The following is a 72,089-nucleotide window of genomic DNA, read 5'->3' on the forward strand; positions in this document are numbered from 1 at the left end:
ACGAATAACTAAATCTTCTATAATTGTTTAATTTCTGGATGAACCTTCAAAAATTACATGAGGTAATTAATACAAAAATTAACCAAATAAATATTATTTTCATAATTTTTAAGTCAAAGTAGTTTACATGGTGAATTTTCCATGAAAACTTACATATAATTTATATGATAGCATGATAAAACTGAAAATTACAAAACAAAACATGATACAATTACTTTTTATATGACTGTTATTATTATTTATTTTGGACAATAACCTGCCCTTTATTACAAAATATACATTTAAAATGTTATTACTTATAAGCGGTTAATAGATTTTGTAAATAATAAATCTATAATTAATTATAATGATAATGCGTGTGAATATTTTGTCTGCATGGAAAAATATGCATGTTCGAACTATCTGCATTAAGAAGCCCGGTTGTTAATTTATTGTTATTTAAAAGATAGAGTTTTATGGGCACTTTCAAGTTCATGGGCATATTATGTGTAAACGTGTATGGGTATGTGTGTTTGAGTGTGTGCGTTGGGTATATAGATATATAGGTGTATGGACTCACTATATATACATATATACGTGTGTATATATGTATATACAGAGATACCGCATTGATGGCTTGAGGTCTAACATTACATAGCGTTGGCGGTATATTATTAATGGCTATTAGTTTCACTCTCACTGAATCGTTATTACCCACCACACGTTCACAACATGATATATTCGTGCATATATAGGAGACATACAACTCGCTCATCGACGGCCCTCCGAACACAAAGAGCAAAAGGAGAAACGAAAACGCGAACGCACTGTATATATATATTTATGAAGAAAAAAAAGGAACAACCACCAAGGAACAAAACTAAGATAAAGGAACAACTCTAAAACATCTTTATATGCTCTTGCAACAATATAAATACACATGCATATTTATGCGATTATATCGACGCCAATAGTTTATGCCGCATTGGAAACCTGATTTTATTTACAGTAAGCTGCTTCCCTCGTCCTTTTCCCGCCTACAGCCGACACCCCCACATCATTTAAATACTCATCTTTTCAATCTATCTTGTACTTGTCCATCAACGGATGTACGGAAGACTTCTTAAAATGAAATATCTAATAAAAAAAACATATTAATAAATGAAAAATGTATTTATAGGTTTAATCATACAGTTTAAAAAGACAGAATTTATAAAAAGAACTGAAAATTAAATATTCTGTATTCCATTCAAATCAACTGGTTTCCTAGAATGGAATACTTAATTTCAGTTTTATAAGCACAATTAAACCAAAATGACTTTTTGATACTTTTTGATTGAATAATCTGGGGTTTCACAAACTTTTCCTGCAACGGAACACATTGTAAATACTGAAAGGTAAGAACAAATAATCAATAAAATAAAAAATTAGAAAAAACATTAATTGCTTATTTAGTCATTATTTTATTCCTAGTTTTCACCTATCAACTTTCTTGTAGCACCAGTGAACATACTTTGGGAAACCCTGGAGTAATCCATACATGTCTTTCTTCAATTAATACAAGTGCAATATTTTATAGTTTTGTTAGTTTCTACACATACAAATACAAATCAAAATCACGTAGAGTTTGTTCAATATTTGACGTTTGAAACTATTTGTTATTACAACTTGCTTCTAGACTTTTCTTCAAAATGAGGTGAGTTGTGTGGTGTATTCTTTTTACTAGAAAACATTGAAATATTTAATTGAACCTTATGTTAACATTCGGTGGTCACTAACTTCATCTACAATACGTTCTGCCATAGAAATAAACACTGCAATATCTCGTATAGAGCGGGTAATCACTTCCGCCAATATTCTTGACTGTTTGAAACTGAGGAACCAATAACAATATAATTTTGTATACTAGTTATCCTTGGTATGTGACAATGTAGTTTGGTATTTTGTAATGTAGAAATAAAATTTAAATTAATTGAAATTAAAATCGAATTTGTTTAATTAAACTTTTTTTTTTATTATTACAACATTAAAATTAGTTTGTTAGTCCTATAGGCGGTGAACAGAATTCAAGATTTTTTCAAACTGTGAATATACAGTTTTGCGCTAGAAATGGGTGCCTTCATCGTGTTAGAGCTAAACAATGTTATATAAAAGTAGCGTGTTATATGAGTGATACCTGTAGTTGGATCGGTACTTAAAAAAAACTTTATGTGCCCTTAGTCCACTCGTGCAATGGCAAGATTGTGCCGTCCCACGGCGAAAGGCGGTTCGGAAAACAAAATTAAATAAAATATTAAAAATTAATAATAATAATATTTAATCACCGAGCGACTCGGGCCTTAATCAAGCCGAGTGCGGTTCGCGTGTTAAGAAAGCCGCATACAAATTTATAACCCGGCTCCATGAAGATGTCTTGGGTTTTGCCCCCCAGGAGGCGGCCTGTGTGGTCGCATACAACTTCATCAGAAGCGAAACGATCCAAACTCAAGACGCACACACACATATATACATATTTATATACATGCACGGACATACACACGACCCCTCCGACGCCCCCGTCATCGCCATTATTAAGTGGCATAAATTTTTATGCCAAAATCCATAAAAATGTCAACGGGTTTTTACCTTTACTCTCTTTTTCTTTCTCTCTCTCACTCTTTGGCCACTCGAAAACCCGAACACCGTACACCGTTTATATTTATACGCTATAATTTTTACGGTTTCGATCAATTGAACCCCTCGTGGTTCCTCTCTGCATATTGATGAGGTTTTTTTCTTTTGGTTGGGTAACTTAATTACAGGAGGCCTATTCGCATTTATTGCCTTCGCGCTGAAGAAAAAATGTCAATGCCCGTAGGTGATGTTCATAAAACGTCAAAATACAATTTTCGTCCTATCTCTATCTCAAAATATTGACATCGTAAACTGTATTATTCAATTTATACGTTCATTATCTTTTATACTTCTTTGATTATTGTTTTATGTGATTTTAATGTCAAATAAAAAAGTATTATATGATACTTATTAACAATAAAATTACAAAAAATATTTCACTCAAAAAAAGAAAGTAAAACAATAAGCACTTAAAATAATTGTATATATTCAGATATTTGGTGGAAGGAATGTTATGATCTGAAATAGATGTAATAATAGTTGAAACTGCATTTGTATTGATCACGAGTTATTTAACTAATTTATGTATTTGAAGTTTTACGATCCAAGTTGATACAAAGTCGTAATCTCATAAAATTTTACTGAACCGCAGTTTGGACAAGCCTGTTCTAGACTATTTATAAGTAAATAAGCTCCATTTACTTTGCATTTCTCAAATAAACCAAGATAGTTTAAAATAAAATATAATGCTATTATTTTATATTTAAGTTGATGCTGAATACGTAAAGTTCAATTTTAATAAAAAAAAACAGCTTGTAAATTGCAGATGTTCTTCGAGAGTTTCAATTTAGATTTGAAAAGAAAGTAAGTTAACTAAGGGTAATTAGATGCGCCATAAAATCGTATTAAGCTTTTAATTTTGGTGCAGGTTCAATTGGATTAACCTAATTCATCATCACAAAATTACTGGCACATGTCTATTTTAAAAAGAACTTACTTTATACAATATTGTGTATTTGCATTGTTGAAATAATTATATACAAATAAATATATTTAAACTTTATTTAGTTCTTTGTCAATATTTTCTGTTATATATATAAAACGTAAAGTTAATTATTACTTTTATATTTATGTAGTGTAAAGTATGTGTATTTATTCCGAATATAGAAATATATTTGGTAATTCTTATTATGTTCTTGGTTTCGATTTAAGAAAAAATATTTCAGGTTAGAAGGAAAATTCCACAGAGACATAAAAAAAAACTGAACAAATGTGTTCTCATCTAACATTAAATAACACGATGTAATTAATGTATTTAAGTAGAAATGTTTCCACTGAAAATCGGATTGATTGAAGTTGATAACTAACTAGAAGTGACACTTAATTATTTTATTATTATCACGCTCCATCGTCGTTCTCTTCTTGGTAATACTCATGTCCATCGTTTCAACATTTTTTTTGGTATAATAAAAACAAATGCAAGTAAAAGCTAAAATAAAACATCATTCACACTCCGCCTGTTTACATCAGACTTGACTGACAACCGTCTTGAGCAAGACCAGACGTTCGTGGATTAATTGTTACACTCAATTTTAAACTCTGTTTATTTACTTTAATTATAGACGGACCCATAAATATTAGAAATCTTCCACGAGAGAAGGAACGAGCGAATCCGCGAAAAGCACAAACAGTTTTTAATTATTTTGCCACGTATCCAAATTTATTAATTAATTAAACGCTGAGTGGTTGATGGCTTTTGTTGAAACATTAATGATTAATCAACAGATAATGAGCTGTCCGGACGCGTTTATTTACGGCGTCGCGTCCTGTTTGCAGCCTTCCACTACTTCTCGTACCTTCAAACTCTTCGCTGCTCTTCGTTCTCCTCGTCATCTACCCACGTGCTTTATTCGCATTATTAATATTAATTAAAGTTCTAACTCAATTCGAGTTATTCGATAGCTGCGTGACATTAGAGGCTAATCGAGGCTGACCGTTCTGCTTTTGCTTTGTCAACATGAGCCGGGTAATTGGCATTTGCAATACGACCGACCGGACTGACTCTCTTGATCGGTTCCAGCAAGCGTGAAAATAAATCCCAAGAACAAACAACGCTTTTGTACATCGCCATATAAAACGCATTTACAATCTCAAGGGCAATATATTTCATCCAACATGCACGTTTTAAATATTTCTTCTGTCCAACTTGTACTTTCCTCATCTCTAATAAACTATACTTAGTTATAATATAATCAGTTCCGTCAACATCCCGCACTCTTTGGAACCGTACTAATCGAGGATGCAGTTTTAAGGAATAAAAATACAAATTCTTTAAAATGTATATTTTGGTCAATATATTTTTTTTACTTTTCAAACCGTACTATGTCAATCTACACTTATTGAAGCCGCACTATGAGAAGCATTGCTGTATTTTAATAAGACGAAAAGACTTATAATTAAATGATCTTTGCAACAAATATTTAGAATGATCCTTATGTACTTATTTTATTCATATCTTTTAATTTGTATGACGTGTAATTATTGCTATAAATATTATTATATTGATATAATATGAAATATAAACAATTAATAACAATACAATTTCATAAATTTGAAACCTAATAATTATTGTACATTATTTAAATACTTAGATTCTAGCTGTCTATCAACTTTACTGGGTTCCAATAATACGTAAGCTGATCTTAATTGCACGGTGTACAAATGTGTTTATTTAATACTTGGTACACTGGAATATCATTAATATTACATATCACGAGTATAATAAACATACTTAATTTAATAGTATTTACAAAATTTAACGATTTATAAGAACTTTATTTGTTTTCAATTAATAAATAGTAAAATCAAGCCCTTGCAGTAGTTGAATATAATTTTAGTTTTTGTTATCGTATTAAGTTTTTTAATTTTTATTATTTTTAATAAAATCGTTTAACGAGTTTAATCCGTTCCAAAATTTCCGGATTTTTACTCGTATAGTGGAATATAATCAAACAAGTTTTAAAAATGATTAAAAATCCGGGACTTCTGTTCTCATTGTCACTCGTTATGCGAAACGTTGCTCGTTAAACGAGTCATTTTTCTTACAATTAATTTTGTTCATTAAGCGAAATGCTCATTATGCGAGCTGCTCGTTAAGCGAGGTTCCACTGTAATAATATTTGAAAATCACGAAATATATTGAAACTGTTGCTAGTCAATTGTTGATTTTAAATTCATAAAATAAATTGCATAACAAGGCCAATAAAACATCATTTTTCTATTTATTTTATTTAATAAAACTTTTTTTGTTATTGACGCGTTTCAGCTAAGAATTACAAATTGAAGAAAAATCAAAATTTTGATTGACAAATACGAATATCTAATAAGAATATAGGTTATTTTGAACTAGCATACATGTAGAAATAATAACTTACCACATAGATTCATATTACGAATACACAAACTATCCATTAATCACCTAAAATGTTTTTTTTTATAAAAATTAAGTATAATTTTATTCTAAATTCTGTTGAAAAACCAAAATAAGTATATTTAGCATACATCTTGCATAGGTACCATTTTATCAGTTAGAGAACCTTTTTTATAGAAACTTATGGCTTTCTTGTATTTATGTTCTATAAATTGTTCGGGAACATAGATCACTTATACACTTATTTTTTTAAACACATGTTTTACTGTACGTTGATGATATGACTAAGATATTGTGTAACATTGAAATAAAATGATACATCAATTACCTGATATGAAAATATTTAAGAAAATAAAACATTCGGTCAACTGAATAAAATAGATTCACTTATAATGGTTTTAATTCATTAAAATATAGTTTTATTTTTTAATGAAGTTCATTTAATTCATTTTAGATTCAATACTAATAATTAGTTATCCATAATTACCAGTGCTGAATAAAAATTACTCACCTAGGATAGTATTTAATGTAATAAAATATGCACATTTTATGCGTGTATTATTTGCTGTTTATAAGTACGTATTATTTTTTGTTTGACTGTCACAACAATGTTATTATAAAGGTAGTCATAAATTTGTATGGAAGTTTATTTCATAAAAAACAATAGAAAGCAAAGAATTCTTATTTTTCGAATTATAAAAGATATCGGACTACAAGACGCACCAATTTTATGTCGATTTCACTAAGTAAAGTGGTACACCTAGGTATATACTCACCTATAAATTTCTTGATTGAAATATATATATGAAAATGTGAAGGATAAGTTAAGGTTTAATTAAATTTAATTCAATAGTTTTCGATTGCAGGACATCATTTATTAGTATACAAGAATTATATAGCAAAAAAAAGTAGGAGATTCACTTTCAGCAAAGTATTATTATAAACAAGATTTGCTTTCAATTTATATGCAAATATATAAGAAAAAATATATATTTATATTATGTACAAATAGAAATTGTGCTTAACAAATATACAAACCGGGCTTGCGTGTACGGAACGTCCAACGCGCGGCATTCATCACAAATATTAAAAAAAAAACTGTATCACACCTAATTCCATGTAATTATTATATAAATTTAGATCTAGAGGGGTATATACTATAAGCACGTGCTTATCTCATTCTCCAGGAGGCACGTTTGGCATTTCACTTCACAGCACCAAATGAACTCGCAATTGCAGTTACCGTACGCTTTCTTCTTGATGGTGGTATGGCCTCTGCCACAGCAAAGGATGTCGCAGCCTTCCTCACCTTGCGAGGTCGCATTGCATTCCCTACCTTGGGTACCCAGCGATCCCACGGTGCTGTTAGGTGTGCAGAATTTTGGCGATTCTTCCGAGTACACTAAATCTTCTCGGTTCGGCGGCTTGATAGTATCGCCGTCTGGTATGAAGCTGTTGCCATCGTTGCCTGCGATCACCTTTGCCGCGCCATCGAAATGCTCCTTCAGACGGTTCCCGACTTCCCGGAAGGTCGGCATCTTCCTCCAACACGTCCTCAGCGCACAAGAACCAGACAATCCGTGACACTTGCAGTCAGACCTCATGTGCTTCTTAATCGCCTGTGAACAGAAACAGAAAACACAATTGAATTAAAACATTGATGTTGATTTCGTTTTAATGTACAGTACCATTCGTCCAGCGGCGTAATTATGCAGTTTCACGATGGTCTTCATGTCACTCATCTTCTTGTAGCGCGAGTCCATGAAGTCCTTGGACACCTTGATGCCGTAGTTGATGTTATCGCCGCATCCGGTCCACTGCCACTTGCTCTCCGGAAGATTCATTGCGTTGCTTGTTCTCTTGTCCCCCTTTTTCATTCTCTTTACGTTTTTGTTGCATGAACAATCCGTCAACACGTTCATCGTACATGCCCTTGTTATTGCGTAAGCCACCCCCGCTGCCGTCAAAGCGTTCACAAATCCTGTTTCTCGAGTATCTGCAACAAATCATATACATATTCCACATTGAAAATAGATAATGCTAATTTATTTATATTGGAAAATAATATTATGATAATTATAAATAATTATTATTACAACAATTAAATTTTTACTCCCATAATAAAGTTAATTAGTCTATAAAACATTTTTTTAAATAAGTAAATTTAAAGTATAATAACATTAACGACAAACAAATGAAATAATTAAAATGGTTTAATTATGTTCGATTTGATTATATTACATCCTTTAAATTGCGATATTATTCTGAACACCTTGATGAAAACGGGTATTAAACAAACGTAGAATCAGAGCGGACAGATTTCTGATCATGTGTCCGATCATGTGTATATATATTCATTATATAAATAGAATGTTACAACTTCTTAATATAAAACATTAAAGAACTGAGTGATTTTAAGTTTTTTTTTTCTATCTTAAAATAAAACATAATTTGTTTCTTATACAATTTGATAATGACACATTTGTGGCTTGCAATGCCTTGTGGTTTGTTCTAGAAAGTTTTCGATTTGTCCTCGTAAAACCATTTTCTTTAAATGTTTTAAGATTATCATTAATGAATAAGTACATTAAATAATTTAAAAACTAAATGTAATTGTTTTATAATAGAAAGTTACTGATAATAACACATTTCTTTAAAAGCAACTTACATGTTATGTTTTATTTAATAATTATTTATATGTCAGAAGTTTATCAAAGAAATTTATCTCAATAATTTGAAATTGAAAAACAGCTTACGAATTATTATTTAAATATGAACAAGTTGTATAATTTGTAAAATATGTAGATAATTGCAAATTTTAAATAAATATATTCAAGATGTATTAGCATTAGTTGTAAGTGATGGAAGGGAAGGTGGATGAAAAAAATGATTATGTTGATGCGAATCACGAGCAGAGTCAGTGGACGTACGTATATATGTTACGTTTTTTCGTAAATAATTTATGGTGAAGGACAATGGCTTTTTATTTTTTGAAATTTAATTAAGACAGAAGTTAGAATGAATAATAGGCCGCATAAATGTGTACATAATATAATATATTTGGGGTTGTGGTGGAGACAAGTTGATGTTTGGGTGAGCTGGGAAGCGGAGAGCAGGAGAGATGCGATGAAATTCTCTCAGTAGTTGATAAAAAACCTCGAATTCCATAGTAAGGGCCAATGTTTACAGATTTGGAATTGGACTGATACAGGTATGCGACTGTCAGCTATAAATCCAAAACGAAGAGAAGTCCATTGTCCTTCGTCCATCCTCTGCGGTGCGTGCGTGTTTCGTTCCGCAGCGTCGACCCAACAACATCAGCAATGGGCGACATCGAAGACACGCAGATAACCGATTCCAGATATCATACCTTTCGGAAACAATTATCGAAAATCATCGATGGAAACTTGAACGAATCATGATTAAAACGGTCGTATCCCCTCGAGATAAATTTTTATTTCGCATTGTGCGCGAAGAACGAAATCACCATTTTTTTCACGCCGAAGAAACCCATTCCCTCGTATACTCGGAAAATGCAACCAGAACATTTTATTGCCTGCCTCTGCCGCAGAAGGAATTCGCGAGATATTCCAATCTAGCTGGAGCCCAAAATGAAGGCAACAACACAACACGACCAACTGCACCAGCAAAAAACACTTTGTAATTTTAATTTTGATTCATTCGGGCCTGTCGAAAGCGAATACCCAGTTCTCGTTCCTTCCTTTTTGTACTTGCCACTCGAGTGTTTGAAATGTTAATTGGACGGAATGATTTCGGGAAATTGTTCCTCGAGAAAAATGTTTTCATTCCCATCCCCCTACTCCCTCATCCCAACGAAGTCAAGCCAAACCAAACCAAAGCAGGTAAATGCGGAGTATAAACATAAGAGGTAATAATTTAACTCTTTGTTGGATGCCTTATCTTAAGTGGTAACAGTTGATTTAAAAGCTTACTGACAAGAAGCCCTCCGGTTTTATCAATGCGACTTCTTGAAGCTACCTGACCGTTCTTCCTCCGTTGGACGATGCCACCACCATCCTTATCTCGATGTCGCATCTTCCAGCAACAATCTCCTATTAATTTACACCTCTAATTTTACGATTTTATGACGAATTTCGATTCCATTTTATTGCGGACGGCACTTAAAAATAAAAGACGACCGCATGCAATGTTTACCTACCGCAAAATTTATTTACATTCCACGGGGCCCCAAGCTTTATTTATTTGGAATCGGCTTGTGGGTGAGGTAAATTAATGACGGAAAAAATCTTAATTAAGGCATACCCCGAAAGTATCTCACGTTCACGAAGGGAAACACATACACACATCGCGAGAGAGTGAGAGAGGAGTATTTATTTATGTACTGGCCAGGTATGAAATACGACCCTCGACCCATCTCAATATGGTTTATTATTACAAATATTTTTCACCTGGCTTGCTTCGATATCCAAATCAGCGATTTATCGGGCGCTCCGCCGTGTCTCATCTTCCTTCGCCCACGGATCTTCATCTTGCGTTCCTTCCGCAATTAAATGATGTCTACCCCCTCAGATCGAGGATCCACCAGATACAACTTCTAATGATTTAACAATCTGCGTGCGCTTGTATCTGCATCTGGAATGCTCCAACAGAAGACCACAGCAACCCAACCCGATAAATACTTTATACATATATATAAAGCTACTTCTCTCCCTCCTCAACACGTCTACGGCCTCTCTTCTTCAAGTCCGGACCATAGCGGGACGACATCAACATAAATTTGCCACTGGTTTGACAGACGGAATGCTCCTCTCTCTTTCTATCAAGGAGAGACGTTATACAAGTAGGCAAATGGCACTCAATTATTAACAAAACTTTCAACGGTTCCAACCTGATAGCACAGTCTCAAAGGCAATTATCTTTACCTAAAATCATCCCAAATCGACGAGGATCAACCCAATGACAATCAGAAAAGTCTCTCAAATTTTTACCGGTTTTTATTACCTTCGTGATCTATGCCTCACGAATTCTAATTACTAATTTAGACAACTATACCTATGCAGAATAATAATTATTACTTTTACTCCTTATTCCTCGGAATATCTGAAGATTTATATAATTGAAAATATACTATACAAGATGAATACAAATTCTTCTTATTTTGTATATATTTTCTTTTATTTGGCAGTTTTACATGTAATAATTCAGGTACACTATTATTTTCTTAAAGAATTTACATGGTACCTTATACCATGGAATAAGTTCATTTGCTCCTTGAGTTTGGGAAAATTATTCTTAAATTGTTGTTTATGTATTTTTTTATTAATAGTTTATTGAAGTAAACATTATTGTATATATCAGGGGTGGGCAGACTTTTGCCGCAAGAGCCATAGTTACCTACCTGAAAATATTGGAAGCCACATCTAAAGTACAGCAGAACCTCGCTTAACGAACATTTTGCTTAATGAGAAAAATAAATTGTAAAAACAATGACTCGCAAAATGGAACGCATTAACGTATATAACATTAGTTTGTATGGGGAAAATTGTTTCATAATACGAGTAAAAATCCGGAAATTTTGGAACGGATTATGCTTGTTAAGCGAGCTTCCACTGTATTTATAAGATTCAGAAATTAAAAAAAAGCAAATATTTTATTACTTCAGCCACACCAAAATACTCTGAAGAGCCAAAAGCGGCTCGCGAGCCACAGTTTGATAACTCTTGGTATATATGAACGACTATCCACCCTATTTCTGTTACACACATTTATTTATATATAACTACAAATTATAAATTACGAAATTAAACTATAAAAAATACTTCAAATGTATAAGATGTTTAAAAACAAAATATTATATAACAAGACTCCCTATTGTAAAAGAATTTACATTGAGTAGGAAGTAGTGCATTTAAATTTTAATAGCATAATTAATTGAACTGTTTATAGTTACGTTTTGTTTAACATTATTTATTTCATTTTTATATGTAAAATATCTTAAATAAGAATAATATTTGTATCAGATCAATTTATTTGTTTTCTTGTTATATTATGTTATTTCTTTTTGAGCATGTAATATGATTTGTTACAATAAATTTTATTTTTATTAAGAATAATATGAAAAATCTGTCTAAAAGTTAATGAAAATATATGGATTTGTTATGACAAACATAAATAGTTCTTTCACTTCAAAATAAATTATTAATTTATGGTGAATTATACATTTATAATATATTTGTTGCTTTTCACACTAAGGACTGAACATATATAATAAATAAATAATTCAATTATATTATATTCAATTATAAATATAATCAAAATAATTAACCAATTAACTTTCAGTAGTTTTTCAAATTATTGTGAAATAATGTACTAAAAAAGGAATACATCTTACAATTTTATTGTAGTTATAAATCAAATGAATAAGTTCAATATATATATATATAAATGTTATTACATAATTTTATTTTGTATTATATATAATTGTAATTAAATTTATTAAGAAAGAGCCTGTTGAACTTATAAGGAAATTTATAATATATTTGCTATTAATCAATACTGTGACTACTCATTTTTTAAATAGTGAAAGGTGAAAATAAATCAATTTCTTATGTCAACTGCGCCACTGATTACGTTTTGCAATGCTGCGTTATTTCCCAGATGACTGAAGATATTCCTTACGTAAGTAATTATTAAGCGCGATCGTTGATGCCTTAATGTAGGCCATTCTTTGGAGAGCATAATTTATTGAGCATTATCTCACGATTTGTATTTGCTGGATTTCCGGAAGACAACCGTCGTGACTATCCTAAGTGAGTTTACTAGAGTTGCCAAGTTGCATGCAACCTATCCAAATAGGTTACGCGTTAATTACTTCTACGATTTATTTTGATTAATTGAAATACGAAACTAAGCCGCTTAATTAGTAATGACTTTATATGGAAACAACTAGTTTATGAGCGACTGTGGGATTGTAAAGACTTCACCTATCGAAACGTAAAAGAATATTAAGCAAACATTAATAATTGATTTAAAGTTGTTGCTACACATATATTCAATCGAGAAATCAATTAAAATATTGAAATTATAATATACTCCCTCTATTCCAAAATAAGTGTCCGATTTTAATTATTTATGTATTATTGAAATAATCAAATTAAATGTATCAGAACTTACTTATTCAAATTAAGCATGGAAAAAGTGACTCTGAAAGCCGCCTGAAGTTTGACATTTGTCAAAAAAGTTGTAGCGAACAGCTAAAATTTTGTAACAATTGTTAGTTTGTTTTTCTTACCCGCTGAAATTTTGTTCAAGATTAATTATAACGGTCGTCATTTCAAAAAGTACCCAAAAAGTCTATATTCAAACAATTATATAGAAATTAATTCCTGAGGTAAAAGAAAAATGGCCTTAGGTAGTAACACCATGCCAATCAACTGCAGCCAGATAATAGTAAATTATATTGCAGTGTTGATGATGAGGAAGTGGTTCGCGCTGGTACTGAAAATGGGTGGAACATAAGAATTAATTGTGTACCACCAAACAACCCCTATTTCAAAGTCCTAGATTTGGGTTTGTAACGCCATTCAATCCCCGTTCAGTATTGATGAACTCATTGCGGCCGTGTATGTGATGAAATAACTGCGGAAAAGCTAGACATTTTTTCATTATATTGCAAAAGTTTATGGAATTGACCATACTTCATAAAGGAGACAACGATTACAAGCTTCCTCACATAAGCAAGAACAAACTGCGCCTTTACAAGGAACGTTGTAAACACGTCAGGAACTTGACCGTTTATAGTTACTAATTTGTAAAATAATACTCATAAGTTTCAAATGTTTTCAGTTTTATGTTATATTTTAATTATGAAAATGTCCATTTGCATATTTTATTTATGAAATTGGACACTTATATTACAACAAATATATAAATAATGACAAAAATATAAAATAAAATGTATCGAATTGTACTAATTATTAACAAATTAGATGTATAGTAAGAGCACGTTTTGCGCTTCCTCGATTAACGATGTAATTTTTGTGATGTTTTTGCAATAATGCTATTGAATTATTGTTAGGAAGTAAATCTTTTGAAATCAGTAAGATAGATTATAGTGAGTAATTTGATTGCGTTTAACAGTGATTGATCGACCTTCAATGGCTAATAATACAAAAGATTGGCCGTCGATCTGGATCGGATCTGATCTAGACCTAGATTCAGTTCGGTCGCTATTTTGGCGCACTGCGTCGATGAAATATTTGATAACAAACAAAAGCCAAAGGAACGAAATGATTCAGACGAAGCTGTTCTTGCCAGAGCAGAGCTAATTAATGGTTTATTATGAGATCGGCCCATTGGAAATACATTCACAACAAACCATTATTTCCAATCGATGCGATTAATCTAAGGATTCGGTCGATAGCACCGTGTAATTGCTATTAATTAAGATTCTATAAATACGCCATTTGGAAACGTCGATGCTCTTGAAATTTATATTCAACGAATTCAACTTGATAATAATATTCCTAGGCAAATAAATCTTTATTTTATAAGCCGCTGTTCTTTTCGCGTCAATTACAAATTACAAGTGATCTACGTTGTACACATTTATATTAAAATTCATTAAGAGATTGTACTTAAATTACAAATGTAATTTATCTTCGATAGTTGACATTTTTATAGGTTTTTAATATGCTGTAATAGATGTGATTAGTTTATTTCAATAAATCAACATAAAACATGAAGCACATACAAAATCATTGTTTAAAACAGATACAGAATTTTAGAATACTTTAAAAAAATAAATTTGTCCAAAAAATATATACATACATGCAACATCAATAAAGAATAACAATAATTTATTTATAATATGAGTTTTTGTTAGATATGCCTGAAAACTATAAATTTGTTTATAAAAAATCATGAAACTTTAAGTACTGTGAGACAAACTATGGCTATAATCGAAATAATTTAAATTAAATAAACAGTCAACTTACATACAAAGTGAACTCAGAATTTAAAGTGAGTAACCAGTTGATTGTGTTTTTTCTCTCTTTCATTTTATAATTTCATATATTAAAACTAATAATACGCAAATCAAGATTATTTTCACCATAAGCACATTGAAACGTTTTCAATATAATTTAAAAACGTTTTTAATAACTTTTCGGCAGAAACTTTTTTTAATTTTTTTTATCTTCGTTTCTAAGATTTCCTAAATCTGAAAATTTCTAACATCTTCTTTGTCGACATTTTTGTTTGTTTCCCATCGTTATCCAGATGGATCAATCAATAGGAAATTGTCAAATTTCTTAAAAGTTATTTTCTTTTTCTAGTACAACACCTGGCCGTATTTTGTAACAAACATTTACGCATATCTAAGTGACCTCTTTCCAAGAATTATTTTTTGATTAGTTTAGGGTTTCAGGATGTTTCAATTATTGTTTTCTTTTTCGATTTATACGAAAACAATATGTTCAAAATAGATGTAATATAATTGGTTAATACTGAAATTGTATAGTTTGATCACATAAACTTGTAGTTAGTTGCAACAAATACTTTGTCATTTTTGCTGCTTATTTTCATAGTTGTCTTCTATAATCTTGTTTCAATATTTTTTCATGTTTTTTTCAACTAATTTTTACCTTTTATTACATTAACCGAACCATATTCTATGATCTATGTATACGCACATTTTTACTTAGAGAAATAATATATAAATTTGGAATACGTGTATTAACTTTAAACATTTTCAAATAAGTTCATTTGAGCCTTTTATTTACTTTGTTTAAATATATAACTAATAAAATAGCAAGATTTTTTTTTGATACTTAGAACTGAACATAATATATCTTTGTTAATATATAGCCAAAAATATATTCGATACTGTAAAATATAATATTATGGATTGTTCAGTAGGGTTCGTGTAGATATGGTATATATATACACACACACAAGGTTTATTTTTTCGTTGTATCTGCTGTGTATATATGTGTAGGGCATATAAAGAACGATCATATCTTTTGAGTGAATGAGATAGATCCCCGTAGAGATACCACCTACTGTGGTAATTGTCATTCAGCGTCACCTCTGCCAGATAAGTATCTGTGCGCATAACTCAACTAGAGCTCATGCTAAATCACATTTCCAATTACTATATAAACTCGAACTCACTTGAATAGATAACATATAAAGTTACTACATATTGATGCGGAATTTATTAGATCAAAATCTCCACCGTTTTATTTCTCTCCTTCTTCTCTCTCATTCACTCGCATTTTTTACCTTCTTCGTCTCATTTCATCTTGCTCCTTTCTTCTGCTCCTTTCCTTTTTTTTTCGTACTTCTCTTGACTCCTTCTCTTCTCTACAAATCCACATTCCTGTTCACTTGAATAATATGCGCATACACACATAGCCACATTGGTGACCTTCTCCATAGGAATCTCAATATATTAGCCATTTATTTCTGCTCCAGCACGCAAAATGCTTTTAGCATACACAGTGTGCCATCGATGTTATATCTCATTGTATTCCAGTTAATTACATATTCAAGGAGAGAAAAGCACACTTAGATTATCATCAACCAGAATTATATGCCATTATTATAATGGTGTACATAACTTAATTGACATTTTATTTTTCACGTAAAATAAAATAATACAAATAAAACCCATCCTCCGCCAAGATCAACCTTGATTAAAATAACATACATATATGCATTTCATTTATGCTTTTTACATTATCATTATCGTATAACTACACCAACATTATTTCATATACTTAACATATATTATCATCATAAATATAGCATTAATCTATTTTCGCATGGTTCTTAACTAAATCATGTAATTAAGTACAACATCATAAATTCAAATAACACATTAATGTTAATGTTGAAAACAATTTGTAAGTAGTTTAATATATTTTTAGAATTTGATATAGATTTTATTTTCTAAATTATAATATTTCTATTTTTTTTTACTTATTATCAAAAAAATGCATTTATAATACGATCCATATAAGCAAAAGCTCAGTTTGGAATCTTGTTTTAGCATTGGTAATACTAATTATTTATAATAATTGTAAAATTTCTATGCACTAACCTCTGAGCAATACTTTCTTCATGCTCCTCTTCGATGCTGTGCAATTCCATCTCCTGTAGCGAAATTGGTATTGGCATTCGTCGTGGCCCTGTTTGACCCCCTTCGAAATTTCGTCCAGCAGTGGTGAATCGGTTCTGCAGATTTCCGACATTTTGCCCTTGATCTTCCTGCTCTTTTTACAGATCGAATGCGGATCCATGACCACCTGACTACCGGCAGCCCTGAAACAAAAGATACAAATGATGAAACCCAAAATAGAGATATCCTTTGAACATATATTTTTTGTTAACTTCTTCTTTTTATTACATTTCCATTAATGAACGTTTCTCAGAAATCGATTTAGTAATTCCGTAACAAATTGAGGATAATTATATTAATTTTATAGCATAATAAGGTCGACCGAAGGACACCACATGCACACTCTTCTCATATACTCTCCGTTTTCGTGCAATGGTCGAGATGATGGTTTTCCAGGATTAAGTCATTATTTCGGAATAGCAACACATGAAAAACAAGACCAGTAACTGCAATTAACTTACATAAGTTTTTATTTAAAAACCGAACTTTAGCAGTTAGTTTGGACATAATTATCTTAATATATGTCTATAAATGATGAATAAATCAGCTGGTATGATTGCTAATTACTTCTAATCGATGACATTAATCATACTTTTTGTTATTACAATTTATATTAATTTACATTTTTTGCAACCTTTGGGCCAACCTAAATCTTTGTGTCTATAATTTATTGTGAGATATAAATATAGATTTTATTTATATTTTACTTTCAACTGACCATTGGCTATGGGTAAATTGTATAAATTTCAATTTGTTAACATCTAGAACCTACATTCTATAAATTACATTTTCAAACTGAAAACAAGTCTAAAACTTATTTATATTAATATTTTCGTTTTTTTATAATTAAGTTCCAAAAAATTCAAGAAAATCTAAGAAACTGTACGAAATTCTTAATACATAATAAATAAATATTACAAAATTTTGATAAAACTCGTATTAAAATAAATCATAGTGTTTGAAGAATATTAGATATTAAGTCATAAACGTCTCTGATTCTGAGAAGTCGGATATATTAAATATTTATTTTTTCTTAAATACATCTCTGGAAACAGAGGTATATCAATATTAGATTAATATCGAGTTTCATATAAGGTGAGAAACCTGCCCCATATAAACGACGATTTCCAAAAGGCATTTTCATAGGAATTACACACCTAGTTTACACAGTCACGTCATATATTTTCCTTTTAAAATATATATAGTAAATACGTATACCTATAATTTTATGAAACTTTAGTGTAACATATTCACATCAATAATTTTATCGTTAAAATTGATACAACTAAATTAAACAAGAACATAATAAAAAATACATCTTTTATTATAAAGAGAAATATACTTTTATTTTGAAGGACTTAATAGAGCAATACTTTGCATAGTGCGATTCCGCATTTATCGTACTATAGTACTACAGCACAGATCTTTTGCATATAATTTGAGTTTTGACAGTAATCTTTAAACGATGTAGTTAAATTCTTTGTATTAGTTTGTGGTTTTATACCTGAATATTTTAGTTATGTTCTTAATTTTGTGTCTTGTTGCCTGTGTTGTTGGTATTTTGTACTGTTTCTAGATTATAGTTTAGAAACATATTATATTTTTTACGCAATATATCTATGTAAATATTAATGTAAGTTTAGTTAAATTAAATATGTATATTAATTATATAATCAAATAAATAATCAATATGTATACTTATTATATTATATAAATTAAGAAATTTTATAATTAGTAACAATAAAACTAAATATAAAGTTACTTAGCACTTATTTAAGTATATATAAAGTCCTACTTTTATTATTTCAATTATTATCTTATTCCGTTTGGCAGAAAATTTTGATTAACATTTTTTATATTATCGACATTGGAAACATTACAATTGTAATTTGAAAACAATTTTTTTTTTTGATATATTTTGTCATAACGATTATTATTATTTTAAAAAAAGTCAATAATAATAAATATTTATTACAAAATTGTTGTTTCGAGTTCATTGCAAAACAATATATAATGTTTGAAAAAATATTGATCTTGACATGAGAATCGAAATTTCAAGTGAAATCATTTATTCTTTTTTGTTGCACTTACTGTAACGAAAGCAGTTTCAAAGTAAACTGAAAATCCATAATTCAAATTTTAAATAATTTCATCACGATAAATCTAAATTACAAGCACCCGTGACAGAGTGACATTAATTTAATATGTTCCCCGTCCCTTCTTTTCACTCCACTTCCTTTTTTCTTACTTCTCTTTTATTCGTGTCTTCCACTTGCAGATGCTTCTTTTTCATTTCATTTATTTATTTCAGATGATGATGATGATGATGACGAAAAGAAAGGATATTTGTTAATTCAGAACGGGTTTTGTGCCGAAGACACGGACGACGGGCATTTTTGTTCTGGTTGCGGCGCAAGATAAGGAACGCTGAGGTTGTGTGCGTGTATACATATGAGTATGAGTGTGTTTGTAGGTAGGTGGATATGTGAGTGTCTGCATATGGGTGTACGTGTGTGTGAGCAATGGATGATCGGCCAATAAGTAAACAGAGAGTCTTATCGATATTGGGAGTCGTGCGAGGTGTGAGAAAATGATATCCGATAGCCTCTCCAATGGTATAGGATGGGCCCGGCCCAGTACATAACCATTGGTCCACACGTACACTCGTGCATTAAAACCGGGTATTTCACGAAAAACTTGATTCATTTCATCACCGATCAACCTTTAGCCCACTCAAAATATTGAATTTCCACCTCAAGGCTAAACATTCGTGTTACTCTTAAATTGAAATTCAGAAAATATACCGGTTATTTTTTAAGTTTAAACCATTCTAAAAAATATGTTTGCAATTAAGTTTCACCTTTCGCCTACCTCAGATAGATTACTACTTATATAATGTAAATATTAATGTGTAAATAAATATTATTGAAACAAAACATTATACAATTTAATCTATTGAAATTTAATAAGTTAATAATTAATAAATATCTCTAGGATTACAGCAATACCTCAAATAGTGCTCCGCCCAGACTGATTAAAACCGGATTAATTGAGGAATAAATACAGAAATAAGCGATTTTATTATCATTTCTGTAGAAAAAATAATTTGGTGTACAAATTCTTGACAATTTATTTTGCTCGAATAAAATTTAATTTGTTATGAAATTCTAAACCGGATTATAGTTAATCCGGACTGATCGAAGCCAAACTATGCGAGTCATTGCTTGTTTCACATCTAACGATAGTTAAGAAACGTAATCCAATACAATTATTAATTGAATAATTCAAAAATATAAATATTTTTGTATAAAAAGTTGAAATAATAATTAAAAATATATCAAATTCATAATATTTTTTTGTAAATTTGTTAGTAAGAACCTAAACAGCCAGAAAGGTCAATTTTTCACTGCAATAGTATTTATTGCAAAAATACAAACAAAAAAATGTTTCATAGAATAATAATGAAACAAAAAGTGAACTGATGCAACGCGCTATTAACCATAAGACTTTCTTCCCAAGCAAAGTTATTAACTTTTAGTTTAATATATATCGATCAATTAATTCCAATATTAAATTTTACATTTTATGTTTATTAATACTTCTATATTCATTATTCGTATATAATTTTATAATTATAAAAAATATAAATGTTATTCGCATATTTTTTTCAAATATATGCTTAACTGATATTTGACTTGAAATAAAAGAAACTTTATATACATATAAATGCATGTATTTAAACATACTTCACTTCGAAACAATTAAAACTTGTAGCTTTTTATAACATTTTCATTTGCGTTGAAATGGGATGAATAAGTAATGATAAACTTGTTTGAAATATTAAAACTAAATAAATAACGGTTCATTATTTTATTTATATTTCACTTGCTACGTCAGCAAGTGAAACATAAATAAAATAAAATCACTTATAGACAAGAAATTCGACAAGATTTACAAATTTTAAAATATGATTGTTTTTTTTTTGCTGTCTTTCATTTAAGAATTGCCCATACGGAGTTAAATCAATTAAGACTGATCCTACGTTTTCAATGTCATTTAAGCACCCTTTTCGTCATAAAAAAAATAAAAATTAATCATAGGAATAAAACTATGTGCTTATTGTGAAAATGGGAGGTCGATTACCGAATTTAAAAAGTTCCGAAAAGTCCTTTATCGGGCTTCCACTGTATATTATAAATTAGCGCTTCCCAAACTGTGAGTTATGAGTCGATTTTTGGTGGATCTCGAAAAGATCTTGAATTTAAGTTTATATTAATCAAAAACAAAGTGATATAAAGTGGGTATATTAATATATAGAAGTTTGGGAAACGCTGTTATTTAATATATTTGTAACTTGTATACTTTTTCTACTTTCTGAGCTCGACATTGTTTATTTGCTTTTTTAACGTAGTTACTTGAAGGATCATTAAAGTCATTCTAATGGTAATGATAATGATACTGTTCATTGGCACGATTTCTTAGGTGTACCGTTTTTTGTTGTTAAAAGACTATAAATTCGCGAAGTGCAGTCGTGAGATTGTTTATTGTTTCGCGTTTGGTTCCGTTATTTTCGGACACCGAGAATGGCTGTTTGTAATGGGAATAGTAAGTGAGTGAGCGTTGCTGCCCGTTCTAAATCTGTCCTTAATGAGGCTATTAACTAATCACAGCGGTTGAGCATTAAACGCGATTGTTTAATAAACGATGCGCCCCCGAAATGCGCATCTGGCCATGGTTATTTAACACTCTGCCAGATTCTTTCCACACCGAAGCCACTCATGCTGGAACAACACAAATAAACACCTCCTCCCTCGTTCACTCGCTCACTCCAACACATGCATTTCAATAGCCATATGCAGACCTAGGCATACACATATAGACATACACATAGACATTGACAGTTCATCAACTTTCACGCATCTACTTTCAATGGTTGAAAGCAGGAGCTGGAGCAGGCATACTTTTCTATAGAGGAGTGGGATTCGAGTGGCAGCGAGCAACCACACCACGGCCACGATGCAAGAAGTGTTTATGTAACACTTGCCTGTTAATTGCTTGTTTAATCCGCAGCACTTTTATAGAGCGTTTCAGAAAGCATTGCAGACTTCAAAGCCATATACAATGATGCCTCGGTGTTTCCAGTTCTCATAAATAGGGAAAATGCTCATTGTTCAGCCATTTCCAAACACATCATTAACGTGAGTAGGCATGGATGTTACGCAATAGCAATGACTTACTTTCATATCAATTTAGATTTTCCACATTTTTAACATTGTATGTTGTTAATTTAAGTTGTTTTAAATTAACTTACAACTATTTCATATATTTGACAAACAAAGTATTATGAGCCGAAACATTAAATATTTTTTATGTCCTAATATTAACATTTTTATTAGATATACCCATTAATGTTTATTTATAGTTTTAATAGTTATTATTTTTTTATTTAAACATATTTTTTAACCCCCCGATATAAATAATTATTTTATTTGTTAGTTTACTTTTAATATAGATTATTTTATTTATAAAATCTACCATATTTTTCGTACTCTAACATGCATTTATCTAAAATATCTACCCAAAATGTATGAGACAATATTGTTTGTTATATAATAAATTTTGTTTCCTATTTAATTATAAATATATTTTTGTACGTAAAAATATGTGTCTCATTCTTGAAAAAATACGCTAAAGCAATATCTCACAGTGCAGCTTCGATCAGTCCTGATTCATTAAAATCCGGTTTAAACATATTATAACAAACTAAATTTTAATGGAGCAAAATAAATTCTAAAAAAATATTAATCCCTATTTTTTAATTTATATATAAGTGATCGGTTTTTCCCCTTAATACAGACAAGTCGGTTTATTTTCGATGTATTTAGTTCCACGATTAGTCTGGATTCAAAGAGTCTGAGATATTGACGATAACCCGCACTAAACGAGGTAATGCAGCATATTATATCTTATACCAAGGTAATCAATAAACGTTAATATTGATTGTAATAAATATAGATGTCATTGAACAATCGCTATATATAGTTATGTAATGTTCGTATTTCTAGCAGCTTAAATCGTATTGAAATGAGGCCGATCTGGCACTAACTCAATCGTAATATTTACCGACATGATTTGATATTAACATACATATTTTTGAGTCATAAAACCGAGATTTATTAGATTTTGAAACGTTTGAAATTTATAATTGGAAAGAGGATGGGTCAATAGGATATCGAATATTTGATATATACTGTTATTCTGCGAAACAAAATAATCATCAGACCATTAAATTTATATTCCAATATTAATTGATTATAATAATATTCATTAAAATATAAAATAGTAAACAAATTTAAAAAATTCAACTACCCAAAATTTATAATTGACCATTGAGTTTATTTTTCATATAATTTATTTTCTTACAAATTTTTAAGTTTATTTGTATTAAAGAATAACAAATCAATTAAGCGTTAATGCACTAAACAAACGATCAATTAAATTTAATTTATAAATATCATATATTTTAATGATAATTTGTTTTCGATGTCGAATGGTTTATGCGATAACTCATATAAATCAAATGGCGTGCATATATAGTTTAATGGCTGTTGATTAGCAGCAATAAATATCCTTCTCAATCGGATAGAATTGAACCGATTATTGCCCAAGAAAATCTATTGCACAACAATAAAGCAAAAGCAATTAACGTATGTTGAATCGCTGCACTTGATTCGAAGGACTACGCTTCGTGTATATGGCAAAAAGGGGAGAGGTGTACGCTGTTACGCAACGGGTAACCTTATAAAGGTATTGGGCATTTGGGTCGGAATAAATGTATATCGTTTTTCAATTATCCGAGATTACAATTACAGCGAATAAATCATTTATGATACGAAGCATGAAATGGGCGCACATTAAATTGTAATGCCTTTCATTTCGGAATCATTGCAGCCAACTTATTAGGGGCCAGAGACTACAAGAACAACAACAATATGAACAACAAGAATAAACAACAACAAGAGCAACAGCTTGGCGTCTCTATTGCGCAACGAACCATTTGCGTTGGCATAAATCTATCGCCTTCTTGATTTTATTGTCTGGTCTACGCGTGATTTCCATGGTCTACCCAAATCCATTTGGCACATTGTAAAATTAGTCCGTGTACTCATCCCAGGATTAATTGCCACTATGCCGTGAGCGTAAACATTTGCTACATTAACTTGATTTACGTGCGTTAAGAAAAGAAGTACCGAAAGATAAATTCACTCCGCAGATGTCCCACAGCTAGTCTGCAAAAAGTATATCTAAAATAGGCTACATTTATTATACTAATACATATATCTGTAAAATTAATAATTACTCATTTATCTTACTGACTGTGAATAAAGACATTTTCTATATTCATATTTACTAGACAATAAAAATAACAACACGATTAATACTTTTGTTACTATTATGAATTGAATTATTAGTATGTATATAACGTTATATTTTATTAACAGTATATTTTATTATATAATTGTCTTAACTTACTTAAATTTCATTCTTACTATTAATATATAAAAAATAATTTTTAACGACAACATATTACAAAGAAGAGAAAAAAGTACAGCAATAACTCCGGCTAATCGGTTCTACTAATATCCCGAACTGTTTGAAACCGGACTAATCCAGGAACTAAATAAACCAAACAAAAAAAGACTTAACTCTTAAAACAATAATTTATTTTGATTTGTGAATCCGGACTGATCAAAGCCGCACTAACTGAGGTATTCCTATAATTATATAGTTATATTGATAAATAATAAATAACAAAAGACAGCAGTTGATATGTGACTCTTTAAGTCCGTATATTTAGTTTCAATTACTTCAATTATAATATAAAATATAGATCCTTGTGCATTTTCTAGTATACAATGAAATAATATTTTTCTCATTGTAATTTTATTTGTGACAACATTTCTAACACAATTTATTTAAATATTATATTTGCTAATTGTAGATATTGACATAATGATATTAATAATCTTAATATTATTACCATTATTATGATAATGAAGTCTTATACATTAACATACTTGATTTATTTAACCAACATTGTAATTTTATAATTAATCATATATTTACATTCTTATTAATCATATTATGCATGCAAATATACAATGTTTATTCATTTTTTAATTCATAATAAATTACAAAAATGTTAAAGAATTTTTAGAATTGCCTTGTGTTAATATCGAGATTAGCCCTTTGTATCCATATTATAAAACAAACACCAAATTGGATAGGTAATATCACTTCAAATGAAAAAACACCTTGCTTTCAACACTCAAGTAAAAACATTACTAAATATCAGTCTTACTGAGGATAACGAACAAACTGAGATTAAATAACGGAAGTCGGTAGAATTCTTGACAGAATGATGAATGTTTCACTGATTTTTTTCTGTTCGAAAAAAAAAATTAAAAAATAGCTAACGATAGCGTGAAATATATCAATTTTAGTAATGGATGTAAAAAAAAAAGTAGATATAATCATTTTAATATGAAATATATTTTTGTAGGATCATTTTCTATGAATAAACGTAAAAATATTTTGAAGTATTTACAACTTATATTCGATTAAAAATTGGAAAATATTAATAAAAAATATGTACTAAAAGTAATATTGCGGTTAATAAGTATAACAATAACTTATATAGTGCGGTTTTGATCAGTACGGTTTGAAAATTTCAAAACAAACTAAATTTGAATTCAGCAAATGAAAAGTATTTTCTGAAAAAATAGTACACAGTTTTTTATACAGTAAATCACATTATCGGAGGTTTATTTATGTATGTACTTAGTTTCTTGATTAGTCCGGTCTCAAATAATCCGTGATACCAATGACGAAACCAATTAAGAGGTACATACATTATTGTTACATTAAAATTATTATATTTTTCTTTTAAAAAATCCACAAAAATGTCAATAACTAATATATTAATAAGTAAACTATGCATGTTTAGTGCTATTAGTATGCATTTTTAAAAAAGTGTTCGAGTGTAAAGCAGCATTCATAAAGATTGTTCCAAGTTATCTAATGATAAGCGCGAGAACGTGTCGTTGGACATTTGTGTAAATATTGTAAATCAAATGGAATTCTGGCATTTCTTGAAGAATTCCACACTCTCGCACGAGAAAAAAGAACCCACCTCAGGCACCGCCGCATCATTTGACGTTTCCCTCTGCTCAGCTCGTCATCTCCAGAGGACCATATTTACTTATGCCGTTCAGTCTTAAGTGTTTAAATATTTGATAGTATTCTCCCACGCGAGAATGGAAGGAAGATCACAAGATTATACACTCACGGCTCTTCCCTCCTCCTCTTCAACCGTTTTCTCCTCATCTCGACTTACCGAAAGAACGTGTAAAACGTTCGAAAGCGAGTCGTAATTTCAAACAAAAGTCTATAACTATTAAGACATTTTAACAGTGCCCCAATACTAATATTTTTGTTGGTAATTTAAGATTGTTTACCGGATCAATAGAAGTCCTAATAGTAACAACCTCAGCAAGGGAATTAAGAAGTTTAGCACGGATGTGTTATTTAACAGCTGTTATGAGCGTGAATTGATTGTTTGCCCAGGCGACTCGCTAAATGGACCAAGTAAAATGTGCAATGCATATTATTTACCCCCAGAACAGAAGAACTTTGTGTATAGGCTTTAATAGCTACTATAATGGATTTCCTCCATGTCTTGGCACCTAGGACTCCTCTGGACGCATCGGACATATAAATCTCTCGAAATATTCCACATGCTCTCCGCACTCACCGAGTGTATTTATAATATCATTTTCGCATTTCACACTGTTCGTTTCTTTTCAAGGTTTTTTTACTTAAATTAACGACCTAGACAATTGGGTCGGATTTAATTAAGCGTTGCATTCACTTACACTCTTTTTTAGATCCATTTTATTTGTTTCTTGATTAAAATTTGTTGCACGCAACCACACATCAACCTACATTCTTACAGTTAATTCCAATTCCATCTTTAAATACATATATGTTTTCTAGTTGTTTTTATGTTCTACTTTGATTTGATCAATGTTCTTATATACGATCAAAAATAACCTATTCTCTTCGTTTTTAATTATATTTATAATATGATCTACTATTAAGATATTCTAATATTATAGATAATTATAAAATTTAATTAATGAAGTAATATAAATTATGAGGCATTTCCTTATTTTTCAATGAAATAATAAACTTTATACATTCTGATTGCATATTAAAATACATTTATTTTTTTAGCCATTCAGTGAAAGTTATTATGCAAGAATAATACTTCTATTACATTTAAAATCGAAAATACTATACATTATATAATTTTAGATGTCAGTTAAATTTCAGTAACAGTTCAGTTTCCTTTATTAGTTGATTTCAAGTTCGAATCAAGGAAATCTTGCAAGGAAATCTTGCCTTGAGAAATCAATTTGGACTCCCAACCCTTTCAAAAAAATAATACTACCACTAGCGCCCCTGTACTTTATGCACCTGGGCCATCGCCCTCTTGCTGAGGCTTGTTTGTTGTTAGGCTTAACAAATTTGTATATCACGCATAGTGTGGATGCAACACTATAAAACATTCCCCCGATTAACTTCATAACGTGATAGATATTTAAGTTATTAACCTCTTAACAAATAATTAGATTATTTTCTATAATTTGAAATGTGTAATAAACCAAATTAATAACAGAATAAAACGAAAGCCTTTACATAATCAACTTAATATGATTCTTTTTAGATAAATTGCGCATTAACTATTAATGAGTTAAACATAAATTATTGAAGTACACTTTCTAAATTATTTATTATGTAAGTTATCATATATACAGATATAAATAAACATTCTTATAAAGAAATTAGTTCAAATTATTTTCCTAATTCAAAATGTGTAATTTCTTTTATTTATATATATTTTTTTTATAATTATAACATTTTACTATAAAATTATTTCTTCCATATCATAAATTTTCAATTTAAATTAAAATATTTAAAAAAAATGTCAATTCCCATGAAAATTCATACGTTTTCAATATTTGTTGTACAAATAAATTTATTATTAACGTTGGAATTGCTTGATTTTGTATGAATAAGTTTTAATAAATTTCAAATATATTGAATACTCAAATATTTTAATTGTATATTTGTTTAGCATTAAATTTATGATTCCTTTAAAATCATGCTGCAAATATCTAATTTTATTACATTTACCGTATCATTAGCGTACATGAGGACTATAAAATACATCGAAAATGCAATAAACGTCAGCAATAAGTACTATTAACACAAATCGTTACAGCATAATTTGTAATATTCATACAAAAAACAATTAAAATATATAGAATTTTAGCATGTTAAGTATAACTTCCTGTATTATATTATCCACATGTTATATTTGCTTAGTCGATTTTTCATAAATTGTTTATTTATCAACGTCTGGATAAATTACATCAGAATTCATCCTCCGTATTTATTCTCGAAACAGATGTTTATAATTTGTATAAATTACGTTTCACGTATAAATTAATAATTTGTCGCATGCCAAGCTAATTGAAAACTAGTAATTAATTACAAATAATTGCAATTAATTAATTTTAACAAAGTTAGAAAATTAATTGCGTTTCTAAATTCGTTTCTATTATTTAGTGATTATTTTCAAATTACAAATACGTAAACATGTAATAATAATTTACATGTCAGGTTAATATTGATTTATGAGAAATTGTTTTTAAACGCGTTTTCCTTATGTTATTAAATTATTATTGCAAAGTGATATAAATACATGTGATAAAGTTCTGATTCGTTGCAACAACAAATTAAAAAATAAGCGATGAAAATTGTAAATGATTCAACTATAAGAATGTTAAATAAGAACATAATTATTATTAAATGATATTAACTGTAGTTAAAGAGTAGATGTATATCAAAAATAATTTAATTCATATTTCAACAAACAATTTAATAAGCCAGGTATGGCGCAGCTAGAACCGTGTACGATGATTATCTTGAGGTATGTTAATTTGCGGTTAGTTTATCATACGTTTTAAGCATAACAAATGATATTTATGTGCGTGTGGTTTGCATTAAATTTCCAAGATTTTTGGAGACTGACTCTTATTTAAGAAAAAGAACAACTCCTATAGTCCGGATTCGATTAATTTATTTTTTTCTAAAGTTCAGTAATTGCATAAATTTATGATGGTGAAGTCATTAAAAAAAAATATTTTATTGATATGTTTGCATGTAGAATGAAAATATAAAAAATTCAAAATAACTGTTCAATTATGTTTGTAAATTAATTTAAAAAAAACTGAACAAGTGCAATGAATTTTAATTACAGATAGTTTTATTAATATTATATATAAACAAATTCAGTTACCTGACATAGTGCGGGTAATCGGTTCCTGGAAAATCAGGGAAAAAAACGATCATTTTGTTTCTATTTATTTTTATTTTGCTCAAGTAATTGAAATTTTCTAACCAAAATATAGTGAAAACCGACTGATCGAGGCCGGACTATGCGAAGTATTGCTGTACACTTCATTTTAGCAATTATCCGATTTTCAGGGATACAGATAGTCGTGTGAACAAAATTGGACTATGCGAGGTATTTCTTTGTTTTTATTTAATAAAAATAAAAATTATAGATAGTTTGATTTAAAAAAAAATGTCATAAAATTTTATTCACAACCTGTTCATCAATGTGAACATTGAGTAAATCTAAGATCGCGGTTGACATTAAATGAATAATCTATCCTGATGGATATGATAATTTGCTTTTAATTTGTTGGTTGGCTGTCGTCTTGTAGGTTAACTTCAGTAGTATATTGATGCTCTGTGATTCCACTACTTCCTTTGACTGTGTATCTGCTGCTATCATTAACACTGTCATTGTCCATCGACTTGGCTGAAGATCCATATGCTGAACCTCATTCATTTCACTGTCCATCTGTGATGAACGATGGCCCTTTTGCTGAAAGCACCGAGAGGGCTCACAAAGGGCTTGGTTTGACGATTCGACTTAACCATTAGGCTATTAGTCGCCCCTGATTTAATTTCTGATACCAAAATATTTGTTATGAACAAATTTACATAAAAAATATTAAATATGGTATTTATCACTATTATATCACTATTTATTAGTGATTTAGTTCAAATATGGTTAGATTTAAGAACAGAGAAAATTATCAATTTAGCTTTATTGAAGTTGTATTATACAACATACTTCACTAATTTCTAAATGACTTATTTACAATATGTGACTAACGTTGCTTAACTTTCATAACCTATCACGGGGGTTCCCAAACCGTGGCAGCGGCACCCCGAGGCGCTGTGGTTGGAATACAGAGGTTTCGCGAAAATTATTGAGATACGCCAATGTTTTGACTTAGGACGCCGCGGAAAAATTCTGATATATTAAGAGCGCCGCAAATCGAAAAAGTTTGAGAACCCCTGATCTATCAGATATTAACTAACTGAAAAACTGCTACGTTTATCTAAAGATAAAATCTTTATTAATCATTTCTTTCTTTTACTCTTATTCAAGAGAAATGCGAGAAGAGCGACTTCAGTTTTGTTCCTGGCCATAAAGATAAAAAACCTGAGTGTCTATCGTACCGTATCAAGTAAAAAAGAGCACGAGAATTATTTCCTTTTTTTCTGTTTATCGTTAAGATGGTGATTATATGGTTTAGAAAGAAAAAATGCTCAAGGTGTGGCTGAATTTAATAATGTATGTATATAATATTTATACCGGAGTGAGAGTAAAGCCTATCTCTCGGCCGACTCTCGCAACACGGCAATAATTATAAAAGGGAATGAGCAAAAATATAATATCATAATTATATTCCCCGGGTCCACGGTGTACGTATGGGTGTGTATATGTATATGAAGTCGTAAATTGACCTACCACACAATTTCAATTACCGATGGCCGGGGACTCATTGTATATATTAAAGATTATAACCATGTAATAAGTTAACGTGACGCGCTAACTCGAAATTAATGCAAAACATGAAACTGGAGAGGACGAAAACATTATAATTTTCATTCTGTTCCGGTCACTCATTTTATGCTAACTTCACAACATTATTATATATATATATATACATATACCCACACACACAGATCGGTCTTTGCTGCATGAATAACACTTGTTTTACTTGAGGAAAAACAAAATGGACCGGAATAATCGTTCTGCTCTTTCTTACAAACATTAATTATGGAAAAAATGCATCCTTATTATATTTTACAAAAATATATTATATATCATATTATTGTTGTCGTTTTTTATTATCTGTTCACAACTGGTAATAAGTTTTTCAGGTTAACAATAATAAACTGTATTATATCAGTTATAAAACAAACTTCTCATGTTAATTACAAACATAAGTATCATAATTTTTCAAACATTAAACAAGTCAAGTGTACTTTGTTACATTATATTGTTTATATATTAGTTACAAACAAAGGTATGATTTTTTTTTAAATAATAGACAAAAGTGATTTCGAAATGTAAGAATGATTACAAATTAAATTACCTTTTCTAATAAACCGAAAACTTATTTATGATTTTGAATCAACCTTAACTATTAACAGAACTAATATTCATTCTAAAATAACGAGCAAAAATAAATTATTAATCGAAAAATTTAACATATACAAACTGATTAGATTAATAGTAAATATCTTTAAAATCTTTGTTTTATATTCATTCAATATATTAAACAAAAAAAGTTTTCTCCAAATGTAACAAGTAGTCTATTTAAAAATTATTTCTCGATTAGTCTGGTTTTAGAAATTACGAGATGTTACTGGAACCGATTATCAGGACTATACGAGGTATTGCCGTGCTATGTTAGCAACAAACTAGTAAATCAAAAACAATAATAAATATGTTCTACCAACATAATCTCATAAACATAAACATAATAAACATAAACTCTTCATTAAATCTCAAATGTTAGGAAACATTATAAAATTTCTTTCTTTCAAAATTGAAAGGAAAACATAATAAAGATAAACAAATTGTCATGAAGCAAGTCGCTAATTTGTAGTTGAATAAATAATATATTTGTTTCCTATTTTATATAAGTTTTATAATTAACTCTAACTTTTTATTTAATGACGATAGCGCTTTAGTTACAATTGGTGACTAATAAAGATTTTTATTATTATTATTCAATTATTTAATTAAAGCAGAAATATTTAAGATATTAGCAATATTTTTTATGAATATTATTAATATTCTCTTTTTATGTATTTATTACGTATTTTTTTTATTTCGCAGTTTACTTTCAATAATAAGTACTTATAAAAATATAATTATTTAAATAAATATTGTTATTATTGTTTAAAATTTATTTGGGACAGATTGTCTATTTTTTCTTTAAAAATTTGCTCAAATTTTTGAGTAAAAATTTATTTGTTCGCTTATGTTTTTTATGTATATAGAATTTTTTTATTTCTTTATACGTTTTATAATTTAAAGTTTTTAATATTTTCAATTGGAATTTTACTTTCAAATATAGTTTATGTTATATTTCTATGCAATAAATTATAATTATTTTTTTAAGAAAACAAAGTCAAATATTCTCAATTTTTAGTTTCAAATTGTTTAACATTAAAAATAATTTATAAACATAAAAAAATGAAATAACACAATTATTAAATAAAGCACTAAATTCTTCAGTATAATATCAATATTCAAGTACAAGCACGGAAAGAAAAGCACATTTTTTTTATTTAGAAATTTAATATTTATGTAAAAGAAAGTAAAAATGTACTAAAATATAAAGCAAATAACGGTAATAAAGAAAATTGCTAGAATGAGAATAACACAAACTACAAAAAACAACATGAATTATTTTTTCATAATTTAACAATTTAACTTTAGTCCTTTTTTTACTTACATTTATATTTTCTTTAATTGAAGAATTCATAACTGTATTTAAAAAAATGAATATCTTGACCTTGTCCAAACCACCCAATTATTAAATATTATGAAATATTTCATTGAAATTTCTATTTTTTTAATAATAATAGAAGATTATATTTATCCTAAAGGTTATAAGATAATGTTATGTACAAAACCCAAAACCTTTGCAAGTAATAATAAAAGTAAGTGGTTCCAAACCGTTATTTACTTATTCCGAAGAAAATAATAAAAAGAAAAGTAGAAGTAGAAAATAACGTCTAAAACGAATTAATATTTAATGTTTGCTTTTTCAAGAACGAAGGTAAAACGCAATGTGTGCTTTGAAATTACGAAACATGTGAGCAAATAGCTGGTACGATATTCCTTCTTGTTTTCAATCTTCAAACTCTCCCTCGGTTTCTTTCATTTCGCTATGTACTTAAGTTCGTTTGATCGTCCGCAATAAATTCGGATTCGGAATTAAACTTTGTCGAGATTTATGGCCTGTTGCGCAACAGAGATTTTGCTAGCTGCATAATATAATTCGCCTTTGTCGTATGCACGTCGCATAGTGTGTACGCCTTTATTGATTTGAGACGTGACCATAAATTGGAATCAATTTGAAATGCATGATGCAGTCAGTTAGTGAGCGCTCTCACCGATTGCAATAGCAAATTAATAACGCAATTGTTATGCAATCAATTCATTGTCAATTATTTAAAATTCATTATATACACATTTATCTTATTTTAATTCATTTTTATGTTATTGAAATCTTTATAAAAAAGGAGAAATCGAATTTAATAAATCTAGATCAACTTTAAATTATTATAATAATAATTAAATTAATATATTATTTAAGTATGAGTAAATTTATCGCTTATACATAAGTGATAAATTAATTATATAATCATACATAAAATTAAAAATTTTCGGCTTTGAACTATAATTATATGATGATGTTATAAACATTATTTCTATTAAAAGTCCGAAAATTTCAAAAAATACGAAAACTAAGTTTTTTTTTCAATGCAATCAAATAATACAAATAAAATAAATATTTTCTTTGAAATAATGATTATAATACTAAAAAAACTTAATAAAATAAGAGAATATAATTATTTATTGCGAAATTGTATATACAACAATCTAAAAAATGTTATATAACTACAAAAAGATGAAAGTAGAATAATTGTAGAAAATAATTTCTTACGTGCAACGTGGAAAGACACAGATTTGATTTATCTGGTAAATAAACCTTTTATGTAATAATATTCTAAAAAATATTCGTATTAAATTGAAATAGAAAATTTAGTACAAATATGTTTAATGTACATTTATCACCCGACTTACGAACAAAATTCTAATAGCTCTAACTTGTTATAATGAGATATATAATGATAAAAAAATAACTGTCTAAACAAAAATTTATAACTTCTTTAATAAAATATCAGTCAGTAATACGGAATTTAACATATATAAAAGTAAAAACCATGATAAAGTATGGTAAGATAAGTATACTTTGAAAATTTAAAATATTCACCCGACTTACGAACAACCCTTTGGAACGAAACCAGTTCGTAAGTCGGGGGATACCTGTATATTACAACGAAAATAATGAATGGTACATTCATACACAAGCTAATTTATAAATCCTTAAGAAGAAATATTTTCAGACCTTTAACGCTCTAATAAATGTTATATAAATTGGGAAAAGATGAATAGAAAATAATTGTAGAATAGTATTTCTTACATTCAATAAAGAAAGACGCAGACTTGGTTTGATGCCTCGGGTATTTTAGATTGTATAGAATTAGAAACCGTTTGTATAATAATATTATAAGACATATTCGCATCAAATTAAATTAGAAAACATTTTTACAACTTTTATTAACATTATTTTTTTAATAGTTTTATGAAAAGAGCTGGTAAAGAGTTTGTAAGATGTGATGTGGAAATATTGATGGATGAGTAAATATCATTCCGATAAAATTAAAATTTTAATAAATGTTGGAAAATAGGTGGAAATACTGCGGTCAATAGCACTTTGCATTTGGTTATATAATAAATTTTGTTTATTATTATAAGTGGAAAAGTATTTCTGAACCAGAATGCAGAAGGCTGGAATGGACACAAACTATTTATTTCGGTTAATTAAAATTATATAGTTTAGAAATTATTTAATTAAGTTGGATACGATACATTTGGATAATTACTATACGAATTGTGACTTAAGCTGAGTAATCATAATTTTCTTACGGAGGTGAACACTAATATTTCTTAGACAATTCAAGATAAATAATTTAAAAATTAAAAAGTAAAGTAAAATAATTATAGAAAAATGATACTGATTTAGCAGAAGTCTTGATGTGTTTGGTTTTTGAGATTGTATAATTATTAAATATTTTTGTATATATTTTAAATGAAATTAAGTAAAATATTATATTTAAGAAAATTTTAATATAAAAATTTACTATTTTCATTAAAAATATGGTTTTCATAATTTAAGACTGAGAAAAATTAAGATACAAATTAGTAATAATTACGTGATAACCACAAAAAATGCATTAGATCATTTAGGTAAATCCATTGAAAAACAGTGACTTAAGTCATCATGAAATTAGTTAAAATATGTTTCTGTATATTTGTAGTTCATATTTAGATAATATTTTTAAGTTATATTATTTCATAAATTGTAGTATTAATAAAATGTAGGAACTATATTTTGGTAAAGCTGGATGATTCATATAAAAAAAACTGTGTTTTAATTGTGGTACAGATAAAAATGAATGTATGTTTAACAAAAAAAAAATCTAAATGCATTAGATCATTTGGATAAGATAAAATGAAGATCTATGCTAGCTGTGACTTAAGTAGGGTGTATTAGTTTAGTTCGGGGTGCGCTAAGAGCGATTGCGTAATAATCGGAGGGGTTGGTTGATCGGTTTGAGCCGTGTACGTAGGAATAGGTATAAAAAGTATGTGAAAACTTACCACCATGATGAGGTGATGGGGGTAATAAGCAGAAGGTAAACAGGCACGAGCACGGCGTGCATGTCCGCGCGCACACTCACTGCACCCAGGCGAGCCCCATGACTGCCAGCCCAGAACCGCGTGTGGGACCCGCCGCTCACCTGTAAAACCAGCCGTCTGCCGCATGCGCAACGCTTTTGTTATGACCCGTGCTTGACCTGCGACCCCAAAAATACCCGACACGCTGAACGCGGGAGGATCACCGGGTTCGACGCGGCGGAGGCGCTCAACTATCTATACCATGACCATCCTCTTCAACCACACGCACCCCAGCTTAAGCAATGATTAAGTAAAAAAAAAAACATCAAAACCAGACCCGACAACGGTCACACATCACCATCATCCACACATCAGACAATTGACGAACGCTACTTAAGTCACTTAACTTTTACATTCCTGACGTTAGATGGATACGGATATTTTTAAACACAGTTTTATACACTTGCCTTGTGCGTTTATGCGTGTTTCTCCTCCTCTCTCTTTTTTTTTCCACTCTACTCTTTGCCTCGTTTTTGTTATTCCAATCTCGCTCCCGGTTTCGCTTACGTACATCAACTTATCAGCACTTTGTAATTACCGGGTAATGCCATTTGTTATGCCAATTACACTCGCATTCAACGTGAACGACGGAGATTTCTTAATAATCCAATTATGGATTTATCATCGCACAGGAATTTCATTCGCAGCTTTTTTCTCTCAATTTACTCCTAATTTACGTTTCACACGTAATGCTTATTAATCGCTCACGAAGGAATCTATATAAGGTGAAAGATTGCAAATATTATATTAAATCCAATTATACTCAGACAGATCAAACACATTTTTTTATTATTATGTCATCTCTTTTTTCTTTGTAATGTTTATTAAGTAAACTTGATTTCAGTTGACATTAATTAGACATTAATTGTATAAGTATATATATATTATAATTCAAATCTTATAAAAACTTATATATCATTTTTATAGCTTCTAAATTTTCTAATTTATTATGAACCGGATATATGCCCTTTAATTATCCTTCGACAAATTTATGTTTATTAAATAAGATTATTTTATTTGTTACTAGATAAGACTTTTAACATTATTCCTAGTTATTCCCTATTTACTTGAATTTTCTCAGGAATTTTTGAATTTGAGATTTTTCTATGAGCAACGTTTTATTAATTATAGCTTCAAAAATGTTGAAAATGTTATGTTTATTTGCTACATTTTCTTGTTTTTGCTATGGATTTAGTTAAAGACATTAGAATCATATGCAATTATTTGGTTTTTGGCATAATTATTAACTAATTTTTGGTTCAACTATATTATGGAAAATTTACAGCAAAAGCATTTATATCGTGAAAGTGCTAAAGCTAATGATAAAGTTACGAAATATAGGCAACATGTATATAAGTGATCGACTTCAATTAAATTGATATTATTTCATGAATAGTATAGGAAAAATATAGAAAGGTTCAGAGTATATTAATCTAGTAAATCTAGTAATTCTGGAGTAATCTGTGTTATTTCAGATTGAAAAAAATTATATAAGATAGTATTACTATTAATTCTCGAAGTTAATAAGAAAATATATCAGTTTAACATTCGTTTATATTATTATAAAAAAATATTTTTTGGACATAATAAACAATATGCATATTCCTAATAAAAATAAAATAATATTTTGCATCTTGTATTGTAAAACACTATTAACATACAAGTATGAACAGAAATTGATTGTAATGTTATCAATAGTTGTTTTTTCAGTCATACTTCGATTAACATTACGAAGCTTCGATATAACAAAGCCCGCAATTATCCGAAAATATTGTTCTTGGTAAGAATGTGAATAATTATCGTTGAAAACGTATAATTAAATGAAAGAGAAAAAAGGGGCAAACAATTAACTTCAGTCTCATATTTTAAAATATGATTTAATAAAACTTTTCTTTGTTTGAAAAGATGCTTTTGATTTTCTATATGATGAAACTTATCCCCATTCTGGCCTAAACGGATCAAAGAGCAAGAGTTTGCAAATAGCCACAATAACAAATAACAAAACACTGTATGAAAACTAAAAACAATTTAAAACGCAAAAAAACGTAAGCCACTTTGGTCAATTTAAACACTTTTTCAAAATGTATGTTAATAAAGTTTATTAGAACAACAGAGTTATATTAAAAAAACATTTAGCTGTCCAATTAATATTTAAATATAATTAATTTAATATTACTCGTTGAAATTTACATCCGATTCTATGGACCATTATAGGATGTCAAAATAATAAACAAACTGCATATTGAAAAAAAAAGGAAATAACATATTATTAAAGACGATTTAATACGTCTGCCCGGGCATCCAATAAATTAACTTATAAAAAATTTAAAAAACAAGATTTTTTTTTTTAAATATTTCCAGTCAATTAAAGCAGGAAAAGAAATGTATTATTTATTATTATTATTTCACGTCCGCCGTTGTGTCTCTTGAGATAGTCGGTAAATCGTTTTTATTTATTTCGTATATCATTTAAGATGCTTCTTTTTTGTTGGTAATTTGTTATAAAATCTTGCACCTGTTGTGTTTACGTGTGTGCGTTTTTAATTTCATTTATTTATTTATTCCGTGCATAATAAACCGTAATATATGAAGTATATAAAATGTCATAATTAAAAGCTCATTACGTGGCTGGGGAATGCCTGAGTAAACAGTTCTTATCTGACCATTAAAAGCTGCTGCTGCTTCTGCTGCCGTTGGTGCTGCTTCTGCTGTTAAGGTCTTCGGCCAGTTCTCTTCTGTACACCATTCGGTGTCACATCAGAATGATGAACTTATAAAATCGCGGTTACGGTGGGCATATTCGTTCTGATGTTTATTAGACAAATTTAATCGCGATCATAAACATAAAAGTTGTACGATAAAACCACTTTTATATGGGTGTATTATTAAACATATCCACTCAGCCATATCACACACACACAACCACACACTCATACATATGCACTCATCCAAAGTTGTGTCTAATTAGTGGAGGCGATAAATCAGATTGCCTTCTATTTTTACCAAAACCAAAAAGATTCTTAGCTTTTAATCTTAATTGATGGATTTGATATATGCGTGAGAGAGTGCCCGGAGCCAACGGCCTTTTTAATTCGTTAGCTTCTAAGTATAGAAATAATTGTTGAACTGGGAGTCTTTCCTGTTACGCAATAATTGTATCAATATAGATATTTAAACTTTACTACGTATTATATGGTATTATACAGCAATACCTCGCATTGTCCGAATAATTGGTTCTTTCAATATCCCCGTCTGTTTGAAACCGCATCAATCAAATTAAATACATACAAAAAATGATTAAATGATTTTATCTATTAAAAAAATATTGTTTACTTTTTTATATAATTTACTTTTATTTTGAAATTTTTAAAACCGGACTGTAGTGAATCCGTACTATGCGAGGTATTATTATCTATATTATCGTTTTATTAATTTTTTGTATTAGTTATTAAATATTATTCAGGCTTTAAGAGAAAATTAATAAAATAGAACAATTAATAAATTGTATTTTCCTATGACATTTGATATAAATGTGTGTTAGACATATTATTGACTCATTACATACAAAGATAACGAGTTCAAATCTCACTAAAATAAAATAATCCTTGTCATCATAAAGATATGCATAAAAAAAAATCACGCATAATATGGAAACACAATAATTTATCATCTGTGTTCAAGCAGTTGGAGTGGATTATTTTATATCTTCAGTGACCTTGGGATTAATTTTAGAGTATGATCGTTTTGAGGCACATAAACTTGAAAAGAATTTGATACTTCGTCATGATATGTTAAGTATCTATCGCGTCATAATTTGTGAAGTGGCTATTTAATTTTATATTGAGGGTTCACTGACAAGTAAAAGTTTATTTTATCTCTTTCTACAATAGTTTACATGCAAGTTAAAGTATTGAAATTAAATAACTTAAGTTATTGGTATTTAAATAAAAACTTTATGATCAAGTAAGAGTGTTTATAGCTCCGTCTGGATTTCATCAAGGTTTGAATCTTCAATGATGTGTAAATCTATTTTAATCTAGCTCGGTGCAAGTTTAAACTCAATTTTATAAAATTCACACTAACTTAGTGTATTAAATTCACACACAGTGAAGTGAGTGTATATTTGTTTATAGTACTTGTATCAATTCGGGAACTTACTGGATGTCTTTTTATACTTTTAATATTTGTTTATATAAAAAAGCGTACATAGTGTGATTATATATTATAATAATGGTTGGACACTATACATTTATGTTTTGCATTTACAGTAACACAAATTATATTTACAAAGTATAGTCCGCTATAAACAAGGTTAACAAAGAAAATCGAATTCGCGAAATCCGAGGCTTCTCTTCTCATCGTCACTCGTTATGCGAAACGTCTACTGTATACACAAACCTGATAATTTATATAAAGCAAAATTACAATAAACGAGAACATTTTCTCTTTAACTGAAAAAATCTTTATTTCTTCTAGAAATCTAGATTAATTATATGCTCTACTTTTATTTTTTTTTTAATTTTAATTAACGTTGTTATATTAGCAGAAGTTTAGAAAAATAATGTGAGAATGTAATAAATATTAAAATATTATAAATAACTAAAATTTATTGTATACAAAGAAAATACATATACAAAGGGCTGTTGACCGCAGTCTATCCGCCCATATTATAAAATGAATTACTCTTAGTTTAGTTTTTTTTTATTCAGTTTAAATTGTGATTGATGAGAAAGAGGGGAAAAATTGATGGTCTTAATTAACGTTTCTTTTTTTTGGTGAAGAGTATTAGTATGTTGTATGTGTGTGTGCAAGAGTGTGCAGAAGTCAGCGAGTTGTCAGCGCGAGTTAAAGGATCACTTGTGATGTTGAATATATTGAGTGGTACGCTTCACTCCTAATGAGTAGTGGTCGGGGATGTTGTTCGGTTCACGTGCTGTCAATCTGCATCCGTCCGTCTCTTCAACGGTGATCGGGAGACCGTAGACCGGAGAAAGTGCCCCACGTCGGGCACTGACAAATTTGCGAGAGACGTATTGCTTAAAGATACATCAATGTGTCCCGCCGCATTTACATACATCAGCAGATCTCTGATAATCTATCAGCAGATATCGGCATCCCTAATAGGCATGGTCCGATTGATTTGTGCGACGCAGCTAAGACAATGTTGAATGCGAAAGGCCATTAGCTCGAATGGGAATACTTCAGGCCTTACTTTTTTACGATTCCCTCCACCCAGAGCAACAAAGTATTACCATATATAAGGCATACCTAACTCGGGGACAATCCTTTTCTCCACTCAACTCAACTCCGCAGTCCGCGGCGAATCCAACGAGAAAAAAAATCAACAAAATCGCGCGCCACTCGTTTCCATTTCACCAGGCCCATAAATCAATTCCGAGCCCCGGTTTCCCTGAATGCCTTCGCTTCCATCCAGCCAGTGCCAGCTCTGGCACCAGCATCCAACATCTTCAACATCAACCAACCTATCTCACTCTACTTCTCATTTCTCCTTCATTCGCACTATCTCCATCTCTCCAATGCGTGTAAATATTTTACAATATCAAAAGGCATCGAGTTGCCATAAATTATTTTTAAATTGCATCCCATCTCGCTCTACGTTTCATTCCCCCGTGTGATTTTATTAGCTCGGAAAAGCGAAGTGCACTAAAAATAGTTTGGGAATGTATTTTATAGATTGCGGCCGGAAATCGAAATCGGGGCCTCTCTCAGCCACCTTCCTCTCCGCCGCAGATGATAGCTTTAAAATGGCAATTTGCGCCATTAAACGCTTTTCATATCGGAGTCGTTTATTTTTTTGTTTTGATTTATCTAAGGGAATATAAACGTATCCTGTTATAATAATCAATTACAGAACCAACGGATTCATTCACTGATATTCTATAATTACGCCTCGCTTTACACTTTATTTGTTATCGGATATTTATTGCTTCCATCGTTATCTGCGTTATTAATTGCAACTTTATGGTAACAATTTGCTTTCATGACTAGAAACCGCTCGTACGTTTCACGTTTCATTACCGCTGTTTGATATATCGAACATCCTGTATACATATATACGCAACTTCTAATTTAATCGTAGTCTATCAATCTACACTAACAATAATCATCTAAACCACTGTTTATAAAAAAAATATACAATTTATTACATCATTCATAACAAAATGAAAGCACAAAAGAACATAAAACGAGGCCATCTCAATAAACTTTTGAAATTATAACCTTGATCAAATTACTGAAAAATAAATATTATATGTGTTAATATACAATCTATTTTTATAAAATTAGTCTTAAATATAAAAAATATGAATATTAACATAGTTTTTCACCCTTTAATGAATGTAGTAGAACTTTCTTCTTAAAAAAAGGTGGGTGAATACATCAAACACAATTAAGACAGACTTCTCTGTCCGTTTAATTGATACACGGTTAATCCTGACAGCCGCCCTGGGACAAATCCTAAAGAACGGTAACAAAACGAATGAAATAACACAAATTTATTCCGCTTTTCTGGGACATATGTATTAATATACAATCTATTTTTATATAATTGGTCTTAAATATGAAAAATATGAATATTAACATATGTTTTCAAATATAGTAGAACTTTCTTGTTTAAAAAATAAGTGAGTCAAACAAAATTGAGACAAAATTAAGTAGTCTTATTTGAATACAGACAATTCCGTTTTATTGGGACACCAGTTAATCCTGACAGCCATTTGTTAGGGACAAATCCTAAAGAATGGAAACAAAACTACGGAATAAAATAAATTTATTCCGCTTTTTTTGGGACAATATTCCGTTAATTGGGACAGTAATCGTGTGTAAATCCACATGGCGCCGGTCCATGTATACATATTTATTGTTCCAGAATTTATATCATATTGTATTATGTAATATGCATACATATAGTTTTGTGACTTTGTTTTATTTTGTGCAATTTATTAAATAAGAAAGTACAAAAGTACTAAATTAAGCGGAATCGACTTTATAGTTATACTTTTTAGTGGTAGCTTAGCAAAAAATACAAATACCGAGAACATTTTCTCTGTAATAAAAAAAATGAAATCTAGATTACTTATATATACCACGTTTCAAAAAAAAATTAATTTAAATTTCGATATAAGTAGAAGTAAAAACTGAGAATATACTTTAAGTGGCTAGTACACTTATTAAAACATTTTTTTAATAAATGTGAAATTAATAGATCAAATATATGATCTAATAATATTGGACAGAAATATATAAAATAAAACTATAAACTATGAAAAAAAATAACAGAAAAACACATATTACAATAGGGTACATATATTACAAATGTACCCTATTGTAATATGTGTTTTTCTGTTATTTTTTTTTCATATTGAATGAAGGATTTCGATTAAGTGAGATTTGTAGAAAGAAGAAATATAATAAATTGCTGTACTAAAATAAAGGACGAAAATGCTTCTTTTACATATATTTTCTCATATTTATATTTTTATTAATAGACACAGTGATATAATATTGTCTTTATATTACCAATTATATTATTAATCAATTATTTTTTCTATCTTCATTTCTGCAAATCATCTATACTTAATGTATTCAATTTGATCAATAAAAAAGAATGGAAATTAATAGCTAACCAATAATTATATATTACCACATTGAATTTCAAAAACCGCAAATTTGAATCCGAGTAAATTTAATAGATTAATGTAAAAAAAAGTACAATGCGCGTTTATGAATTAAGTAAACCAGTTTGCGGTTATTCTTTTGGGTAATGATACATAAATCCTGCCAAAATGTCAAGGCTTTCAACGGCGTTACAAAATTTTCATAGCATTTCCGCAATTCTATGTTTAGTCGAACGCGTCGCGCCAATTTCCATGCAGAAAAGTCGTGTTGATATTGGAACGAAATTATTATTATTCCGCAAATTTTAGGTCAACCGATTTGTATATATCATATACTGTGTAAATACCGAATAAATCTGGGCACCACTAGATAATCTGCAACATCTAAAACAAATTCATTCTAACGCAATTCGCGTTTATTTATACATTGAATATATTTATAAGTGTATATAAAAAAAATAAAGTACATATTAAATAAGAAATTTTCTGTGCTAATTCCTTTTATATTTGGTTAAATGCTCGACAAGAAACCGTTAAGCTCTTTTAGACTTCTGGACACCATTTCCTTATTATCCGTGTTTGCTGAAACGTCTTCCTTTCCTTACATCTCGTTTCTTTTCTTGTGCGACAGTTTTCGAATCTCGGGTGTACCTTTTTCTATTAGCAATGCAAAGGATGTCGCAGTTCTTTCTATTCCTCAGCGTGTTGTGTATATTCGTGTGTATAAAAACACTGATGAAAGGCTTTCTGCAGTAAGCTGATCTCATGGATGAATGGTTGTCACTGCTGTTGCGAGTGGTACCCCGAGTAATCTAGGTAATAATGCGAAAGTGTACACTTAATACATTGTATCCGAAGTCTCCCCCTACCCATTTAATATAATACCTCTCAATATTTGGCAGGATAGGGCAGGTTCTGTTTGACAAGGAAGTGAAGAGCATCTGCCCAATCATCCAGGTGCATTAATTTGATACTTTTAAAATACCCTAAAACATACCTCCGATACAAGGAAATGTATCAAAAGAGAAACAGTATATAATAGTAATTATTTTGTGTATATTTTTTTGCCACAATTTTTTCCTGAAATAATTCACTTTATATGTTAATTTTCTGTGTAAATTTAGCTTCTGTTTCATTCAAACTATTTTTGAACAACTTTTATGAAATACAATATTAAAGATTCCTTTCTTTATTTTTCTAATAACATGAAACTTATAAATGTTCCGTTTTGAATTTTTATATTTATATAATAAATTATATAATATTATACATAATTTGTATAATAGCAGCAAAATTAATTTGATATGTGTTTATCTTAATCTATTAGATTTTGCAATTACAGTAAAATATAATAATTCATCTTTGGACAAAGGGCGACTAATAGCCGAATTGTTAAGTCGCGCCAGTGGGCGCAGGTTCAAATCCTGGTGAAGCCAGGCCCTTTGTGAGTCCTCTAGGTGCTTGCAGCAATAGGGCCATCGTTCATTACAGATAGACAGTGAAATGAATGAGGTTCAGCATATGGACCTTCGGCCAAGTTGATGGACAATGACAGTGTTAAAGATAGCAGCAGATTCACAGTCAAAGGAAATAATGGAATCGCAAAGCATCCATATACTACTGAAGTTAACCTACAAGACCAAATTTACACAATATTCAACAGATTAATACAATTATACGACATTATGCTCATTTAAGTAAATATTACAATAGTTTCTCAAAAACATTATTTTTCTCTAAAACATTTGTTAGATAAGTGTAACAGATAAGTGTAAATTTCACATTTTTTGTATAATTATAACATTAAAATTTGAGAAAATTATACTATATCAAAATATCATAAATTATAGTTGCATTTTGTTTGTCAAAAAATGAAATTTGTACACACAAAAAATATATAAAAATTATAAATATTCTTTATAAATAAATTTCAATGAAAATTTTCAATAATCATCCATTTATTGTGTTTAAAACTTAGTAAAATTATTTTTATATTAGTTTCTAGAACCATTAGCAAAAAATATTTATCAAATAACAAAGATTTCTATATTTTGATAATCACACGATTATAACATATAAATCTCTGTAAAATTAATTTGATATACATTTATCACACTCAACTAGATTTGCAATCCAAGTAAAATAACAGTAAAATGTCATATTTATTATATTTATGTGTGTTATTTCATTTTTTTCCCAAAAAATCTTTTTTGGCAAATACCGTTATGTTTTGTTAAACCACCACAAAAACAACTTGATTCGTTCCACTAAAGAATATACGTTAAACAAATGGCCGAGAATAAATAATATGTAAATCATAAAATAAAAAAGTCGCAATAACTACACATCTATTTTTGAAATATTACGAATCCATCTCGAATAAAACCGCATGCACACGACTGCATAAATATTGCAAGGAAATAAAACGAATCGCAGGCTTTTATTAGACACATTTCTTTCACATCGCTCGTATTTTATGTCCATTAAGTGTGTTCTAATTGATCGACATAAATAATCCCAGCCGATGATTCTTATTGCTGTTGTAAAAGATATTTTATGGCGTTTCACTTGCGATAGTTTTGAAACCCTGTAACCAGAACTGCTTCTGTTTTGTAAGAGTGAATAGTCATAATAATAAAATCACTGCTGTGGAGAATGATAAAATTTATATTATCATTTTATTACTTTTCTTATTACTTCTTATATCTTCGCTGCTGATTGTCTTTTTTCTACATAAAAGCAATTATCATGTATAATCAACTAATTGTACTATAATTATTCCATATAAACAATAATTAAAACATTCCGTTTATATTTTTTTTTTGTATATTAAATAAATATAACTATAGAATTAATTCAAATAGATAATGTAAAAAACTAAAACATTATGCAATAATTATATATTACGTATCTTTCTCCTTTGTTTTGATGTTATTATTCAAATATAACTGAATTTTCTTGTTGACAGTGCAAAACAAAAAAAACATATAATCATCAATACTTTGTAGTCTTAGAAAATGTCAATTAATTTTACATACCTGCATGTGAATTATTACAACTTATTTAAAAATATTGAATTTATAGGCCAAAAATTTTATATCAATGAAACAACTGATTTTCCTCTGTCTAAAAAATATATAGCAAACTACAAAATGCTTAATAAAATCAATCTCAAACAAAATCAATACATCTGCTATATATTTTTATTGTATATCAAATTTTACATCTTTTATTTAGTTGAGAAGGCGACTTTTTGCGACACAATTAATTTTATATAGAACAAATATACTAAATTTTAAAATGTCAGATTCAATTTATTTGTTGGTGAAAATCACGATTTTTTATTTATTTTTGCATTAATAAAATAAAGTTGTTTGTGAATTGTGTGAAAAGTTGAAACAACCAAAAATGCTTTAATTTAATCTGAGTTATATACTCGCAACCTTATTGCCTTTTGGAATATAACTCATAAAGTTATAAAAAGAAAACGATAATGTCAAATATCACTATCATTAGCTGTCAAATCTGTCTGTTAAAGTTTTTGGTAAGTTTTTTTTTTGTGGCTCAAAATGAGTACAAAATGTGCGTTTTGTAGTTCAGATTTTATGGTATTTTAAGTGGATGACATGTTTGAAAAGTTGAAGGAAAAGTTGTCGATTGGTGAAGAAATAAAGAAAGTAAATGGCATGCGTGAATTTCAGGCGTTTTCGATATTTTTCGCGAAATGCCGTTGGTCAACCAGAATAGTTGAAATGCAACCGGTCGTGTAGAACTCGAGGTTCGGCGAGGTAAAATGCAAGTGGAAATATTCGCGATGGCATTTGGAAACATTGTTGCTTAATTGTAATGAATTTTAATTAAATACGCGAGCGCCCATTTAAATGTGAGCACAGCATCGCAGGGAAGCACAGCCAGAAAGAAAGAAGGAATGAAAGGATCGAGTGTGCTTGGCATGCCTGATTGGGAGGAAAGAGGGAACAAGCATAGAGAGACGCAGAGCGAAAGAGAGAGCTACGATGTTTGGTTGAAGAACAATAAGGAGAAGGACCTGAGGGAAGGAGGAAGGATCACATAACTCTCGATTGTCCTACATCTTCTTTATAAAGTATTTTGCATGTCGGGTTGTACATTCTGTACGTCAATTGGCAGCCAGTATTAAATCCTTCTCGGTGGAAAGAGAAGAAGAGAGCACAGCCCCAACTATATGTATACTATTATTTTAGTTGGGAGATGCTCTGAATTAACCTTGGCAGGAAAATAAAATAGCCAGCCTATGCTTGTTTCTCTCTCGCTCTCACCAATTCGACGTACCTGTCCAGCTGCATCTATCCTCCTTTCTCTCTCACTTACATACATGCACACACACACACACAGAGAACGTCGCGCTCACTCTCTTACTCCACTCTCGTCCTTTTTCCTTTTTGCTTTTGTCGAGCCAGCGTTGATTTTTACCTCCTCTTTTGTCTTTTATTTTCAACTGTTTTGGTGCGCAGATCGGCTGACAGCAAAATGCGACTGTCTCAAACCGTCAGCTACCAAACCAAAAGGAATTCACAATCACTGAATACTTGTCTTGTTCCCATGAACTCGTACACACGCATACGAAAAAAATAAACAAACGCGAAAGAATGAAAGAAAGGACGAAAAAGACAAGAAGCCAAAGATAGGGAGGAATAACCCAAACTAAATGAACTACCTCAAACCAATATGGTATAAAACGGTAATGACATAAATAATAGATATTATTTACATTCATATCATAAACAATTCATACTTATAAATAAATGCAACATTTTCTTTATTAAATTATTTTATTATATATAATTAATATCTATAAGATTATTACATATCAAAGATTACGTCAATATATTTAATTAGGCTAAACTAGTACCATTAGAAAAAGACAGTATTGTTGAATCAATATATAATTACAAAAAAATTCAAATATTTATTTCATTTACTAATTTCTTGAGTTTATTTACAATAAGTATACTTCTTAAGTAAATTTAAAAAAAACTACTTCAACGCTATATACTACAAATTACTACTACACTAAGCTCACTGCTACATCAGCACCTAGGTCTACCATAAAAACTGCAGCATATATACAGAATTTTTTTTTTTGCAATTGACGTATAAAATTTATTTCTACAAATGTAATGTAATGAAGTAAATAACTTTTTTATTGAAATTTAATTTCATCATTTATACTAGCAATCAAATATATTCATAATGTAGTAATTTTGAAAATCAGACATTCATTAAAATCTCCTATATATAATAAAGTTTATGTGCAATGTTTATTTTCGAAATAAGTTATTTAGTGTAAAATTTATTGAAATAGAAAAATACCTGTAAAGTAAATAATACCTGTAAGTTAGCAATAATTAATTTATTAGTATTTTCACAAGGAAAATTAGGTTGAAAATATATTACTGAAATGCTAGCTTATTTGGAAATAAGTCTAGTGTATTTCAGTTAAATAATATGATCATAGTGAATATCATAATAAAAAACATAAAAAGTAGACATTTGGTATCATGTATTTGTGTCGTTTCCTAATGTGCAGAAAGAAAAACCTTATTAATTATGTAGTTGATGATGGGATGATAAGAGCAGTCGAAATTGAATAAATGGGTTTTGAAGAAGGAGTACGAAATGAGAAAGGAACGAATAAAAATGAACGGGTTTTCTTGGGGAGACGACACGTTGCGTTGATGCGAAATTTATGATTACATTTGTTGCCGTTCACTTGTGTTTCACTATGTGATCGGAATCGGGAATGCCAAGGCATTGTCAATCAGATCGACTCCTGCCTGTATTTATTTCTGTCCGCATCGTCCGAAACTCCCAACTTTCTACCGCTGTTATGTAACCCCGACCGGCCGGGGCACTAAATTGAGCCCGAAGATAACCGTATTTCAATATAATTTATTTCATCCCGATCGATATAATAGTTACATACACACACACACACACACACACACAAACGCGGGTAAAACGTATTCTAGTTTATTGTAATGCCCGCATTACATTTACGCAACAACATCGTAACCGTGCGTACGTACACCAAAGCAACTCAACAAGCCATAACTACCCAACATCCATACAATCCATACTATCTATGCCGAAGAATACAGTTTTCGTATCGTTCACCTCTCTGGTTTGTTTCGTTTTTGATTTGTCTCCGTTTCGAATGTGGGGTGATCCATCAAACGGTTTGCGCAAACTGACTGTGATCTCCGTGCGCTCGGGGATGGCTCTAAATCAGTTTTAAAAGCGAGCGGCAATTTATGCCGGCAAATTCCGCGGAAAGCGCCTCAATAATTATACAATTCATGCGACCCGTCACATAAGTCTTATACTTGAATAGGTAATTACTTTAAAGTTATAGGGTATCTCTGCTCGGATAATTATATGTAAATTTAACTTCTACGTTTCCACTTCTTCTGTTCCTTAAATCTTCCACCTTCTATTTCTATCTCTTCAGTTGCATTTTAAACTTGCACACATCCACAACATACAATATTGTTTTATTACTTCCAATACATATTACACTGCTTCTTGCTGTCAATCGCTTTATTCATTTAAATTATTCTATTACTTTTTCCAGTAGTACATCGTCGCTTGTACATCACGACTACTCAGCAGCAGCAGTACTCGCACGATTACATCTCATATATGATCGAATGTTAATGCACACACTACAGTCTTACATAATTGATTGTAACAACATTTATTTATTGATTAATGACATCAACTAAAATATGAAAAAATTCTTGTTAATAATTCTAAATAATATATGATAATAATTCATTAATTGTAATTCTACAAATAAATTACATTTTTTGACAACGTTTTTTAAAATTGTTCTTAAAAAGAGACAAAGGGAAATCCAAATATTAAATAGACAAAATTATAATATTATTTAAAAAAAAATATGTATAACATTTATTCAAAGAAAATTAAATATACTTTGTTTGACATTTTTGCAAGTGTTATTAATAATCATAAAAAGGTAAGTATATATTGTTTTTTTCGGAAAGTAATTACATTATGAATACCAATTTTTATGTATAGTAAATCAGAGTACTTAACTTAACGAGCATAATCCGTTCCAAAATTTCCGGATTTTTACTCGTATAGTGAAACGAATTTCCCCATATAAACTAATGTAATATATAATAATTCGTTCCATTTTACGACTATTTTTTCTTACAATTCATTTTGTTCGTTAATTTATAAAAAGAATCTATTAAAATTGTCGAATATTAATAATTGTTTCATGTCTTAAAAAAAAAATTACAATAAAAAAATAGTACTTCTGAATTCTTTAATTAATGCTAATATACAATTAGAACATGAACACAAAATACAATATGAAATATTTCATTTTTGCTCTTATACATTTGGAAAGTGAATGAAAAAAAAACATAATGCATGAGTAAGTAATGTTTATAGTAAATTAGATTACATACGGGATTGTTAGAATTGTATTTAAGTAATCATAAGTAAATTAAATGACAATTAAATTGGTGTAAATTACAATACGTAAATCAGAGTATTTATAAAAAAAATATTAAAATTGCTATTGTAGGTGATTAAAAATAACTAGTGTAACTAATATTACTAATATAATTTTTGCCTGTAACATAGGCATCACTTCGTTGTAACTTTAGAAACTATTGAAACGTACTTGCGTCTAGTTATTTCAAAAATAGATATATCGCGTGCATAAATTTCAACTCTCCATAAATCATTAGTAACGTGAAATTGATTGATGTTGATAAGTAGGAAGTGAAATGAGTATTATGTAAATATTTTTCAATCAGTGAGGTGTGAAGTAAGCACGCACACGATGATGGCAAATCGTGAAACCCAATAAGAGACACTATATTAATGATCATTAATTGTTCGCGAAAGTGTATGTGTTTGTGTTTCTCTACGTGTACGTATTAATATATGTGTGCATGTATGCGTGTATATGTATGAATTCTCACAGCAGAATTGGCCATGCTCATGACACCATTATAATCGCCATAATTCTGAGCAGCGTGCTCTTCTGGCTGATCGAACCAAAACTATAGTCCTATAAATCTGGAGAGCCTCACGCTTCGTTTGATTTATTATTAGAGAAAACCGCAATTCCGCATCACACGATGCTGCTCCATCGCCTCTCATTCCATTACATTGCATTACGCCACATTTTTATTTATTTATTTTATTTTTGCAGTAACGACAGCAGCAACAACAACAATCACCGGTTACATAACAATCCACCAAAAACCCGTGCAACGCATGACTGTCGCGGGATTCGCATCACATAAACAGACTTGGATAGATGTTTACCAAATCACTTTATAGATAGAACCAAACAGTCGACATTGACGTCCTGCCAATTGACGTTTATAGTTTCAAGATTGAGTGAAATGAAAAATCAATCTATCGCCGGACAACTTGAACAAACTTCATGAAACGTATTTATAATTATGGTCGCACGTCTTTTATAAAGAATTTTAAGTTTTCTTAGAAGCCTTTCATGTTCAACAAAATACGCTTGCAACGATAATAAATGGTAATAATAATATGCATTGAAAGAACGTGATGTTTATATCTAGCTTCTCGCAAATCGAGTACGCAAATACATAATATTTAGCATTTATCACAACCCATATATCCAAATGAGATGTAAGCAAAATTTATATCGTGAGCGTATTTTATATCCATCTATGACAATCTATTATTAATGCAAATTCATCTTGCAAAAGTTACTCGCTTGAAGTCATTTACCGGAACTTTTACAATATTTTATAACTATTACAATGATTTATAAAATAGATCTATATTTCATATAAATTATAAGACAATTTTCAATTTTATCCAAATAAATTTGTAATTTTGGATTTTTTTCAAATTTATCATTATCCATCAATAAATTCATTTAATAGCTTTTTATTGTATTTTTAATGAAATATGTTTTTGGGCAATATTATAAAAAATAATAATATTTGTTTCAAATAATTTCAAAAATTACAATAAAAAATAGATATAATTAAACAGCAGGAAATTGTGTTTCAGAATTTATTAACTAATATAAAATTAGAACGTGAATAGAAAATGCAATTATATAACTTAAAATCAATTTTTTTCCAATAATAAATCATGATATATTTACTATACTTTGTCTAAGAATATTCATATAAATATGAAATATTTAATTTTGTTATATTTTGGAATGTGAATGAAAAACACAATGCATGAGTAAGTAATGTTTATAGTAAGTTAGATTATATACAGGATTGATATAATTGTATACAAGTAATAATAAGTAAATCAAACAATCACAATTAAATTGGTGTAAATTATAAAACTTTATACATTATACAATAGAAATTTATACATAGGTATTTAAATGATTTTTTTCTACCAAATTGACTTATTTCTTGTGTACTTTCTATTAAATTATCATATAATTTACCATAAGTTTGCAAAGGTTTCCGATCACCCAACTATGTATGATACCAATATACGTTGTTTAACTTTCGTAACCTGTGAATATTAAGAATCCCAAGGACGTAACCCGACGTTCAAGGTCTTACAATAGTTTTATACAATAAAGTATATTATGTTTTCTTTCTACACACATATATTCAATAATATTTTGGTAAATTTATGAACATTTTTACTTCAAAAGAAAAATAGAAACTACATTTTATAAAATATAAAACCTCGCATAGTGCGAATAATCAGATCCGGAGTGTTTGAAACCAGACTAAACCACACAAAAATAAATTTGACTTTATACAGGCAAAAACCGATAATTTATGTATAAAATATAATTGTATGTACTCATTTTTTTTAGATTTTTTTAAAATATTGTTTAATTAAAATTGTTTGTTAAGAAATTTTCAATCCGGACTAAGTAAATTCAGACTACTAGATATCCGTACTATACGAAGCATTGGTGGAATTCTATTTAAATAATCTCATAGTTAAATTAATTGTCTTGTCTTTTCTATATAATTAAATAAAATAATGTTTAAATATATACCCTTTAAATAGACAGGCCAATTATTTTCATATTATAATAGTTCATATATAAATATCTATAAACTGTAAATCAACAGAAACCATTAACATTTACATTTATTGCAAGTTGCGTTTTTACGGCGATTGTTTAGCATTGTTTCTCCGTTCGCGAGATATTTCTATGTAGTCATATAAAATAGTAAATTTATTCCTAATCAATAACGGCGCGGTTTATTATTATTTACAATAGCTGTCTAATAAAATTTATATATAGCGAAGCTCGCAAACTATACTGTATATTTTAACGTTTACCAACTGTAAATAAACTCGGAAGCGCGAGATATTTCAGTTTACAAGATGTAGAAGCAAAGAAAAAAATATAAATATAAAGAGCGAAGAGGAAAAGTGGGTACGAAGCACAATGAGATAAATCTGTGTAGTTCAGAGAAGTCTATAGAAAAGTGTTTCCATTGAAACATGCCGCAATCATATCGAATTGACACATTTAAATTGTTGCTTCAATTACAGTTGTAATTTAACAGAAAAAAAAAATAATTAAAAATAATTATTTTCATTATGAAATGAAATTAGATCAGTTTTAATTGTAATTAGTTATCAACATTAAAATAAAAAATAAATGCAAGCAAAGCAATTATAGTAATATAGTGCGAGTGCACTTTAGTCTTGAGAGAAAAACAATTCATTAACATATAAAAAAATAAGTTTGTGTATATTTTGTTGTAATTTATTTGTATTTTGTTCAATTAAAATTTAGTTTGAAAATTTCAAACAGTATTATAATGAATCCGCACTAATCGAAGCCTATAGTGTGTTGTATTTTGAATGTATTGTCACTTTAATTTTACATGTAGTTTGTTTATTTTTATTCTTCCATTTTTCTGATATTGAGTAAAATTATAACAAAAAGAGTTAAAAAGTTAATACAATTATGTATGAAATTAATTAATTCAATTTGTGTGGTTTCTATTGATTTCTTAGAATAAATAATTCAATGTGAAAAAAAGTCTTATTGAATTATATCAATTAAAACCATCATTAACATTCTTGGGAATTTAGGTATTAACGTATATATTGAAAGTAAGTTTACATACATTAATGAGTAATTAACAAATAAACCTGAATTCATACACGTTTTAACTAAGTATTAACATGATAATAGTTCAAATAATCAACTTTAAAAATATTGTATTTTGTAATTATGAGGATATTACACTTCCAATAGCTAAATAACAAAATATGGAATTATGATTTCAGTCATTCTTTATATTTTTATCTAATAATAATATTCATTGGAAAAGTTATAAATCAAAAATTAAAACGTAATTATATTCATCATAAAATAAAAAATAATTAACTCTTTAATTAACAGCTACAAAAAGATATGTTAAGCTATTATTTTATTAATTTGTGAATGTATTAATATTGGTTTTATTTTAAACCTTTCGCAATGTTGCGTATAATTGTTTTCAAACTTATAACATAGACCTTTAACATATATTAATCTTTCATAATCGGAAAGTTGTATGTAAAAGTGAAAGTCATTATTCTTTCTTCTTCGTAATCATAATTTATAAATATGTTCAATGTTTTCAATTAATAATTATAAACACTATTTATCAAATGGAAATATAATAAGAAATCGATTTCGATAATAACTTAATTAATTAAAAGAAACAAAATAGAAAGAATAAAACATCACTGTCATTTTATTACTTTACACGTAATTTTACACAAGATTTTTTTCTGATAAAAAACATATTTTTTAACTTACTGGACTAACGTTAATTGAAATAGCACAAATATAAATGTAATTTAATATTTTGATTCCACTTCTTAAAAAATTAAAAGAAATTAATTAAATAATATTTACATAACATAAAAAGGAAAATTAATATAAAAAATAGAAATAAATTTGAATAAAATAATACTAATTATTCAAATAATTAGAATTCCTGTAATTAGTTTATTTTAATAATTATTTATTAAAACAGTTAAATAAAATTAATTCTTACAAAGAGCCATTGACCTAGTCACATTGAATACTGTTATAAAACTAAAACTGTAAAATTTGTTGAAATTATAATGTATAAGAGGTAAACGATTATGATAGAAGTATGTGAAATTTACACCATGAAATAATGAAATTAATTGATAATAAAGATTTATATATATAAGGGCGGAAAGACTTATGCCGATAGCCCTTTGGTTACAATTATGACTAATAAAGATTATTATTAACAATCAATATCAAATAAATATGTTATTTTCTAGAACCATTCAATCACATATTCATTAACTTTAATGAATATCCATTAAATAAAATATAAAAATATATATTAATTAAAAATAGATTATAATTAGCTTTCAACCATAAATCAAAAAATGTGAAATCTGACCACAGATCAAATCATTTAGCAGTGAGTATGAATTCCGAATAATAGTAGTGTGACCTTCCATGAAAACCACAAGAGCATTTAGTTCTCGATTTAGTCCTTGGCGATTAAAATTTTAATTCGATTATCTCGATCGTGACAGCGAGGAATTAGCTTAGTCATTAATTCTCTTAGCTGCATCTTCATTATTAGTTTTTTTTCGCCAGTTCCAGTTCCAGTCTTATTAATAAGTCGTCCTTGACCCCTCTCCATCGGCGTTGTATATATGTAAGTGTGTGTGTGTGTGTGTGTTTGTGAGTATATATGTGTATGAGAGTTTATGTGTGTATATTAATAACGCCCTCAAAAAGAATGCCGTTTCCCGTCAAAACTGATGATGAAAAACACCGGCATTCCTCCGACTATTAGTTATAATTTGTTCATCCGTGAGAGAGAGAAGGAGACCCATAGACCTAATTTACCTTTTACACATAGTGTGGGGTATAATTATACCTTATACCTCGGGTGCAAGTTTTAACATGCAGGTATGCCTTAGCGCACAGGTTCGACCGTACACGAACGCTTATGGCTTATTCGCTAATCCCAAGTGGTCAAAAGGGACAAGACCATCCAAAGTAACTCTATGCGATCTTAGCTTAGAGAACAAGTGTACTTCCTTGTCATAGCATTAGATAGATAGATGGATTGATGGAAGCAAGTTGAATAGGAAGGAGGCCTCGTGCAACGGATAGATTTAATGTCTCAGATCAGAGTTGAAGTAAGCATTTTTCCAGTCAATTAAGTTGCGAGATTGGCTTAATAACAGGGCAGAGCACGCCGTGTTTTGGCACTTTTGCCAGGCCGCCTTTCCGCCGGTTCTCTTCTCTTCATCTCATCGTTCGCACGGGACCCTCTGGCGGCAAACCCATTCCTCGTCCTCCACACCCGACCTCATCCTTTCGTTCTCCCGTCTCCCCCGGTCTTCGGCCACGGCCCGTTCCGCAGTGATTACAGGCCTCCTTTGATGGCTTCATTACTATCACTGACCTGCCCATTATCTCGACCAGTAGGACTACTAATCCTATGGGAAAACACAATACATTCCGCTACTCCCATTCACAATCATTAATTAATTAACAACAACTTTGCCGTCGCTAAATGGGACAAACCTATGTGCAATTAATTATGATTTACTTGAGCTTCTGCTAAAGTGAACTTTAAATGCGATATGGCAGACGCATGAATGTCGTGGATGACGACGTATGCCCTTCGATATAAAATATATTAGATAGACGAATGATTTATCGGTGCTTTTGTAAATTGAAATGTAAATTACAATTAATTTATTGTATTACCTTTACGCGATGAAGGTTAAGTGAGTCTCAGCTATATTTTATGCTTTAAATTATATCTTATTTTCTCATTAAGGTATAAAAGGATCGCAAGATTTATTTAAACTCAACGCACAAAGTAATGGCACATTTACTTCGGAAATATCAAATAAATTCTACATTATTACTTGACAATTATTAATCGATAAGTAATATTACTTGCCTCATTAAACTTGTTTTCAACAGTTTTAAAAATAACATACAATAATACTTATCTATTTCAAAAAATCATATTACAAGTATTTTCATAATTATAACTATTAGTAATCTATAAATAGAAAGTTAAGCCAACATCAGTTGATTGTATCATAACATAAAATTAAATTAATATAATAAACTGTCTATATTATAATATAATAAAGATGACTCAAAATAATGACACATTCAATAACAATTATATATGATTTCTACCAGTGGGTCATTTGAAATAATGTCGTGCGTCACTTAGAGACCAACGGTTCAAAGATTAGCAAACATAACATAACAATAATAATTTCTAATAATTTCTATTACAAAATAAGTTTACTTTTACTTTGTAAATGTTCTGATCTTAATGAACATTTCTACTTCAAAACTAAAATGTAGTAGTCAGAGTTTTATGGAAATAATACTAAATAACAAACAACATTTATATACTGTACATTTAAATATGTATACTATAAAAAGTACATGGCTATATTATTATTCTACGGCGCAATTTAAAGCATATTTTAATTTGTATGTTAAATATTATAGCGTTATTATACTAATTGCTTATTGTTTCTTTGATTTACATTCTGTGTTGCAATCAAATAACATTATATACATTTCTCAAGGATTATCTATATTTTTATTTTCAATAAATAATTTGAAATGAAACATTTAATGGATTAAATCTGAAATAAATATTGTGCACATAATTATAAACAATCAAATTAATTATAGAAATTGAAATAACAAGAGTTTAAATATTTCTACACTTTTTAACATTGTTTTGTAATTGATTATTTTGAATTACGATTATACAACTTCCCTTAAATTAGAACAATGCTAATTTAGTATTCATAAAATGTCTGATATTTTTAATAGATTTTACTTATTTTTGTTTTAAATTTTCTAATTTTCATCAATTAAATTATTATTTTGAATGAAAATATTTATCGCAAATGTTGGTAATGCAGGAGCGTACTTTTACAAAGTAAAAAAATGTAATAGTCAATTAACTAAACAAGTTTTGATTTTTTAAACTGTAAAAGGAAAAGTTAATTATAAAAATTTATTATTTAAATATTTATCTCTTGAAATGTTAAATTTTACTTTTTATAAACCGAAGACGCTAATTATTAATTATGTCTTTCGTAGGAATAGATGTAGGAATAGATTATCTAGTATTATAATCAAAAAAATAATTAATTGTGATGATCTGTCTACATCAAATAAATATAATGCGAATTTAAAATAATGAGATTTATCTTATTCCTGTAACGTTGTATATATTTAATGGAGATGAAGAGCTTCAACAATACTAGTGTATTCCGAATATCAATAATTTATAATATATACAATATACTTATTGCAACCCACAATTGCCTGGGATGTGCGATTGGTTGCAGAATTGCTGGCTATAAATTACAATACTATTGATTCACATACTTGCTTGTGCAACATATCCACTGTAAGCCTGTAGGGCAATGGGTTAATTTACAATTAAAATTGTAATCATGAGTATATTAAGTACTAACGCGCTTTTCGAACACGTCTTCTCGCATTAGAAACACCTTATCTCGGTAAAATCTCCTCCTCCTCTTTAATATACTTATTATTTTAGTCTTATCGTGATATGCAAAGATCACTATCATCTCCACTTAACATTCTCTTGATTTTATTTTTTTTGTCCTTTCACATTCACAAATTATTTCCACGTTGGGATCTCTTATTAACGACCAGTTTTCTTTATAAATATGCAATATTGTGAAAAGATCTCTCTTCAACTTTTATTTTTATAAGATGCTATCTTGATTTCAGAGATGGGATGGGATGTAAGTAGTGGGATCGGGGGAAAAATCTTCCCAGGCAATTATATGGAGAAGTGAAATTGCAAGAGGAGAATGATTAACAACTTGGAGTGGATATGGTGAGTAATAGAGACCAAAGGTAAGAAAAGAATGAAAGGAGATGAGCTCTCCGGCCCGTGATATCTGCTAATGGATATTGAGATACACATACACACAGACAGACACGCACACATGTGAAGAGAAAGAGAGAGAGAGAGAGAAAAACCAGGGTGTGGAAGCGTCAAAAACTTTTGACATTCTTAAGTTCTGTTATGGGCTTTTAGTTCTATATGGTTCCGTGGGAACAATATGCAACATACTCACACTATATATTACTTCTCTCCACCTCATTATATAATTATACACCTTACGCTCACCTCCACTTATTTATTTTATTGCTGTTAATGGATCCCCGTGCGATTGCTTTTAATAATACTAAAAAAAAACATATTGATCGTAAATTTCTCTCATACCACAAAAATGAAATTAAAGAATTCCACTTGGAGGCTCATTAAAAATAACAAATTTTCATTTTGTCTCCTTTTTTTCTCTTCATCTTCTGTAATCGTCTTTTTTTCTGCTTATTCTTCTTCTTTCTTTTCGAGTTCAGGAGATGAGCATTCTGATTGCTCCTCGTCGTCGTCGTCATCATTCGTAAATTGAATCAGGACGAGATGGGAATGTTAATCGCGTCATTTTTCTGATCCAAATTGATACATATAAAGCGTATTCTATATTATATATATATATTTCCTTTCGCATGTCGGGAGAAGTGGAAACGTCTCGAGGGGCCATTAAAAGGCATCATAATAACATATTTGGAGGCAGTTTAGTTTCCAATAAAAGATGATTTTTATATGTGGGCCCCGCGGGTCTTTCAGGTCTCTCGGGCCTTCGAAAGTCTGGGGCCGCGGTTTAATTTACTGTGGATGGTCTCTGTGTGAGGTCCGGGGCCGGCCCCTTGGACACCTCGCCGCTCAGTTAACACACATACACCAAACAACCGACCAAGGAGGAAGATGAAAAAAGAACACTCAACACACCAACAACAACAACAAAAAGAACAACAGCAATAACAAAAAATAACACGAAACGAAGAACAAAACGAAGCAGAAGAAAGATTATATAAGAAACGGAAAAATCACGACCTCCATTATCCCGGATGGGCATTTATTAAATTATTATCCCACCCCCATATCTCGATTTTCAGATTCCATCTCTCTTGCACTCGCAGAGATCCTTTCCTTTCGCACTCCTTAATTAATGGCAGCAGGATGATTGATGCGCTGTGTTTATTGAAAATGCGAGAAGGCTAAACAAAGGGAGCACTTCTTCCTCTCTCATTATCTTTTTTTTTTCGTTCTCTTTTTTTTCTTCTGTTGTTGCTTTACGTTCTTTGTTGGCAGATGACCGTCACGACACCTCCGATGGACACCTGAGCACCGGTGAATCGCAGATTAAAAATAAATCAAACGGAATGGAACCGAAAGCTTCTCCTCTACTCCGTCTTCTTCTTTTTCTTCTTGCTGTTGTTCGTCTTCTCCGTCTTTATGCTGCACCGGAAAAAATAAATGATAGGTGGAGGCGAATTTAATGACCCCCCGGCTTCGGAACCTTTTAATAGTTTTAAATCGTTATGTGTGCAGGCGATATTAACAAAACTAATAATTTCGGAGAATTTAGGAAACGGTCTAGATATATATCATCTGTATAGTCAATTTCACTAAATGATAATATCATAGTGAAACGTATATTGATTTTTAACCTAATTCATTTTATTTTTAAATCTTAATATTACTTGCAATAATTATACAAATTATTATATACATAAATGAAGAATACATTAAAAAGAGCTCTTAACCGTAAATCATTACATATTTCTATAATATATTATATATTATCTTCTACATTTATTTCATAATTAATATTTTGTATTTAAATTAATTGAATATAATTAGTCCGATATTTAAATAATTATAATAAACATCTATTTTAATTATGAAACTTGTGTACATTAACTAACATGTCTAAATGATATTAAGTTTTTAAATCTTTAACATAATTAGTATGGCTTCCCGCGGTGTTTTAAAAAAGTTCTGCTTTTTGGAAAGAATATGTTGTATCCCAGTTTACATCAAAACAAATATATACTCAAACGTAAAACTAAGCCTTACACAATTAAGTGCTATATTATGCGTGAAATATTATTTACATTATTAAAATACAAAAATATAATGACATTATAATTAAGTTAATAACACGTGATTGTTATAATAAATATAGTTAAGCAAATCATGCATAATTGTATGAAACATTATCAGAAACTTAAATATTAATATACAGATATCCCTCGATCTACGGACTAATTTCGTTCCAAAGGGTTGTTCATAAGTCAAATTTGATCGTAAGTCGAGGTAATTTAAAAAAATTCAAAATATACTTATCTTGCCACACTTTATCATGGTTTTTACTTTAATATATGTTAAATTTCGTATAACTGACTGGATAAATTTGAAAAAATAGATTAAAATAAACAAAATACTTACTTACAAATACTTTTCAATGTAGACATCACAATTATTTAATAAAAACGACAAAAGAAAGAAATGCATCAAAACAGATAGTACATCTTCCAAAAATATTATATTTTATTAAAAAAAATATCAATTTTTGTTTGGACAGTTTGTAACAAGTTAAAGCTTTTGGAATTTTGTTGTAAGTAAGAGAGTTTGTGATTCCGCCACCTTTACAATAAGATTTAGTTCATTTAATTGCAGTAAACATGTAATTGTTAAATAATTTACTTCTATCTAACATTTTAAAAATAAAAAGGTATATTCATAAGATATGAATGAATATATTTAAGTATTTATGTATTAGTAAGTGTATATACTATATAGCAAGTACAGAATCAAATGTAATTGAATTGTCACCATATTTCAGACTACAACAATATATAATTAGAACTCAATCTGTGTCACGTAACTCTCATGCTGACACGCGATGCTTAACAGTAAAAACAGCAGAGTTAAATTCATTTAATTATCAAACTGTATACCTTATTGACAAACGTGGTGAGTAATATATAAGAAAATTATAAACATTGTTGTTGTATTTGTTAAAGCAAATAGTTGTATTCATATCTCTCCAATTATAGAGATATCTCGCATACATTTCATGAAAATTAAATTCTCTACTCAATATGTATCGTTCATAACAACAGTATTTTTAACAAAGGTCTGCGTTATTACATACACAGTTATCAGTTTACTTTCAAGGACACCGATGATTATTTATAGTATTTTTAGAGGTCACATTTATTGTGTACTCCAATTTCAATAGCAATCGCGCTGCATGGAAATACATGTCTAACGTTATCCCGTGACCGAAGTAATTACATGCAGTGATAAATACCAACTGTATACGTAAAAAAACAATTATAGTTATAACCACGAACTTCAAACATAATCCAGGATATTGTTCGACTTTCAAATTAAATTTCACATTAAGAAATACAGCAATACCTAGGGTAATCCATATTCTATAAATTTGAAAACAATCAATATTTTTATTGAGTAAAAATAAATTTTAAAAAAATAGTACACAAAAAAATTTGTCTGTATTTCAATAATAATTATATATATCTATAAAAATAATTGTAAGTGATATAACTGTTCATTTATCACTACATAATTTTTTTTTCGAGAGAATATTGTCTTATGTCATTTGTTTTGGTATATTTATTTAAAATGTTAGCAAAAGTATTTTTTATTCGAGTTTTATTTTTTTTGTTTCAATCTCGAACATTGACTGTACCATTATTTTCAAATCGATGAGTAATATTTCGAATATGAGGAACGTCTATTAATTTATGTAGATATTGAGCAATAATGCAGCGTTGCTGTCGGTGTTGCAGAAGGTCAGAGCCGACGTTACGTAACACAAACAATTTGATGTCAACGAGACAGACTAGTTTGATTGCATAATGCTGCGTGGTTATTCATGCGAACGGTGAGGCAATTGGCTTGAATGGAAACTGTTTGTTAAAGAGTTTAGTGCCATTTAACATAAGGCAACGGCATGACATTTATCGTGACCGTAGTTCTGCAGCACACCATATCGATTCGAGCTGTTATCGTCCGCATCAGCTCATTGTGCTTTTTTTTTTTTTGCCGCTTTTTATAATTCTTATGCTTCAAACATTGAACGAAAAAACGTAACGCTGAACGTAACATTCGCAGTGTCGCAAGTGAGGTGATACCAAATATTAGAGTTGCGTTACTTTTGAATACGCGCTGATAAAACTAGTGTAATCAATTCCCCCTACAATGCTGGTATTCAGTGTGCCGCATACTCTTAGGTCGGAACAATGACAATTTGTCCAGTTTAGTCACGTAACTCTGAGCATATAGAAGAAAGAAAGATATACATATAAATATAAAAAAAGGGGAATAATCATTTATCGATTCCAGTACTTGTTGGGCTTTCGAAACTTGTCTAGTGTGATTTAAAATAAAACGAGGTATTTCTTGGCTCTCTTTACCTCGATCTCTCTCGCACTACGAGCGTGCATGTGTTGTATTCTTCATTAGTGCGCTGCGGAAATTCATCAATTAATTCAACCTTGATGTGATTCCTCTACCTCAACTACATTCCAACAGATTGTAAACGCTCGGTTCAAGAGGAGTAAGGAAAAAAGTGCAACAAAACATCACACACACAGACACACACAAACAAAACACATACGTGAAGCGCAGACAACGTTATCATCGTTGCTTCGCTCTTGGCCTGTATTCCTTTTTTGACAAATAAAGAAGTTAAGTCGGATGGAATGCAAATGGATTCGTGGGCAAAATAAATCAGGTGAGCAAGGAGAGAGAAAGAACTTAAATAAATAGAAAATAAAAATATACAGTGGGGATAAACGTGTAATGAACGGTAGATTCGATATGTATTTACGATTTAATTATGATGCATGCGCAAGAAACTGATTGTTGAAGCCATATTATCATATTGAAAGATATCGATTGCTGTGTACTTAAGTCATGCTCTATTTAGTTATGCAATAATTACGTTTAATATCAATAGCAAGAGCCGGTTCGACGATAGAATCGATACAGTATTTTTTTTCTTAACGTTTCCTTACAACTTTCAATCGTCAATTTTAATATATAACATCGTATTATATTGAACCTATTTGTATAATATTTAATTTTAGTTATTAATTAAATCAGTAAAGCACTAACTAATTTTATTAATGCATTCATGCCACTGCATGGTATTTGAGGACAGATTTATGCAAGCCAAAAAATTAACAAATACTTCATAATTAACTATATTTTTGAAAAATGTTAAGGATTGAAGATATGATAAATTGATGACAAACCGATCCGGGATGTTTTTCTCCATGCAGTCTTTTTAAGTGCAAAAGGGGGCCGAGTTTGAAAAACGCTGGTTTGTTGAATTCCTTGAACAAATTCTGGCGTTGTCGTTTTGTCAGAGCGTTTAGAATGTTCTTTTACGTTTAAAGACTTCTGATATACTGCTATATTTGTTCTCCAACTCCTTATAAACGAATGATCTAGAGAAATTTAGAAATCGGAAAATTTCCATGTCCAAACTAGGATAATGGCAGTTAAAAAAAAAGTAAAAAAAAATTACTGGTCAAAATATAAATCCTTTCCGGAAACATGAAAAGAGAGGACAAGTGCTGGAAAACCCGAATACATGGCAACCCTAAATAATTGAATTAGTTCAACAAATACTAGTGTTCCTCATATGATGATTTAATTGAAATTGACACATAACATAAATAAATACAAAAAAATAATTAAGACTGCTGTCAATAGACCATTTGTTGATGTGTTTATTTTATTTTAATTGCTAAAATATAATTTGCATTTGTTGCAAAAATTGCTAAATCGCTTTTTGGAAATATAGTTCATTTAACTCTTTGAAGGGCCAGAAAAAAAAGACAACTGAATCAAGCAACTTCATTAACAGAATCAACATCAAATGGTATGGAAAATTTAAATTCATCACTTCTTTCCTGGACATTTTCTAGAAAAATATAATAATGCCCCGATAGGCACGTTCAAAAGGTGGGTAAATGCGTGTCCCGTCACCCCTTTGTTTTATTTGTTAACAAACAAATAAAACATATGAAAATGATTTATGTTATTATTTAGTCAAGATATTATTTTCAAATAAATAATATTTATTATCACCGAATGTTCTAATAATTGGATTACAAAAATGATATTTAATTTGACATACGTCATAAAGTCAAAAAAAAAGCACGTCCTGGGAGTAATGAGTACGTTTAGCAAATGTTTTCAAGTGAAATTTTAAAACAGTCAGAACGTTGCCGCCTTTTGTGAGCAAGCATTGTCCACTATAATGAACATAAAAATAAAGCAGAAAAATCGAGTGAATAGTATCCAAATTCGGCGAATAAAATAATATCAAGTTCTGTAATTGAACTATTTTTTTTCCAACTGATAAAACGTGATATCAGCATACATTTTTTGTTATGGAAAAGTTATTTATAATTCTAATTATATGTGGAAAATAAAACATGTTTGTACAGAAAATAATTCAATACATTATTTGTTTATTTAATTACAAGAAATACATCTTATAATAATTTATGTTCCACGTGTTCATCAGTATAATTGAATACAGCTACTAATAAATAAATTATTTATATTATATTTACGTAGATAGAAAATTATGTGAAACTGTAAGATGCACATTCGGATTCAAATTTGCTAATAAAATATTCTGGCTTCAATACAGTAATCTGCTTATTGATATATAATTATTTATATTTATATACTTTTACTGATGTAATTAGTTCAGGTAATTTTTTTCTCATCGTATTTTCTAGTTTTTTTTTTTTTTTCTCGATGCATTATAGCATAAAACAAACAAATTAAAATTAACATATCCACATACAAATGAACATGTATATGCATATAATACAAGCAGCTCACACAAAATAATTTAACAATTAAGTTAAAATAAATAAATAAAGACATTTAAGACTTTATTGCATATTATGAATGAAGATGCAGATGCAAAATGAAATAATAGTGTAAACCAATATTCATTGATTTAGTTTGAATGTAAAGAACGAAAGAACTTAATTGTTAAAGAAAGGGTCTTGTATCATGAAAATTTGTAATTCAATTATTTTCCAAAGATGTGTTCAAAAATTAAATTTATCTAATTAACGTTGAGACAAAAAAGAACAATATGCGATATTTCTTTGAAATTTTATTATAACATTGTTAATTTATTATAAACAATTAATTACTCTTGATTTAAATGTATTCTGATTTCATTTTTGTTATTATTGTTGAATAACTGTTGAATAATTTTAATTATTATTGTTGTGAATGAAAATGTTTATTTGTTGATTGTTGCAATAATGATTATTATTCTGAAAAGAGAGGATTATTAACTGCAGGATATTTTTTTTTAAAGTTTACTAATATTAAATTATATATTTCCTAACTTAATGTTTAAAATATAAGATTTAAGAAACCCATGCAGTATACAAAATTAATTACAGTGAAAGGCAAACATAATCACGTTATTAAAACAGCCATGTTCCTTCTTGCTTAGATCTACATCTACATTATCTGTTTTATTACGTCCCGTCATGTACGCTTAATTATCTGAATATGACTTCCTGCTTAACTTCTCGGTATTCTGAAGCTTGCATCCATTACCAATTCTAACGTCTATTAAGCAAATCCAAGTGACTTATATGTTCTCCCTCGCTATTTCACCATTTTCAATCCTCCGGAACGCAAAATGTAGTTATTCTCATTTGCACACAATATTACGAATTTATTAGCCGAAGGCTATTTCTGCTCAATTAACTATACAATATTCTTATGATAATGAATGCATTTATAATGATAATAATTTCTCAATTCCGTTTACAATGTTACACTTCTGGTATAATCTAAAAAGTAATAATTGTGTAATGCGAAATAATTGCATTGTTATTTTGTACTAATAACCTATAAATTGTTTTACTCGGAGCATATTTATGTGCAATATTTCTATCATTATACTTTCTTAATTATTACATATAATATATTTACCTATCATAATCATGGGAATAAATTAATTTAATTATTACTATATTACTTCAGTAATTTTACTTAACTGTTTTTGTTAATATATTAAGTAATATATAAACAGTTAAGCCAACAAAAAGTAACGTATTTATAAAAGAAAAGATTACAAATTATTGTTTCGTTATCTTACTTTATAATTTGTAAATATTTATTTGATTTAAATTAAGATTATATTTTGTTTATTGATTGTATCTAATCAGAAATCAATTATTTTATAATGTTAATTAATCATATTTTAGTATAATTATTAGAACTTTTCGTTACAGTTTTATAGAGCAGGAATATATTATAACTTAGTATGACTTAGTAATGAAAGCATTATCATCAGAAATATCTAATAAATTATATCTTTTCCTCAAAAAATATTTAATTGATCTCTCAAATTGTCCGGTTTATATATAATAATGCAGAATAATCAAATATAATAAGCATTTCTTTATTTAATTTCTGTTACTGTTCTCATTTGGGTAGGTTTTTACCACTAGACATATTACATAATATTTACGTCTAAATAACTTGTTAATTTCAATAATTATAGGCCCAAAAGGGTTTTTAATTACATTTATGTTTAATAATTTTTAAATATTAATATCATTAAAGTAAACAACATTTAACTTTCGTTTACTTATATAAATACCTACCTCAATCATTTTATGATTATTCAATATACTAATAATCTATAAACAAGGAGGGTGCAAAAAGGGTGACTGCCCCAGGCACATCAATAGTAGGGTCACAAGTAAGAGGTAATAGTACTGTTTTCTTAAGGGGAGGAGCGCGCAAATTAAATATTTGACCTTTTTGATTTCTTGAAACGCGGGTGCAAATTAAATTTGGCCCAATGCGCAATATTCCTTTGCTGCGGCCCTGTAACCTATTTTTAATTGCATCACATGTTTATTGTATACACATTACACCTTTGTTATTCATTATGTATTTATGATATTGCTAATAATACTCATAAATTGTTATCGAATAGGTTTAAAAAAATCATGAAATTGTTGTTTACTTTTAGTCTCAATTTAGTTAGATTGTCTGCAAACGAAATAGTTCCACGAACAGTCATTCTATATTTATTTACTTAGTGCAATCTTAATAAAAGCCTATCTTATCATATTCTGATAATAATATGTGCGTGATACATTTACAATGTTCATAGCTTCATATAATCGCTCCAGTCGTCTACTGCCAAACGTTGACATGTGACATATTTATTAGCTAAGCGAGCGAGCGAGACGCAAAGTAAACCGTGTATATTATATATTAATTTGTAAGTCATTAATCATGTGCTGTTAGTATAACGAAACATTTGTTGAACGCTGTTTCTGTTTGTTCGCAGATCAAGATGACAATCGGTCCGGATTTATTGCACCTCCATATGAGGAGGAGATCTTCGGTGCCGGATAGCAAGAGTACGAAGAAGCCCTACTCCAAATTGGACAAGCTCGCTCAGAGCAGAACGATCATGGATAACTTCAGGAAGCTTCCGGCATCCATGCAAAACGTCTTAAAGAGAACTGTATTCTGCATAATTCTACTGGGTTACTTCGTCTTCGTCATCTACGGCGGACCAATAACTATCCTATTAACCACACTCGCAGCCCAAGTGAAGTGCTTCTACGAAATCATCGCCATAGCTTACAAGAAGCACGATATTAGTACTATACCCAATTTCAAATACATTGCCAACTACTTTTTAGTTTCTGCCAATATATATTTTGGCGGTGAAACTATCATCGAGTATTTTGGACCATTCATTAACTTAGTGGATACCCTAAACACTTTAGCTACATACCACAGGTTCTTTTCGTTCTGCTTTTACTTCATAGGCGTGATGTGGTTTGTGCTTAGCTTGAAGAAGCACCATTATAGGAAACAATTCTCTCTGTTGGCTTGGACGCATGTTATTCTTTTGGTGCTAGTGGTGCAATCCTATTTAATTGCTAAGACTATATTCCAAGGGATGATCTGGTTCATCATCTGCATCACTACAATCACCGTCAACGATATCATGGCGTACATCTGCGGAAGATTCTTCGGGAGGACACCTCTAATAAGTCTATCTCCGAAGAAAACTTGGGAAGGCTTCATAGGTGCAGGGATCTTTACGATTCTTATCACATGTTCCTTGGCTTACTTCCTGTGCGGCAATGAGTTTCTGATCTGTCCGATAGAGTATCGCCAGATTAATTACGAGATTGTCAAGATAACCCAGTGCACGCCGGATGACATGTTCCAGTTGATGGACTTTCCAAGGTTCGGCGTACAAATGTACCCGTTCGTAATACACGCTTTCTGGTTCTCAGTTTTCGGCAGTTTGGTGGCTCCATTCGGAGGATTCTTCGCTTCCGGCTTCAAGAGAGCCTTCAAAGTTAAAGACTTTGGTGACACGATTCCTGGACACGGTGGAATCATGGATCGATTCGACTGTCAATTAGTTATGATCACTTTCGTAAATGTTTACATAACTAGTTTCGTTGGTGGCAATAGCGCCAACCGCAGCACTCAAGATATTTTTCATAGAATATTAACGCTGCGCCCCGAAGACCAATTAGAATTATATTACATGCTTAAAGGTAGTCTAGTGTCCAATGGAATTAGGCTCTAAAGATCAAAAATAATTATACTTATTTATTAATTTATTATTGTTAACAATGTGAACTTTGTTGTTATATAAAATATAAATTTGCAAAAAAAAAAAAGGAATTTTAATTTAATTTTCTGAATGCGTATATATAGGTACATAAATACACGAAGGCAAAGTTCGTCTGCATTCCGGGCAAAAATATTTGTATCCCTATCGCTTTGTAACGCGCGGAAGAGCGGATGCGGAATGTTTTGCTTATTAAAAAAGTTATCTCGAGAAACGGGAATTGTTATGAAATTCCTGGCGTTCCCTCTCGTACACTTGCTGCACAACAATTAAATTTGACCTAGTCCTCTTTACATCCACCATCCGATGTTCTCTCCCATGTATTTATATAACTATTTTTTTTTTAATGAAACCAGTACGTTGTGTGTGGCATTTAAATAGTTGGCACTCGGAGGACTTTTTTTTTTGTATCTCGTTTAAAACCAACTTTACTTTTACATTATCGTTGTGCGCGTCTGTATACTTCTTTTATTTTTCGAAAATATTTTAATTGATGGCGCGTAAAGTAAAGGTCAGATCAATTATTTAAACGGCGAGCTTCCAACTCGAATCGAGATAAAAATTTTATCGATCGTTTTAGCTCGTCTTTTTTAGCCAGTAAATTAGCAATCTTTACGATACACATAAACTTTAAATTTATTAACTAATTAATTCTTAATCTCGACGAGCACCTCATTAAATGCTTAATTGCATCCGCTTATTTAGAAGGAAGTCGCGTCTCATCTTCTGAAAAGAACATCGAAGATCAATGTTATTCTCGATCGAAACAGAGGATTCAAATCGATGTGCAATATTGTCCTGTTGTTGTTATTGTTGTAGGTGTGGACAGGCTCCGCCTCCGTTCATCGCACCTCCGTGATTTGCGTCCTGCGAACCTTCAGAACCTTCTTCTTCTTCTTCATTTGTTGTCGCCCTCGTCCCGTCCTTGTTACACGGCATCCTCTCGTTCTGTCAATTATTTCGGGTTCTCGGCTTCCCAGATTCGGAACCCGTTTGCTAAGGTCCGTGTAGGCAATTAGTCCTACTAATTAGGCCCATTTACATAAGAGCGCCCCTCTTAAGGCAATTAAATTTTAAACACGACAACTATTTCATTTACAAAATTGATCGTGGAAAATAAATGAATATGTGGAATTGTTGGGGTAAAACTATTCAAAGCATCCGATGGGATTTCTCTTTCCACGAGTATTACTCTTCGTTTTTTTATTCTTCTTATTTCTCCTAATGACAAAATACTGTCAACTATTTAGTCCATCCTCAGAACAACATATATTCACATTTTGATTTCTTTCTACATCAGTAAATTAAAATATTTGATTAGAAGATTATTTATTACACAACGAAATAGTATTTTCCAATACTAAAATAATATATTCATAATAAATTGAGTTTACTAATATATATGTTACGGTAAAAGTACATAATCGGTAAATATAAGTTCAACTTACATTTACCCACCATTTCCGGGAAATGTATACACTTACCCAATGACGTCGGTAAATGTTCATATAGGCAAATAAAATATATAAGTTATGTCACGCCAAAAAAAATAATCACACAAACACAGAATTATTTTAT

The 72,089-nt window shown here is 29.6% G+C and overlaps 2 protein-coding genes across 3 annotated transcripts; one reads left to right on the forward strand and one right to left on the reverse strand.

Annotated features, from left to right (window-relative positions):
- Positions 1 to 6,993: 6,993 nt before the first annotated feature.
- LOC108563654 (protein Wnt-6) lies at positions 6,994 to 36,278 on the reverse strand. The gene is made up of 4 exons (XM_017922392.1): positions 36,145 to 36,278; positions 17,109 to 17,329; positions 7,711 to 8,018; positions 6,994 to 7,641 (listed from the first exon to the last, which is right to left on the reverse strand). The coding sequence occupies exons 1-4, from the start codon at positions 36,204 to 36,206 to the stop codon at positions 7,180 to 7,182; spliced, it is 1,053 nt and encodes a 350-aa protein (XP_017777881.1). The 5' UTR covers positions 36,207 to 36,278; the 3' UTR covers positions 6,994 to 7,179.
- A 27,451-nt stretch (positions 36,279 to 63,729) lies between these two features.
- LOC108563678 (phosphatidate cytidylyltransferase, photoreceptor-specific-like) lies at positions 63,730 to 70,503 on the forward strand. Of its 2 annotated transcripts, none has more exons than XM_017922420.1 (2): positions 63,730 to 64,568; positions 69,198 to 70,503. In XM_017922420.1, the coding sequence occupies exon 2, from the start codon at positions 69,204 to 69,206 to the stop codon at positions 70,464 to 70,466; it is 1,263 nt and encodes a 420-aa protein (XP_017777909.1). In that variant the 5' UTR covers positions 63,730 to 64,568; positions 69,198 to 69,203; the 3' UTR covers positions 70,467 to 70,503. The 2 variants fall into 2 exon arrangements, with proteins under 2 accessions (XP_017777909.1, XP_017777910.1); XM_017922421.1 differs by lacking the exon at positions 63,730 to 64,568 and adding an exon at positions 69,018 to 69,128.
- Positions 70,504 to 72,089: the final 1,586 nt, after the last annotated feature.

The sequence above is a fragment of the Nicrophorus vespilloides genome, unplaced genomic scaffold (genome assembly GCF_001412225.1).
Source record: "Nicrophorus vespilloides isolate i.1.1-1 unplaced genomic scaffold, Nicve_v1.0, whole genome shotgun sequence".
NCBI classification, from domain to species: Eukaryota; Metazoa; Arthropoda; class Insecta; order Coleoptera; family Silphidae; genus Nicrophorus; species Nicrophorus vespilloides.

Bases quoted from the DNA above. Each gene is read 5' to 3' on its own strand.
- LOC108563654 (XM_017922392.1), bottom strand. From the start codon at position 36,206: ATGCACGCCGTGCTCGTGCCTGTTTACCTTCTGCTTATTACCCCCATC. The intron at 8,019-17,108 runs GTTAGTGCATAG...GATTTGTTGCAG, and splicing joins GAAGAAAGTATTGCTCAGAG to ATACTCGAGAAACAGGATTT. The intron at 7,642-7,710 runs GTACTGTACATT...TTCTGTTCACAG, and splicing joins ATTACGCCGCTGGACGAATG to GCGATTAAGAAGCACATGAG.
- LOC108563678 (XM_017922420.1), top strand. From the start codon at position 69,204: ATGACAATCGGTCCGGATTTATTGCACCTCCATATGAGGAGGAGATCT.